The sequence below is a fragment of the Apaloderma vittatum genome, unplaced genomic scaffold, assembly GCF_000703405.1.
Source record: "Apaloderma vittatum isolate BGI_N311 unplaced genomic scaffold, ASM70340v1 scaffold19733, whole genome shotgun sequence".
Taxonomy (NCBI): domain Eukaryota; kingdom Metazoa; phylum Chordata; class Aves; order Trogoniformes; family Trogonidae; genus Apaloderma; species Apaloderma vittatum.
In genome coordinates this window covers 1-50562 of record NW_009708902.1, presented here as the reverse complement: position 1 = coordinate 50562, position 50562 = coordinate 1, and the positions used below count along the sequence as shown (strand labels likewise).

At 39.1% G+C, this 50562-nt stretch overlaps 1 protein-coding gene across 1 annotated transcript; it reads left to right on the top strand.

Annotated features, from left to right (window-relative positions):
- Positions 1-4199: 4199 nt before the first annotated feature.
- LOC104271904 (lateral signaling target protein 2 homolog) lies at positions 4200-44349 on the top strand (the record flags this gene model as incomplete). The annotated part of the gene is made up of 6 exons (XM_009866728.1): positions 4200-5570; positions 29201-29355; positions 29859-29975; positions 31630-31734; positions 42742-42845; positions 43717-44349. Coding segments are annotated over 6 exons (1984 nt in total), but the record flags the coding sequence as incomplete, so codon positions are not given.
- Positions 44350-50562: the final 6213 nt, after the last annotated feature.

Here is a 50562-nt window from a genome sequence, read left to right as displayed (position 1 = left end):
TGCCCCCTCCCTGGAGGTGTTCAAGGCCAGGTTGGATGGAGCCTTGAGTATCATGATCTAGTTGAGAGGCGTCCCTGCCCATGACAGAGAGGCTGGACTAGATGATCTCTAAGGTCCCTTCCAGCCTAGGCCATTCTGTGATTCATCAGGCTGCAATTCCAGTCAGATCTTGGTGCAATTCAGTGAGAATGTTCACAGAAACTATAAGAAAAGATGCAGTTGAGGTGTTTGATACTGATATTTCTGCTCCCCAGCAAAACTGGAGTTTTTTTTCCATGAGTCTTTCTCTAGTCTTCATCGCCAATAGTTAAGGCAGGAAAATAGATTCAAATAGTCTTCTGTTAAAGTAGTTGCATCTTGTATTGCATCTGTGTGCTTGTTATAAGAACAACATCTTACTGCAAAATATGATCCCATCCCAGTGAATTTATCTGCAAAGCTCTGTAATTTGTAGCCAACAAAACCCAAAACTCATGCTTTTAAAGTGTATACAGTGATTGGGAGAAAATTGATTTGTTTTTCCAGGATGGCTGTGTTTAAAACTTTGAGTTGATTTAAAACTTCTGCAGTAAAGGAGTACCAGGGATATATCGGTGTTGGGTTTGCAGCACTGATGTATCAGAGCAGATCTGTGGACCCTGGGCTGCTGAGCTCAGCTGAGCGCTGCAGAGGGATGAGGGTGCAAATTGCGTTCCTGTGCCTGCATCGGGTTCTTATGGTTGCAGCTCTGTGAAGATGGCTGCTTGTGCTCGATCCAGAGCATGAGCTGAAGCACAGGCTGGCAATAACAACGATACTGTTCTCTGAAAACAATATAAAATTCTAGTCAAGGTAAGAGTAAAGCTAGAGAAGAAGACTTGGAGAATGTGTGAGATCAGTGCACCTGGGATTTTGTGTCCCTGGCCTCTTTTTAGCCAAATTTGTCTTTAAATGGACATCTTGCCTTAGATCTTTGAAGAAGTAATTTCTGCTCTCTGAGTATCAGCAGTTGAGTGAAATATGCTTATTGGTTTTGCAATAGGCAGAGTAGATTTCTACCACTGCTTGTAACAAGCAGTATGCATCTTAAGAACTTCCCTTGTTTTTCTGCCAGTGGCTTCAGTCTTCCTGTGATACTATGCTAAAAAGAGTAAAAGCAGGTGAAACCTCCACATGCATCTTTTTAAATTCAGGGTTTCCTAAAGCTGTGAGAAGGAAGTGCACTGCTGCTGTCAGATTGCAGAAGCTCTCTTTACCTGCAGCTTCTGAATAATGAAAGTGGAGGGAGAAATTCTTTTTTTCATACAAACACAGCGCTTGCTTAGATCCAGTGACGAGTTACAGATGCTTCAGTAGAAAGGAAATGAACCATGGAAGTAGCTACAGCTTAATTAAACCTTATGGTTTAATAACGATGTCTCATGTTTAGCTTTAAGCTTTCAGTACTGAGATGCAACATTTTTTTCTGTATACTGGTTGATGTTAATTTTATTCTCAGGGTCTACATAGGCATTTTAAAACATGCCATACTCCTAATATTGGCAGTGAATCCTGTTGATCAAAGGTTTGTCACCTTGCAAGGAAGTTTGTATTTAAAACAGCACAGTGAATGAAGGAGGGGTTTATGCAGAGAAGTGAAAATAATTGTCCAAACCTCTTTTAGAACAAGCTGTATTTATTAACAACAAAATATCCAGTGTTTGACTTGTGAAAATGAACACATTTTGAATTTAAAACAAGATTACTCTACTGAAGTAATGGGACTGGTGGATTACCACATCTAACGCAACTGATTATGTATAGCAGCTCTTGCAAGGCAGCGTGGATCTGACTCACTGAAGAAGACGTGAGGACTGTCAACTGATTTCTTTGATTTATTTATTTTTAATCAAGCTTTATTTGCTTTTCCTCAAAACTGCACACAGTTGTTCTCAAATTTTGTGGTGGTGGTGTTGGCAGAAACAAAGTTTGTTCCTTGAGTCACTGAAGCTAGCCCTCGTAAAGTAGATGTGTATTTCCAGCACTTACTTTACAGTGAACGCATGAAACCTGTATGGGATAAGTCTGAGCGGTCTGATTCTCTGTGTCTTCATAAAAGAAGCAGAGCAGCTCTAGGCACCCCAATGTCCAGAGCTAGACTAGGTACTAGAAGTCAGAAGATTTAATCTTAGATTTTTCCTGGGCCCATTTCATTCCCAGTTATGCTGCTGAGCTGGGACAGAAAGCACATTCCTTTGTTTGTTGCTGGAATAGTCTACATATGTAGAAGTCGCTAATTTTTACCTTAAAACTTTGGAGAAGAGGTTGTGACTGTGGTGTATGGAGCAGCATAGCTGATGTTTAAGCAGTTGACTGTTGATCACTTCCTGACACACATTTTCATCCCCTGAAGAGGAGTTTGCTGAAGATTACTGAACACAAGGATGTCACCTTGGTGCAGAAATCCCTGAGGTACAGGCTGCAGGGAGTCCGTAGGATGCACTCAGCAGAGATCACTGTGTGCTTGTCCTGTTCTTATGCTCTTCCTTAGAAGAGCCTTGTCAGAGACAGGCTTCTCTGCTTCGTGGACCCTGGCCTGACCCAGAATATCTTATTTTTGAATATCTATACAGATGTGAGGAACAAGCTTAACTCCTTCACTGTTGCATTTCTGTACTTACTTTTTTTGCTGTGAGTGTTTTTAAATTAATAAACCCAACTGTTTCTGAAATTCCACATTACTTGGTTTCTGCTTATGAAATCCTACATCACAGTATTGCTATAAAAGCTGACAAACTGAAAATTCGTAATACAAAGCCTCATGTTATTCTATGTTTTTACTGATTTTATTGATAAATATGTTAATTTTATGGAATGAACATAATCATACAACTGTACTTTCTTGACTTTTTCTCACTCTAAGTATGCTTATCTAAAATTGTAGGGTAGCTGATGTACAAGTCAGATATTAATGATGGGGTTTAGGGGCAGGTTGATCTTTCAGTGATAATACTTGGAAAAAAAAAATTAGTCTTTGAGGTAACAAGTTAAGAATGGAGGTCATTGACTGAAACTCAAGATGTGAGATGTGTTGAATGTTTTTGGGGTGTTTTTTGATCCTCTTGCTTAGACAGAAGTTACTCCTTTAAGGGAATTATTTTAATATGTGCATATTATTGTTATCGTTATTGTTGTGATGATGACAATGCCACTTTTATGGTACCTGTTGGACAATGATTTCCAAATACAGGAAGAATAATGGACTCTTAGCCTCTGTTTAAGCAGAAGGTCTTGCTTTTCCTATCCGCTCATTTATGCTAAAATTTACTTTCTAGTCTTTGAAAATGTTGACAGCAGTTCTTGACAGAAGATATTTTTATATGTTTTTTCTAATCGAGAGGCATAATGTAAATCAAATTCAGACCTAAAATTAAGCGCTGCTGTGTCTATGGATTTGTTTTAAAGCTATAAAGCAGTTAAACCTAACTGCCTCAAATAACACGTTGCTTTTAGGTGCCTGTAGTCCTAGATTGAAATACTGAGAACATTTGATAACACTGGACGTGATGCATGTCTCTAGAAAACATTGGTTTAGTTAACACTTAAATGCTTCCTGTTGGGCCTGCCTGAATTTTAATATCCTGCAGAAGCTTAACTCCCTAATGACTGAATCGCGTATTTGAGGCAGGGAGAGCCAACTTTCCGTCCCTGTTTCAGTGAACAGATTTCCAAGACGTCAGTGTTGCATAAGCAATATTACTATTTTCAGTGAGTTCTTTTTATCTTAACAATATAGTGGTGTGAAACTTCTGCAGTAGTCTTTTGCAGATTAGTTTTCGGAATCTAGTAAGAAGGGTGGCAAATTGATTTGCTCATGCAAGTTTGTGAATTAAAAAATTAAAATGACAAAATATAACTGTGGGTGACACTTTCACAGCCAGTAGACGGAGAGGGGGAAAGAACCATTTTGGGATGTGTTTTGAGTTATTTTTGAGCTTCTTGCAAGGATGTAAATAATTTGGTACCCTGTATTTGCATGAGTAATCTCAGATTCAGCATCAGCAATCACATATGTTCTGCATTTGAATGCCAAATTCACCCTGGGTTTTACAGCTGAAAGCAGGCCATGCCCCCAACTTCTGGATTTTTGTACTAACAGTAAAAGCTTTTCTAAAATCTGTAACGTCAGTGCCTCCTGTGACTGTAAATGCCAAGTCATAAGTATATTTCTTCATTTCCAGGGATCTACTTCAGACATTAACTGAGGATGAACTGCATACACTGGAACGTAACCTCTGCATCTCTCAAGATGTGGATTTTCCTGTCAAAGCAGATCCTGAAGTACCCTCTGTCATTACACCAGGCATAACTGCGACTCTGCCAGCTAAGGAGCTCTCGGGAAAAGCTGAAAACACAGAGGCTGAGCTGGCTTGTTCTATGCAGTATGATGAACAGGAGCTGGAACAGCTGAATAGGATGGTACACAGGGTAGGAGATGAAATGTCTTCTCTGCTTTCCCCTCCAAGCATCTGTCAGTCTCCAGCTCACAGACCTAGCCTAAGAAATAGTTCTAGCACAGAAGCTTCACCAACAAGACACCATCTTGACAATTTAACTGATGAAGAGGACAGAGTATTTTTTATGGATGACCTAGATGGAGCAGGAGAAGCTCTTGCTGGGTTGGATTCAATAAGTGACACTTTTGCTTGGGTGAATAACCCTTGCCATGATTCAAAACAGAATCTGCAATATAGAGATGCATTGCTGTACGAGAATGGCCATCAGGCAGAGGAAACTTTGCTTTTAAGAGATGCTGAAAGAGATGCTGAAAGTGACTTAAGCAATAATAACAATATTGAAGATAGCAAACAGATGTCTGGCATTTCAGTTCAGAACTCGTGCAGCTGTCTAGAAGGTCCGGACTCACAGTTATACCTCAACGGCTGGGATGCTTATGCTGATGATGCAGAAATGGCAGAGGTGATAGCTCACAGGACAGGGGGAATGAAAATATCTGCTACTGTAATATTCAATCCTAAATCTCCCTCTAGCTCAGAATCCCCGGTAACAACTCCAGAAGCCGCTATTAGTTGTGTTCCTGGATCTGCTAATCCATTAGCAAATGAGGACGATGATGAATCCCATAAACTCAGTATAGCTGCCACAAACTGTCTAATTAATTCCTGTGTGTGTTGTGGCAGCTGTGAAGACAGCAGGGAGGACAGTGTTCAAGGTTTAAAGACTAAACATTCTGCAGGAGGTGTTGTAAATGCTTCATACACATTAGTAAAGTCTAAGGAAATGGACCATGTAGATAACTTGGACAATTCAGTCCCTGCACAGGAAACATTAATGCTGGAAAGTTCTGCATTGTTAGCAGAAAGAGACTTTGGCAGAGAAGAGCAAAAACTGCCAGTCTCCTCTAAGTGCCTGGCACATTCCTCAGGTTCACAGGTAGGAGCAGAAAATGACTCACAAGGAGAAGCAGAAAGCATCTCAAATCAGCAGAAGTGGGAGAAGAGAAAACTATGTGAGAAAAAAATGGACAACAATGAAGATGCTAGTAGTGAAAGAACAGCAAAGGAAGATGTGAAGTCAAGGTCTAGTTCGAGGTAAGAGCAACTTGATGTTCGGTAATAATTTGCTTGCACATAAATTGCTAAATCCTTGTACTTTAGTGGTGTATAATTAATGGTGATTTTAAAGAAAATAGTATGTTGCATGATTAAGGAATTTTTCAATGTACGTTTTCTAGTGCAAGTAGCTTTTTATTGGACTTCATCAGCATTTCTGGAAAACATTCAGAGAACACCTGAATTAATATGTAATGGAAATCAAGTTACAATAATCTTGCCAGTTTAATGTAACAGTGCATCGCTGCTAAATATTACCTCTATTTACTCAGCTGTTTTGCAGGAAAAGTGTGTCTGGCAGATACTAAAAAATGGACTGCTGCTTCGGTGCACAGGATTGAATTGGGATCCAAAGACACCTTACCTTAGCTTCAATTGAGAGAACGAGGTTGATCATGTTGCCTGTGGGCATGAGTGTATTTGTGAATACTGTGTGCTGAAGAAGCCTAATAAAGAGTGCAGAAGCAGCATTTAAACCTATTGGACCATTTCAGCCAATGCTGATAGAAGAATAGAGGTCATGTATTAAGGTTCTGCGTGTTTAATGTATTAAGGTTCTGCGTGTTTAATGGCAGTCAAGAGCTAGATAACAGGGAGAGACTGTGTTACAGGAAATGTCATGCTTCAGCTCGACTTAGATTAGACATTAGGGATCCTACCCACATCAGTAGGAAACCAGACTTCATTTTGGTTCACTATTGAAGATGAGAACCAATTTCGTATGAGTAATGTCCTCAGTTTCCCTGTAGTATTAGTATTAATATAAAGCAGAGGGAAGAAATTAAATAGAAGTTACTGTTGTTTTCTGTATTGCTGTGACAACTTTCTTCATTCGTGCCTTACTGTGAGTACTGGGGAGATCATGTGTGTGATGCAGGATCTCGATTTCTTACATATGCATGGAATTCAGGATAACACAGTGGGGGCAGCTTGAACTGTGAACCGTTGCCACCATATAAAGGCTACAGCAGTACACGTTGTTTAATGATATACCAGTTGAATTATGAAATATTTTACTCATACTAGAAATAAAATCAAGAATTCTTTGAGCTGAAGTTAACTCCTCTTACAGGTAAAACATGACTTTGCATGCACAGAACTTGCCTTTTGAGAAGGTAATTTTATCTTCCTCATTATTCTGAGTATTTGCAATCTTAGGATTGAAAGTATGATCATATTCAAGGTCTTACAACAAGGTTTCTGAACACACTTCATTTTAAGAAGTAATTCACAAATCCCTTTGACATTTCATGCTTTTGCAACACTTCAAGTGGAATATTGCTTAGAAGTAATTACTCTATGTTTAATTAGTGTAGTGATAAATCATACATCTTTTACACAACTCAGACAAATTGTCTGCTGTTTTTTGCCTCGGGTATGATATTAAGTGAAGGATATTTGTGAGAACAAGTCTGTAAAATATAATAAAATTATACATATAAGCTTGTTTTTCAGCCTCCAATTGTTTGTGGATGTAATAATCTTTTCTGCATGTACTTGTCCAGCCTCTTTTACTATTGTGTAAAAGCTTTGTACGAGGGTTGTGCTTTTACAGAGTTCTGTAGGTCTGTGTTCCTCTCTGTCCTTTGTTTGCTCTGGACCTGACTCTTAACAGTTATATTGAATAGCTATTCCTATGTGGTCTCTCCGTGCCAGGTGTGATTTTTCAGACCTCAGTCACACCTCACCTATGTGGTTACTTTTTCAGGTTGGAAGAGTTACAGCCTACTTGATCAGAAGGTGTCCATAGTTTTGATTATTCCTTTTCTCTTCATTTAAACCTTTTACAATTATATTGTTTCCTTATAGTGATAAATGAATTAGAACTACACTAACTCTCAAGCTATGAGCAAGCCATGGATTTGCACAGTGGCATAATGATTTTCTGTTGTTTTTCCCAATGGCTCCCAATATTTTGCATTTTTTTGCCAAGTGGTGAGCTGACGTGTTTTTGAAGTTGCATGCCAAAGCCCCGAGATCCTGCCTGTGAGCTCAGAGGCTGTCATTCTATATCTGACACTAAAATTGTTCTGTGTTTACCAGTTGAATTGCATCTTGCCATGTTATTGTTATTTGGACTCTTATGATCCTGTGCAGTTCTCCAGTCTGCTCCTGTTACTATTACCCTGAATAATTTTACACCAATAGCAACCTGTCAGACTTCATTGCTCTCCCCATTTTTGCAGATTGTATGTGAAAACAAAACCTCCAGAGTCCTGAAGAACTTGAGCAGTAACACTCCACTCTTCTAAATGGAGTTATTTAACAGCTCCTCCCTTTTATGGTTAAGAATTATTTATCCATTTTGGGCCCCTTCCTTTTATGCTATAGTTCCATAGTTGTCTTAAAGGCCTTTAGTGAGATATTTTGACAGAACTTATTTGGAAATCCAGAGGCTGTGAGCGAAATCACATTTCTTCATGAGCTTCTTGACCCCTTCAAGAGAGCTCCCAAGAGGTTCAACTCTACAGGAGCAATGTTACTTATTCTGATTATTGTCTAACTATTTTAGCTTTTAATATATTCTGCTAGCTTGTTTGGTATAAACATCAGACTTGCAGAACTAGAGTTGTCTGAATCTCCTTGGAGTCCTTTTTATTTTTAGAGATTGTCACCTTTAAACTTGAGGCATCAAGGAAGTTTCACATGAGAGGTTAATAATTCGTTTGCTTCATTCTTGAGTTCTCCTAAAGTTCTTGGGTGAATATTTTGTAATGCTTTGTTAACAAGTTAATGGACTTCCTCTATTTTCACTATAGCCTGTTCCACAATTGCTTTCTTGATTACATCTAATTCTCTATTTGTTATTGAGACTACAGTACATCTGTTATTAACTGGCAAATATTTCATCTTTGCAGAAGTGGAGAAATAGGGGTGGAGGTATTTTGTTACTAAATTGTTGCTCCTTTATTGGGGAATACTCTAGTATTAACTCTTTCGGTATATTCTGTGAGAGATGGAGATGCTGAAGATCTGCTGAGGACTAGATTAAAAAGTATATATGTGTAGATACTTAGTTTTCTCTCATATAGATAGATAGATTTGGTTCTTGGCTCTGAATCACTAGTCACGTTATAGGCAAAAGCGATAACTGAGTTACAAAACAGAACTTTGCAGACCTTTTCTTACTCGTGCTGCCTGGGTGGTGACTACTTTTCAATAGTATTTTTAAATTGAAAGATCACATTAGGCTTCTGTGACTGCTCCTTGTTACATGCTTGTGAATGCCAACTTAACCATTGGGGAAATGTTGGAGACAGCAGATTATTTCAGAATGATGGACCCATTAGCTAGAACAATAAGCAATCTAATATACATGGGATGGCTGCAGGATATGCTCATTCATCAAATTGATAAATGTATTTACTTTCTAGTTACTGTAAGTCACCAACTAGGAGATGAGAATTTTTTTTCACATGTCTGAATCAAGCAGCTGTCAAATGTATACGTTATGACACAAACTGTTTCTTTTAGTAAATCAATTCTTACACTATACAGTATGACATTATAGATAGAATTTCAGTGATCCAGTAAGGTTTACTGTATTTAGTCCTGAATTCAGAAATACCTAGTATGTCAGGCTTGTCTGTCTAGCCTCCATATTCAGTGGCATTTAAAATACAGATTAAATACTCTTAAGATTTAGATATTGACATCTCTCTACTACTTTGCTGTTTAAATTGTAGCTGATGTCATGTCTTTCTCCATTTTTTGCTTGTAAGTATCTCAAAGACCAAAGGCACCCAGAGTCTTGGGCAGCGGCATTTAATGAGATGCAAATACAAGGAAAGTGCTAGCACGGAGGTAGTCAGTGTCTCATCTGCTGAAGGGACAGTGTGATAAGTAAAGGCTGTCATGTAGCAAAACAGACTGTTAAAGGGGAGAAATAGTATAAGAATAGTACAGAAGATGATAAAGCTGTGACACAGCAGCATTTGGTGTTTGCAGCTAAAAAAGGACATGTTAACACCAAAACCAAGCTTTGGATCCGTATCCAGTGTTCCTTCTTTTTCAACTGGAAACAAGCTACACAGATCTCTAAAATGCTTGTTCTGTCATAGCGTTCTGCCTTTTTTTTTTTCCAAGGGGGAAGAAAATTACAAAGAGTGAAGATGATTTTTATTTTAGTGTGTTGGAAATACTTGTCTTGCTATGTAGAGCTGATGAGTCCTTGTTAAAACTCGTGATTCTTCTGTGTGTTTTATGAACTTGAGTTCCTTGTTTCGCATTGTCACGCAGTGCTAGTGTTTTCATGTTCTAGTCTTAAGTACTTGGTTCTGTTGCACGTTTGTTAGTCCACGTAGTGACCTTAAAACAGTTAGGCTATAGAAAAGGATTCTTAAGCATAGTTTCTTTCCTTGCTGTTGGAGGCCTAGCTTATATATACACCTTTCCCCACCTTTTTCCTTGGTCTGTTTGGTGAATGTGCCTGTTGGGTGAGGCCCGTTACAGTCCCTCTGAGAACTGGCAGAAGGAGCTGGAGCTGGTAGTGAGGAGAACTTATCTTCACAATTTCTGCAAGCTCTAGCTTTGTCCATCGGCTGTTCGATTCTGGTGCTGTTCACACTTATTTGTGGGGACTTAAAAAATAGAATATGTTGCCATATGCTTTAACAGTGTAAGGAGGAGGAATGAGGCATCCTTGGAAAAGCATGTTTTGCTGTTTGCTGATCTGTATTGCACTTCTAGAATAAGATGAATAATTTATTCTCTAGCTTGGTATTCAAGTTGTCTCATTTCATATTGTTGCAGTTCTGTAGTTTAAAATTGTTTATATTGCAATAAATTTGTATATTACAGTATTCTGCATTGTAATATATTAAAAATTTTATTTTCTCAGCATATTAGAATGAGTTAGTAAAAAGATGAACACCTGTTTTATGCAGTCGGTCTTTAATTTTGATTTTTTTTTTCAGCCTGTGTTTTATTTTGTTTGCTCCTTAGCAACATATGACACGTGCGCAATTTCAGTACAGGAACTTTAAGATAAGTCATTACACCTTTATAAATGCATGGAAAAGAAGCATTTGTATTTTGGGGTAGCATTTACATTTAAAAAAAACCCACCACACAAATTACCCTTCTAGCCTGTCTTAGTTTATAGCATTTGATTCTATAAGTGCTCCTTTATCAAAACCAGATTAATTTATCTTGCAGTGCAAATTAACCTGATTAAATGTCTTAAATTCATGCTTTCCCAGTAGTATTCCCATCACAGTAAGATTTATAAAAACTGTGTATATCTTTACATGACAAAGTCGCCTTTTCCATAAAAATTAATGGACAACTGTGCCTGTTCATATAAACAAAACCATGTCTGCTTAGTGTCTTGTACTGATTAGTCTTTCAACAAGCTATTCGGGAGTAAGAAAACTTCTCATCAGCAAGAAGGAAATAGTGCTCGGGAGCAAAATACCAGCCTTTCAGCTGCAAAGCTTCCCTTAAGCAATCCTTTAGCCACCTCTTGATTGAAATTCTTCTATTCCCGTTCTGGTACTCTGCTTCTTTTCTTGGTGCAACCGGCCAAATCAAAATACAATATCAACGAATTTTTTCAATCTCTCCTCCCCTTCTTTTGAACGATACAAGACTCAAAAGTGGCGATGTCTGAGCTTGTCTGTTGAACACTGATTTTGTGCAGCATCCGCTAACATGACTGCTGTTATGAGGCGTTAGCATGTAAATAAGAAGTGTCAGAGTTTTACACCAGCTTACTTTTTACTAGGTCTGAATATCAAGTGCAGCAGTAGTGAACTGTATTAATTCTCAACACATGAGTTCCTGAAATGAATGCAGGAAGTTAAACAGAGTTTTAAAAGCCACTTAGCGTGGATTTGATGTAACTGACTCGTGAGGCTTTAGCCTTAGCTCTTAGGTAGTGAGACAGGCAGAGATCTGTGCCGATTAACTAATGTAATGTGGAAAGTAATTGTAACTCAAGTAATAACATTCATGAAGAAACCATCCCCTGAAACAACCAGAGATTTAGTTAAATGATAGAGACTGGAAACACAATCCAGTAGAAAAGAGCACACAAATCACAGTAGAGGTAGCTCTCAGTTTGGTTTTCTACTTAGAGTAGTTAACAAAAAAAACCAGCCAATAGCTTTAAATTAATGGTTCGTTAGATCAGCCCCTCAGTGTTCCCTGAAAAGAGGCAGCCAAATCACTCCATATCACTGTGCTGTTACCTCAATTCTTTATTCTGTATTTTTATCAGAAGTGCTGAAGAATTCTGTTTTGATGAGTGTGGATGGTGATTTTACCCTATTTTGGAATGTAATTTTTGTAATAACACCCTAAGCATTTAAGACCTCACAAGTGAAACAAATGTTTGCTGCCTCACACAGTTTAAACAGTCCTATGAATCTCAATCCAGCACAGCATTAATTTCAAATGAGCATGATATGTGTTGAACTTCAGGTCGCCCATGGGCTGGTGTTTGAAGAAAGGGTTTGCGGCTATCCGTGCCAGGATGTTTCTGTATGCACGTACCTTCTCTTGTAATTGTGCTAATAAACATGCATGCTGAGCTGCTGTCGGCTGATAACAGGATTCATGAGTTGGGAAAAGCAGGTCAATTCACCTCAGGATCTACCAGCATCTTAAAAAAGCTGAGCAAATCTTTGGACAGACACTAATGAGAGGAAGACTCTCCAAAGAGGTATCCTGAGCCTGTGTGTACTGAGAAGGAGGAATGCAGTGAGTATGTTGAGTAATTTTGGTTTGTTGTTGTGGTTGTTGTTCTTTTTCAAATGCTATTTAGTAGAAAAGGTATAAAACAATTACCATTATTGGATTCCTATTTCTTAGTACTAAATAAACACAGAATTTATCTGAAGTGTTACAGCCTGAATATGAAACAGCAATAAACATTTTAAGTAATACTATTTCCATTACAAAAATTCAGTCTGGATTGGTACACGGGAGTGCCAAAAATGTTTACACATTGTAATTGTCTAAACTATACATCCTTTATTACAACAAACTAAGCTCTGTGAGCATGGTTTGTGTCCAGTGTGTCCAAACAATCTACATTGCCAAATGATGACTGGCCAGGTGGTTATCTAATCCTGAAATCAGTGGATGGCTCAGCATGGTCAAGTTTGTGGACCAAGTATGAGATAGAGATGTTTATGACGCAGTTTAGAATGGTAAACAGTGTGAAGACAAGGCTTAAAAAGAAATGAGATAGTGGAGCTGATGAGTGACTGGTTAAAGGCGAGATTTAAATGAGGGGGAAGAATTGTGGAGAAGAGCTATGAGGTGAGGCTTGTAACTGGTCAGAGAACATCTGTGAAGATAAAAATAAAGATAGCATTGAAATCATTGATAATGTAAACTGATTGTGTGCCGTTATGTCCAGAGGTTACTCATCAGATTTGCTTACTGTCAAGATCCAGCACGTTGTGCTGCATTTATCGTTTTGCCTTCTGGCTTGAACTGTCAACAAAGTTAGCTCAGGACAGAAGTGATTTTGTGACTTGAGACGATGACCATAAACAATATCTGCTTTTTAATTGAGAGATGGTGGTGGTTTGCTTATTTTTTGTTTAAGCCTAGAGTTAGAGTGTTTAACTCCCCCAAAAGTACGACAACTTTGAATTCTTAGGAAAAAGGTTAGCCCTGGATTGTGCGTAAGAGCTGAAAACCTCAAATTCTTTGAAACGAAACAAAACAAAACCTAGAAAACCAGAACCAAAGAAAATTGAATTTAAGTTCTTAAATAGTTTCCTAATTTTGTTTCATGTACTATTGGTAACTGAGATATTTTGACTGAATTTCAAATATATTAGGCAGAGCTTCACCAGAAGCACTGTAAAAGGGTGCAGCAAACCTGACATCTTTCATAAAAAGTGTTACTACCCAAATCAGCTGGCAGGATTGTTACACTGGAAAAAAAATGGAAATAGGATGAGGTGACAGAAAATAGAAGAAGATACTGAGTTTTCCAGTTATTCTTGTTTCCTGGTTCTGCTGCTCACAGATTACTTTATTCTGAACAATACATTTCATCTTTGCAAGACAGCTTCTCCTGCTCAATCATGCTGTGAAATCGCATGCTAATGGTTTTTTAATATAATTCAGCTTCCATAAAATAGATAGTAAGAGTACATTTGAGTAGCATGACCATACTGTAAGATTGGATGAGTAAAGGTGATGAGCTATAAAAGAGTAAGCCTTTTTTTAAATGCATATATCTCTTCATAATGAGCAGAATTAGCAAGGGAAATTACATAAAACGAATGAAAGTTAAATAGATTTTTGTTCAAGTCTGATAAAATTATTTTCCAGTTGTGACGGCTCTCCTTTCAACTAAAGCATAGTACACTTGGGATTTATTTTCAAATTGGCAATCAGAAATGAGGAACACGAAGGGGTACGTTTTCCAAGTGATTAGCGGGAGGTATGCAAACAAATCCTATTATTTCTTAGTGGGATTAGAGCACATACCTTCCACACACTGCTTTGAAGAATTCCCCTTAAGCATTCTTCATGACTTTTGGCTGTGAAAATAGCTTCAATAGTAAATTTGGTAGAAGAAAAGAATTTGGAACATAGCTGGTTTCAATATGTACCCTACATACGCCTACAAATCAAAAGAGCATTAAAAAATCTGCTAGCAATGGTGGAGCAATAAGGTAAAATAATCGTGACCTATATAATTACATCTCTTTTAACTGAAGGTATTTCTTAGGCTTCTCTCGGCATTGTCCAAAGATTTCTGTTGACTGAACATTTGAGTTTATGATCCAGAAGCACTGCCTGGAGCCAGTACAGCTTTGATACCTCTGTTCACAATCACGTATTTGCTCATCTAGTATAATTTAATTTTATTCAGTTTGTGGAATTTCCAGTAGCTGAAACAAACAAACAAAAAAGGTCTTTCCAAGATAGTTCTATGTTGCTTATGAAATTATATTTAATCTAACTCTAGTTTATGTTGATAATACGATGTAATTTCTAAATCAATGTGTTATTTAAAGGCTTTTCATTAGGTCAAGGATGCCGGAGACAAGTCGTGTACCATTACTTTAAATTATTCATGGCCTTTCACTTAGTAGCTAGTGAATTTCCTCTAACAAAGTGTTAATGGTTTGCCATGGGACTGCTCCTACCTGCTCATTTAAAGCAGAAAATTTGAGGTACATACATGGCAGTTACAGGGACTGAGCAAATTTAGGGTTTAGGTGTATTAGCATGATCTCCTTCCTTGAAGCATCAGCTTTCTGTTTTCTCAGACTTTTTCCTTCCCATTGGAAGAGAACTTAGATCAAACTTGTCATGGTATTTCAGAAGTTCTGGAAACTTATTGTTTAGGATGTCTTGGCCTGAAACATGCGGTGACCTTATGAGCCTTCAATTTTGTTATATCTTTGTTATTACATTAAACCACACTAGCAATGTGGGCGTGCTCTACCCTATGAAAATGTAAGATCCTGGTTCTTTCTTGAATGTTTTAACTGTATGGTTTGAATTAAATTGAAGGTTTTATAAATAAGATGTGTGCCCACTGACTTTACCAGATTGTCTGCCCTTTGGGGAAGAAAACAAAATAGGTTTGTATCATTTTCTGAAGAGCAAAAATATACCTGCCAGTTTAATTTCTGTATAATCCATGACAAGGCACAAGTTATCGCAGTGCTCTGGTTTTTTACCTTTGTTGGCTTCAGCAGTTCATTTTGTTTCCGTATGTTTTTTCAGTTCTCAGGATGGCTTACGTGATTCCCCCCTCAGCTCCATCTCCAGCAGTGACTATGAGAGTGTTTCTGTCACTACATGTAGTCTCTCCAGCATATACGCTCTGAGGTAATAACATCACTTCACAGTCAGATTTGACGAATTGTATTGGGTTATGGTTGGTTTAAAATTTTCATTGAATTAACAATCAAGTGACAGCAACACTTCTGAGTATTCTTCTCTTTGAACAGCAGGTGCTTTTTTTCTGTTTCCAGCAGTTTTCTTCAGTGCTGTGGCAATTGAGAGGAAATTGTTTACAGAAAAGTTTTAATGCATACTGCAATCAATTATATATGTCCATGATCTCCCTTTTATTGTCTAGATATCATTTCTTAAGAGAGACTTCAGGTTTTAGACTGATAAGTACCAAATGTTTGTCTTGGATAGGTCTTGACTTTCTAGAAAAAATGGCTTTTTCCATGTTGTTTCACCTAGTAAAATGAGGGGGAGCCTTCCAGTTAACAATAATTTAATTTCCATAGTGTTGTGGGCCAAAATTGGTAAGAAAACTAGTTAATATTCTCATCATCTTAGACTACATTAGGGTTTTAACTTTAGTTTTGTTCAGAGCACTTAATGAGAACAATAGATAAATAATGCTTAGAGCAGAAGAATAAAACTAAAGCAGAAATATGAGTTCCTGGCTTTTTTCACTGTTTGCGTAACATACATGTAAGTGATGGGTTGCGTACATTGTATGAAATAAAGTTTTTACTCTGGTAGAGGTGGGTTGAAATTCCACTGTTTCAGTTGAGGCAGATCTTTTTCTGCTGCTTTTTGCCCTCCCTTTTTCATCATGTGTATCTCTACTCAGCACTTCATTTGAACTGCAGGAATTCCAAATTTTGTTTAAATTTGGGGATGGAAAGAGGGAGTAAATTGTCTTTAATAATGATAGAGGAAAAAGTACATATAATTTTGTTTTTTGATATGCCCATCCTCAGGCTCAATTTTTTGCATTTCATATCTTTTAAAATGAAGGCAGAAAGATGCAACTAAAGCTGGTTTTCATGGTTTTAATTTTTGAAACACATTTCCTTTCAACTATTCTTCAAACAAAACCCAATTTACCGGCATGCAGCAGTTGCACTCTTCTAAATACTCTGTATATCAGACTGTTTCACACAGAGCTGTCTCGGTGGACAGCAGAATAACCTCAGTTATTCTTCAGAAATAACTGGAGCAGTGAGAATAAGTAAGTGCACCACCTCTATTCAAGGCCTTACTGTACTGCCTTTGTATGTTAGTTTTGTAGTTGCCACTGTACCGATGCTTTGGTAAATCAGATGTGGGTTTTGCCTTCTTCAAATTCGGTTTTGTTTAAGTTCTGATTTATAAGGCAGTATCAGTACCTATGCATTTGTGCTCCTCTCCACTGGACTATAACATTGTCTGGTCTCTGGATGTCATGCAAGCCATCTCATCTGCCTGTCTCTCTGATTCTGAATAATATTACTGGATATCTAGCTGTTGTAGTTTATGGTCCAACATTGCAGTTTATGGTTGGCTATTAACTTCTCTACAGCAGTATCATTTGTTTACTTCAACAAGCATGATTCTTGCAAAGACAGTCTCTACAAAATGCTCTTTTCTGAAATAACTGATTTCTCCCTGATGTCACATGCATGTCCAAAAAAGACCTGAATTTTTCTATTGTTTCTTTTTTACTCTGAAGTATGCCTTTTTAATGTACTTAATTTCTTACTGTTTTCATTTAACAACAATCAGAAATCTAAACATAACATGCAGTTTTATCTGAAAAATAATTAACCAAACATAGAATTCTTGAAATGTATTTATTTGGCCTTTCAACCTCCTATGAGTCACAAACAATTCCTTCATGCTGCTAAATAATCAATGCTGAGGGTGACAGTTATGTTGCCAGATTGTAGCATGTTTTGGAAATATCCAAATGTATTCAAGCAATTTGGGTCTGGTAGCAAAACCAGCTTAGCCAGGGCAGCAGAGTGTTGAATGACTACCAGTGTATTAAATAGCATGGTCTGAATGCACTTGCAACGAAGTATTGTATGTATGGAATTCTACAATGTATAGATGTATTATTTTCCAAATGGAGAACCAGAGAGAAAATTTGCACTTCTTGTATCCCAGAGAACCATTCAACCCACGGGTAATTGTTTGCTGTTCTGGTTTTTATTGGGAAGAAAAAGGTGTTGGGACTGTAGGAACCATTTGGGACCTGTTGAAGGAGGCTGCTTCAAATCAGCCTGTGATTTACTGCCGTAGACTTTTTCCATCATCATCCAGTGCTATGTAAGTTTTTGAGCTGTATTCATCCCACCTAATTTTTAGCCATCAAACTGATAAACCTAAATTAGGACTTTTGCTGCCTGTTTAGTCAATGGAGAAAAGTGGAAACCTCACTTAAGCATGTAATTTTCTGAAATACATCTAAGCCAAAGATTTTCAGTCTTAAATAAGAACGTGATTGCACACGTTGATTACTGACTGCGCTCACACAGTAATTTAAAAAACATTTTGAAACCTTGCATGATATTTCTAGAGCACAAATTGGAAGAAAAGGTACAGAGGGCTTCTCAAATGTTTTGCTAAGAAAAGGTTCATTATTTTATTGCTGCCCAATCTGTGCTGAAGGTGCCTTCTTCTAGTCTCGGAGATCTGGTGGTCAAGAAGTAACATGTACAGCCCAGTGTGGATGATGATTGGTTTGGGTTTTTTTGCATTAGGTTGTTTTTTTTTTTTGCATGTTCATTAAGCAGTATCCAGACTTGAGGTGCCCTTATCAGTAACAAATTTTCTCAGCAACGAACATGTGTGTTCGGTGTATTTCAGAAGGTTTCAAAGAAACTGTGGTTTTATGCAAACTCTTAAGAATATGTTTGGTGGGTTTTTTTGTTACATCAGTGTAACTGTGGAATAATACTGCTGACTTGAGTGAAAATTAGATATTTATAACTACAGCGGCGAAGCAGCAATTGATTCATTGTTTGTGTTAGCTCCAGGACACAATCCATCCATTTTTTTTCTTTTTAATAGTTTCTTTTCATAAATGTAATCTTTAGAACAATCTTTAATATAGCTATAACTTTCTGAATTTTAAATAGGCAGCCAATAAAATACGCTGCTGGAATCTTATCCATTTCAGTTGGAAGCAGTTAATTCAGTAGTTCTTAAAAATAAACTGCAGGAATTTGTGTCAGCTTTTAAAATGCACTAGAATTACTGGACAAGAACCTAAGAGCCATTAATTTGAGTGGAAACCGAAGTGAAGACTATTCATGTGCTAACAGAATGAGATGACTCAGTATGCTTAAAGCCAAGAATGAACCTAAGTTCTTTGAAAGACTGGAGCTAGAAAATGGCAAGAAAACTGTTGTTTCAGGAGTGATGAGAAGTGAGGTAACAGAGAACGTGGTAGTTACAATTAGTTATTTCAAGCCTTATTGACGTTTTAGGGGTAAGACACTGCAAGGGAGGAAGAAATACTGATGAATCTGTATTAAAGCATTTGCCTGCGCAGAGTAAATTGTAGAGCAAACTTCCTCATTTTTAGATGCCTTCCCTGGTGAGCAGTCACTTTTTTTTAATATATGTTATGTTTAATTAATAGTGCTTTGTGGTATTTTTCCACAGGTTTTAGTCATTTACAAAAATTAGTGCAAAGTTTTAGCCTATGTTATTTACAGTCTGTAAAAAGAGGTATATGCAGTGCATTGTGACTCAAGTTCATGCCAAAACAGCAAGACTCTGCCAGCAATTAAGTGTGGGACATTCATCTGGCTACTTCTTTTAGAACATCTGCATTTGTGTACATGTGGGCAGAGCCCAAGGTCATCGACTTGATGGCTATAGTTAAGGATATCGCTTAATTGCATGTTTTGAGTATATCCATGTTAGTTTAAACATCCATGTGGAACAAGGCAGGGAAGGTTATCTCAGTATGTAAACGAGATGAAATGTTGATTACCTGCCTAAGAAGTAGAGGATCGTTTGCAGGAGACTGTTGGAAGCAACCTTGTTAGTCACTTCACAGAATCATAGAAAAGCCCAGGTTGGAAGGGACCTCAGAAGACCATCTGGACCAACTGTTGCGGGGAAAGAAATCTAGATGAGATTTTTCTAGTACCCTGTCCAATCACATCTTGAAAACCTCCAGTGATGGGGACTCTGCCATATCCCTAGTGAGGTTGTTCCAGTGATTGATGGTTCGTAGTGTAAAATATTTCTTCATTATATCAAGATGAAACTTCTCCTGGTGCAGCTTGTCCTCTATGTATGACTTCTTCTCAGGAGAGCACCTCTGTCCTCTTTGTTAGCCACCCTTTACATACTGGAATCCTGTGATGAGGTCCCCCCAAGCCTTCTTTTCTCCAGGGACAAAAGACCTAACTTCAAGCTCTCCTTATAGCATAGGTTTCCCATCATCTTCATGGTCTCCCTTTGGACCCTCTCCAGTCTGTCTGTGACTGTTCTTGATTTGCGGAGACCAGAACTGGACACAGTAGTATTCTGGGTGTGGCCTGACAAGCACTTGATAGATTGGGATGATCACATCTCAGTCTCCGCTAGTAACATCCCTGTGGATGCAGTCAAGGATCCAGTTGGCCTTCGTTGCTGCAGCAGTGCACTGCTGACTCCTGTTCAGCTGGCTGTCCGCTGGCTGTAACCTCCAGGTCTCTTTCAGCAGGGCTGCTCCCCAGCCACACACATCCCAGCCCGTGCTGGGCTCTTTGGTTACGTTGTGCCCAGTGCAGGACCTTGCACTTGTCTCTCTTAAACTCCATCCTGTTCTTGCTAGCTCAGTCTTCAGCCTGTCCAGGTCTTTCTCTAAGTTGGCTTTCCCTTCTGGCACACCCAGTGTGGTGTCATTAGCAAACCTGGTGATGGGGCTCTCGGTTCCATTGTCCAAATTGTTTATGGTGATGTTGAATGTGTGGGTCCCTCTGTCGATCCCTGGGGGACTGCACTTGTGACAGGCCGCCAGCCTGAGTAAAAACCACTGATCGCTACTCTCTGAGTGTGACTCGTGAACCAGTTTATTGCTTATCTCACGGACCAGGCTGTGTTCTTGTGGGTTTTCTTACCAGACTATGTGCTTTTTCATCAGTAGAACTCGGTGCCTCGAAGGGGATGCAAGAAGGGGAAAAAAACTTGGTTATTCAGCAAGCCTGTGCATTATACCAGGACAATACAGTTCTTTCATCTCGTGGTTCATTAATCTGTGCTATCAAAGCTACAGCACAAATTACATTCCCCCAAGTTTTAATAAAGAGATCATAACTACTCTGGCAATCTTGTAGAATGATAGTGTGGAGGGCAACAGATACATTAACAATATATTTTAATTGACGTGTCACAGTTTACCTGATCAGCTGTGCCTCCCTATCTCCTCTCTTGCAATTTTACCATTATTCTCCTGGCCAAGTTATATTTGTTTAAACTATGCAAAATGATAGATTACTTCTATGTTAATTCTGTTCAGTACTGTAATTTTTGTTTTGATTAATGCATTGCTGTAGACTTTATTTCCCATACCCCTCCCTTTCTTTTTTAATGTAAAGCTCTTCTTTATGGAAAGACTGCTCATAACCAGAAAAGGACTTTATATGTACTGTACTGGAATCATGGAAATAAAGAGCTTGGTGAGAAGAGTTGTAGGAAGAGAGAGGGATATTTATACCTTGAGCAGATCAGAATAGATGCTCTTCCTGCCTGGTGATTTTGAACTACAAACTATGTGTTTTAGACACTGTGAGCTGGGGCTCTTTTGTAGAGCTCTGTCACTCAGGCAGTGCGAGGGTGATTAACGTGCATATTAATGGTCATAAACAGGCTGCTGTGTGCAGTGTTCTTGCTTTGCTGCTAAATCCCTTGCCCCGAAACCAGCTGAGCAGTACCAGGAAACCAAACCAGCCAGTATTGACGAGATCCGTCAGCTTTTGCTTATGATTTTAGTCAGTGAGACATACGTGATGGAAGCAGATGTCTCTAGTTTTTCACTGCCATCTTGATGGGTTTCATGCCTATCTTGTTCCTAACCCTGCAAGACAAAAAAAACCCCTAAATCTCCAAATGTTGCAGCATTTTCTAAGCTGTAGTGTTCCCTTTTAGGAAATTCCACAAGGTATTTTGGGGTATATTACAAGTGTATCTTCAGTAACAAGTAACTAATGCAGATTTTATTTTCTCAAGGAATAACCCAGGCAGCTTGTGTAAACTGCTTATTAACGAGAGCTTATTACAGTAAGAAAGTGAAAATTCAGTTGTTCAGAGTTTTTTTTTTTTTTCCCTATTAAAATGATAAATTTTATGGTTTAGCGATGTTAAAATACTCAGTATGGTTGAAGTAAATTAAATATACAATATGTTTATCTCTGTGTAAATTATGTGAAATAGGACAGTATTTTAAGCTGACTAGTGTCAGTGGCAGAGTCAGTAAGTCTGTTTTGGCAAAATTGGTAGATGCCCCAAATCTGCCATTTAGGGGCTGTATACCAAGTGATATATCATCTGGCTGGAGACTGCCAAAAGCGATCCTAATGGGTTTGGGTTCTTCTTTCTACATTGCTTACTTGTAATTTCCATTTTTAGTAATTTGGTCACATTTATAATCATGTTCACTTTAATGATGTGCAAAAACCTGTTTTTTGAATGTTACTTGGTGTTCCCTGTGCTACCAATAGAACAAAAATGACTAGCTTTTAGAAATTAGATTTTATTTTTCAGATTGGTGTTTTTATTATTTTTCCCTCAAACCTCTTGGAATAGTATGTTTGGGAGTTTTGAGATTATGTGTAACTAAAATCACTATAGTAACCTTGATTTTTGCAGAGTTTCTGGCAATGTCTAAAACCAATATATATTGTAAAACCACAATTACATTGGAGGAAGAACACTCATACTTACAGCTGCATTGAAAGTGAAAAATTGAGAGAAAGCTTGCTTTCTAATTAAAATTTTAAGATTCCACCTAATACTTTAATTAGCTTTTCTCAGCTTTGACTCCCACAGCTGGATACCGAATTCCTGCAGGATTCTCCTAGACCCTAGGATGCTTTAGATGTTTCAGCTGGTTGTTCTGTATTATTTTTTGCGGGAACTGATGGAGGCAATATGAAAACCTGCTAATAAGTTGTCCTGTCCCTCAGAGTTCCTTTTACTGGAAAACATTTTTCAGTGCTGCTTCTCCATCTCCGTTTCTGTCACACACAAGAGATGCAACTCGAGAGAGTATCTGCTGGAATTGGATGCTAAATTAATTCACGTTTTACTATGCCATGCAAAATAGTTGCTTGAGTATGGCAGAGGACATTGCTGAAGAGCTCTATGAAGTGACTCTGTGCCCTGGCATCAGGTATCCAGGTTCTGTCTGTCCCATGTCATGTTCTGAATAAGGTGTAAAAGCTGGGACTGATGCCTTTCTTATCTCCATGTCAGATGCCAGAGCTGATACTACATCCTGTTTCTTCCTAAGTGTTATACTGTTTCTAGTTTTCACTTTCAGTTTTTCCCTGTTCAGGATTATTTTTGAAGTTTAAATATTTCTGTGCTCTAATCTCAGATTATTTGTCCTTTTGCAGTGTTGACTGAATTTTTGAGACCTTTAAATGGATCTTTGATTACAAGAAAGTGTTAGGAAAAAGGTCATGATGGGATTGAGAAAATCTCAGCAGAACCTAAACAATATTCTAACTTTTTTAGTTCTGTTTTTTCTTGAATTTTATAACATCTTTATCTTGCAGGTTTTATGCCTCTTTGGTTTAAAGTTTAAGAGAAACAGTAAATGTAGTGCCTTTTAAGTATCTGATGTTAAATTTGATGGTTAGAAAGCAGTCCTCTTGATTACTAATGTTCTTAGGTTATTTTTTCATATGCACTCTTATAGAAGTTTTATCTATAATGGCCAAAAGAGCTGTTTGGGAGGGAGCACAGCTAAAGCTGATAAATCCTGCAGTGGCATTGTTGTTTATTTTAATTCCCCTATGAAATACAGTATCTTTGCGTTCTTTCAAAAACTTGGGCCTGATTGGTAGTGAGTTTGAATAAGCTGGTTGTGTACATAGAATTTCTTATGGTGGATCTATTAAGCAATATATTGCTTTAACAGCTGTGGTTTGGTTTCTGTTGTTTTTTTTTTTAAAATCCAACATGGTAAGTACATGGAGAATGTTCTGCATTTTGAGTTTTGAAGAGATTAAAAAAAAAATGTTCTTCCAATGGAGTGAGCAGCTACAGAAGCTGCCAAGGTGTGGAGCAGAAGTTGTTGCTGTGGATTTCAAATTCAGTTAGTTTTTGGTGCTCAGAAAGATATCGTTTAGGACACATGCTTATTTTAATCGGCCAACATCAGACTGTGCACTTCTACAGGGACAAAAGAAGCTGAGAAAGGGCTTCCGCAAATCGTGCGGTGTACAAGAAGTAATTCCTCCTACAGAGGAATTCAAAAGGTTGACAGCAGATAGGGCTTCACACATGTCCTACCATGTGTGGAGCTGGGTGTTGCTAATACCTGTGGTAATGCAACAGGCTAGTTAAGTCCCTGACAGAGATTTACGTGCAGCTTTATTATTTGTTTCTCAAGACAAAGTTCTGAAGCCTTGGGATAATGGTTAGTTGGCTGGATGGTTGGGATTTTTTTCCCCTTTTCAGTCTTTTCTCTTAAAGCAGGGAGAAAATACTTAAGGGATTGCATTTAAAACCCTCTTGACTTAATAAAATATTAGGGTTAAGTCAAGAAGTAAAGTTCTGAAAGCCTTTTTCTAGTCTGCTTTAAATGCGGCTTGTGGGGTCATTCCTTAAAATACAGTCTTTAGCTAAATAACTATATACTAATACCTAAATAATAAGACGTGTTCTGGATTTGGTTTAAATAAGTCTAAAATTGAGTTTCTAAATTTGATTCACTTAGAATAATTGTAAGAAGCCATTGATTTAATCGTTTTCCTCCCAACTATATCAAAACTAGTACATATGGGAAACCAAAGGGTTTTAACCTGCTGTTTATTGTGTTTCTTGTGACAGCACACAAAAAGAAACACCAGAGGCAGCGCAAAAAGCGGGATGGGAAGTAGTAATTTTTCTTTTTTCTTACTCACATGGAGTTATACTTCTCTTACTCAAACCCATATAATTTCCCTCTTGTCACTCCTCGTGTATGCGGCCTTGGTCTTTCCACAAGCTATTGTGCCTAAGCCTTTATATGGCCTTTGGAGTAGCTTTTTGTTCTTTTTTGCAAAATGGAACCAAGAGTTCACTACAGCCTTATGAAGTACAAAAGTAAGAGTAATAGCTTTGGAAAGGCAGGTTGGTGATGGGATTTCCAGGTACAGCCTGCATGAATATCACTGAGATGAATGTACCAGTTACTGAAGTAGTTTTAGACATTGTTTTCAGACTATAGTGTAGATTTGCCTGCAAGAGTTTTGAGTTTGGTTATGGATTTGCTTTGGGGTTTTTTGTTGTTTACTTAAAGTATGAAAAAATTCTAATGGGAGAGAAAGCCTTAAATATTGTAAATTGGATAAAGTGGATGTTATTGATACTGTACATTTCCAGAGCAAGGGAATAGGAATCACTGATGTCCCAGGTATTTGTATAACAGAAGTGGTATAAAGGTAGTCACTGAATTGTGTTAATACTTTTCTAGGAAACTTTTGTAGTATTATTCATAGAACTTCTAAGTTTTGCTCTTGGACTTAGTTGGGATGAGTGTGTCTTGCTGGAACTTGAGCCCTCTTGGTTTAAGGAAAAATATATGTTCATGGCCACAGATTTCTATTTCTGTTGCCTATTTTTTGAGCACAAATGTAAAACATTTAGATATGGACCAACTTTGAGTCAATTGACTTTGGTCCTTCCGTTTTAGGTATTGCTGCTTTTTACTATTTTGAATAAGTGTCAGTGCCCAGCAAATACGGCACAAGGCCATCGGTACCACAAACCCTTCCCTGAAATGACTGGCCACTTCTGAAAGTCCATCATAATCTTCTTGTTCCTCAGTCCTGTTTGTATGTTTACTTCTACTTAACCTTGTATGTTTACTTCTACTTAACCTTGCTCACTAAGTTTCAAAGAATACTTAAAGCTGTAAAGCATTGTGGTCCTGTGGGTGAAAGGTGGTGCTGTGCACATTTAGTTTTGTTTCCTTGTACATGTTTCACTGAATTTCACAGTCAATCTTTGACACCAGGCAACTGTTCTAGATATACATCTTTACAGTGTTTGCATCAGTCATGCTACACTTCTAACATGACAAATGGAGAGTAATTTTAAAATTTAATTTTAAAATTGTTAGGTAAACAGTAGCCAATTTGATAAAAGCTAGGTAAACAGTAGCCAGTTTGGTAAAAGCTGGGTAAAAAGCTAGTGTGTTGGATGTGCCAAAGGGTATCTCTTCCTTTATAACGTATAAGTGGTTTTACTGTTTGGAGTTCAGTTTTTACATATTGTCTTATTTCTTGATACTCATCTTCAGACTTGTTAACTTTGCAGTGTCTTTACAACATGAAAAATAAATACATGATAAGCATTGTTTATACAGTAAACACTTCACAAGGGAAATTTTGTGCTTATTTTCGTCTTATCTCTTCTTAACCTAATTCCTTGGGGTAATGCAGGGTTCCCCTCAACCACAAAGTTGAGAAAATGAGAAGTTGTCTCTAGCTACTTAGTACGGCTATTTGTACACTGCAGTGATAGTTGATTCTGCAGACAGCGGTATTCAAATGTTCCAGATCCAAGTCTAGTCTGACATTATTGAAATTCTTCCTACATATCTGGTATGAGAGCTGAGAATTTTGAGGGAAATTACGCATGTTAGATAAGCCAAGTAGGTAAGGTATTCCTTATGGAACTAAAGAAATAACCTGTTTGAAAGAATAATTTGGAGTAAAGATAAGCTGAACTCTGTAGATAAAAGAAACAGGTTTATTTTCTATAGTACCAATTTGTAAAAATCAGGAGAATCTTTAATATTTGCATAGATGCAATTACTGCTGTTTGTGATACCTGTTAAAAGAAAAGCTGTCTCTTTTGCTGCTTATCTGAAACAGCTGCAGTGTTTCTGTTCTTACATTATTTCTGACTACCTCTACAACATTAATTTTCTGATTACTTTCTTTAACAGTAAGGTTTCTTTTAAAGAACAGATGGTCATTAGTCATTCTTTGAGAGTCGTTTTTGTTAAATCTGTCGTGGTCCTGCTGGTAAAAACAGAGTAATTGTTTCTAACTCTGTAGTGATTCTTTGGTCCAGTTTTAAATTACTCTGGAATGTTCACTTTTCTCTTTTCCATGGCATAAGCAATTCTGAACACAAAATACCCTCTTTTCTAAACCTCTTGTGTATGAATACTGTACTTTATATATGCCTGTGCATGTGAAAATATATTATAAATTGAGGTAGGGATGCACATTGACCTTCCATCCCACGGTACTGAAGTGATTGGTCCGTGCTCTGTGCTGGGGATTTTTAGGACAAAAAAAGTTCCAGCCAGTCTTGTGGTGGTACATGACCAGTCTTAATGACGTGCCGTAAATCAACACAGAAGAGCCTGGAACAGAAGGAGGTCAAACCACATTGAATTAGGAAGTAAGTAAAACAACATTCCTCCCAGCTGAAGGAGACTTGGAAAAAAATAAACATTATCATCAGAATTGGTCAGAGCTTGGTCACAACTGTGGAATAAGCCTTTCCTCTTTTCTGTAAGATGGGAAAGGACCAAGTAGTCTGTATTCTTGAAACAGCTCACTGCCTACTTAACACTTTACTTGAAATATTTCTTCAGCTTGACTTGGAGGGAAGAGTCGTCCTTGAATCAGCACCCCTCCTGTCCCGTGCAGTAAGGATTTTGCTTATTAGGAGTTTCAGAGGGACTGTTGGATTGTGTTTGTCTCTGTTGTGAGGACCATGCTTGCTTTGTAGAGCAGTTTATAGTGCAAGTGTGTATATCACTGTGAGATCTCTTAAAAACAAGAAAAAGAGTAGACTTTATCTTGCCACGCTGTGAGCCAGACAAAGTTCTGTATCTGTACATATGAGCATTTGTGCATCTACCTTCACACCATTGCAAATTAGAGATCGCACTCTGGCTCTTACTTCATTTTGTTCCTTCTAAAGCCACATTCTTACACAACACTTTTGTTGTCTTGAACACAGACCTTTCCACACTGATAGGCTTGTTTTATAATATAAATATATATGTATATAAGTATATATTTGTATACATATAAGCCTATATCCCCAAAGGATATAGAGCAAAGTAAAGATTGAGAGATTTCTCACTTGGTCCTTAGTATCTTTAACAAACCTAGTCAGTCATGGTGCCAAGGGAACTGTAAATGCAGAATTAACATCTTTTTACAAGAATTTGCGTTTATTAGTAGCAATAGATAACATGAACAAAATGAGTCTCTTGCAAGCTTGCTTTTTACTCTGTCTTTGAAAAAATGGGAGGCCAGTTATGTTTCCATTGTTATTTCTATCAATAACTATCCTCCAGTATTTATTTATTTTCAGTTCTGTTTTTACTTGGGCTTTTAAGATTGTGTGGCCTAATAAATGCCTTTTTACATTTCAACGGATTACCTGTATAGCATACAGGTAGAATTTCCAAACTTTTTATCCCATAAACTTTTGCTCTAAATAATTATAAATGTTATTTATGTGGCTTATCCTGCAATAACTGTTCATGGGTGCTGCCATAGAGATAAGATCTTTGATGTGAATGTTTCAGCACCCAATAAAAGCAGATTGAACTTGGAATGTGTTAGAAACTACTTCCTTCATTTTTGGTGCTATTTATACAGTCAGTAACTTTTTTAAGGTAGTAGTTGTCTGTGTAGTAGAGGATACTGGAGTTTTGGACAGCCAAGTAAAATATTCTAGAATTCTTGTAATCATTGGTGAGATTAATTTCTTTCCAATATGTGGGGGAAATGGTTTAGTGTTCCTGTGTCTCTGACTAGTCATAGTAAGAAGGCACATCTCCGGCAGCCAACACAGCAAATCCTTAGAACTTCCCTGTAGTTACATCCTGCGCGCTACTCTGTTCAGGGTTTTTCCATCAGCAAAGTGCTACTTTTTAAAAAAAAAATACATCTTGATTTACAAATAGTTTATGTAATTCCTGGTATTTGAAGAAGCTGGTTTCTTATCAAAGCTTCCCTGTGGTCTCAGGGAGGGGGGGCAGTGAGTAGAAATGGCTGGCAACTGTGCATCTGCTTTTTAAAAGAAAATGTAAATCTCTCGTGGTCATTTGGAGACATTTTAATCTCTTTGGAGTTGATGAGCCTTTCTTTTACAATAGTTTTGATATTTCAGCAATATCTGCAGTGCATATAAGGGGACTAATCTACCTCTCTACTATGAAAACTATATTTTATTACTATTCTTTCCTTTTTTTTAATGTAAGGTTATATTTAGACTATATTATCACTATCTTAAGGTGACATAATTCAGAAATTTTTTTTTCTAATTAACTTCCAGATTAATGAATTTCTAAATTGATTTCAGAACTGACCTTCTCATTTTTAGATTGATATTCCCCTTTTGGATTTTTGGTGGAATTACAGTCTCAGAACTGAGCTTTCAGAAGAAGTTAATGTGAAAAATGGTATAGCACTTTGTAACAGCTAAGGAAGATGCAATAAAATACAGACAAATGATTGTCTACTTAAAAGTTTTTTGCAGCTCTGCAACAGAGTGGAAATCAAATGTGATGGTGATTGGTTGAGTGTTGATTGACTTGAACAAAAATTTACAGCAATTAGTTCTGGTTAACTATACAGTCTTGCCCGAGTCATAAAACCTTTAGGATTTGCTGAATTTCCTGAACAACTGAGTGAAGATTTACATTACTCTTATCTGCATTTTTTTCTCTCTGACAGCAGTTTAATGACAAGTTCTTGTTCATCTGATGACATTGATCAGGATGAAATCCAGCTCGCTTTGCAGGCTGCTAAAATTGCCACACGAGAAAAGATCAGATCCAGGTTTCATGGAAGTAATGATCTTATTCACCGCCTTTTTGTCTGTATCTCAGGTAGGAGAGGAACCTTTTGTTCTGAATGTAAAAACTACTCTTGTTGCAGGAAGACTGTGTTTTGGGGCCTAAGTTGCAGACTGGTCTAGAAAGACGTGTTACGTGACAGGAACTTACAGAATCAGAGATGCAGACATTTAGACACATGGTGATGAAGAGTTTGGGCATGGAACATGGATTGGCTTCAAAGTACTTAACTTTTTCTTGGTGATGCCTTACGTGTTCAAGGGAAGATGCAGTAGTTGTATTTTGATGCAAAAGGAATCTCTTGGTAAGGACGAGAAAGACATTAACAAATTACAAGTAGCATAAAGGGCAGAATGTAGCCTGGCCATTATGAAAATCAGTTTGTTTAAATGTACAATTTTTATTCTTAACACAAGCAAGTGATCCCCTCAAAAATAAATGAGGCCACTACTGGTAGCAACAGGCTACTTTAAATAGGCTTTTTAAGGATGGTACAATAATCCAGTAATGATTTGCTCGTTTTCTTGAACTCCTAGGTGTTGCTGACCAGCTGCAGACAAACTATGCTAGTGATCTGAGAAGTATCTTAAAGACCTTGTTTGAAGTTATGGCAACCAAACCCGAAACAGAGGACAAGGAAAAACAAAAGAAAGGTAAATAGATCTAAAGGTGTGTTTTCTCTAGTGAATTTCTGGTGGTAGCTCCATGGGGATCCATGGACTATTTGACAACAATGTCCTTAACATTGTTTTGACTTTTTGACCAGACTTGCTGTACTGTGAATTGACCTAAGTTTAAAAAAAGGTCATGTAAGCAGACTATAAGTGGTTGGACTCACTGGCCATATATAGGTACACAGGAGTGTGTCTTGAGACAAATATTGAAAGAGTTAAAGCCTTCAGAGAGCATCTGCTTGTTTCCATGTTTGTGTGTATAACGGTATTGGTAGCCCGTGTAGTCACAGCACAATGCATACAGGGTTTGGACTTCTTCCTGTCCTGTGTCCCCCAGTATTGTTTCACACTGGATGCATTTTAATTTACCAAGATGTGTATTTTTTATTCTGAAGTTTAAATAGCTGTGTAGAAAGAGCAGACTGTAAGGTGAGAGAATGCACAGTAAGATACTGAAATCTGACCTGTCTTGAAATTACAGAATCCTGAATTTGTTTTCAAAGTAGAAAAATACCCAGTTTTGAATTCTAGATAGTTAAGTTAATGGACCGAGAACTAGCTCATGAGCTATGCAAGAGATTATTTTTTTCCTCTGTCACTATTGTGATTATTTCTTTTTTGAAGATGCAAGTCTGCTAACGTATCTAAAAATAACTGTGTCATCCCAGCAAGACTGTAATTACCTTTGTCCTTTGCTGTGATTAGAACTATCAGCATCTGAAAATGATCAGAGTTCTCTTTTGTTATGGATTTTTTTTTTCTCCCTTTCCTCATGATTGAAAACTTTTGTTTTCCTTTTCTCCCAGTTTCATTTAAAAGCATTTAGGATTTTATATGGAAGACTAAGTTAAAAGTTGATTAAAGTTAGCAGAAAAACCTCCAATCCAATGCAACTCTGCACCAGGATAATTCACAACATGCATTACAGTCCTTTATTATTTGTGGCTGAAAGCTCCACAACATTTTTGTGGATGTCATGATGTGAAAAGAGCCTTTTTTTTTAAACTGGCAAAAAAATATGAGGTTATACAGAATCGCTATAGAGGATCACAGATCTCCTGAACATTCAGATAAGAGAAATGAATTAACTAGAGCTCTGAAGAATAATCACTAGGAAATATAGGTTAGTCAACAGTACTTGGTTGGAACAGTTTCTAGTGGATGAACTATTACATTGAAAAAAAAAAAAAAGTGTTGACATAAGCAAGCATAAATAAAAGAAGTGAATAAAAGTCAGGAACTTTTTGGATTAAGTTTCTCTTTGGTACGTGTGATTTGATATGTGTGATTCACCTAAGGAATCTCTGGTTGTTCTCATAATATACTTTTTTGTAAAGGATCCAAGCTAAGAATTGGAAATAAAATACAGGTGCTAGAAGTAGTAAAATTAAACTGCTAGAAGTAAGAGGGCTGTATGTCCTGTACTAACAGCATCTTTTATTTCTCCTGTCATTCCAAAGAAACAAAAAGGAGACTTTTAAATCACTGTTTTTGTCAGGGTAAAGAAAAAGCAAGAAGTCTGAGAAGGTACATATAGGTGCAACTGTATTCTAAACCCAGAAATCCTAAAAAGAATATTTTAAGTGCAAGTTAGAAAAATATGAATTTGAGATGCTTTTGGTTTGTTTTACAGTTAATCAGGGCTTGAGGAGTGCAGCACTGGAAGACTGTGCATTATGTCAAGAAAGTATATCATCCTCAGAACTTGCAGCAAAAGCCAGAGATGGGGACTTTGAAGGTACTTTCTTTTTTTCTGAGAATTAGAATTAGACAACTGTGTATAAAAAACAATCAGTAAAATGAAAAGAAAATGTTTAAAATTTGGCTCTAGAAAGGGACTATAAAATGCTGTCATAGTATGTTTAGAGACAAAGTCAGATGATAAACTGAGCATATTTCTTTCAGGTTGTTTTTTTTTCCTAACAACCTCATGAAACTGATCTACAAATTGTCATATACAGTATGAATTCCTTTGTGTCAGTGGAGAAGGATTCTGTATACTAATGGCTCTAATATAGTGTATGACATTACATCTGACAAGTTTGAGGGCTGCATAAGATGCAAAGCCTTAAGTAAGGTCTTCTCAGCCAAAGCTAAAGAGATCTTTTATATTATTTGCTTTACGTGGCAGTGCTACTTTTTTTTTTTCCCACAATAGAAGTACCTTTTATATTTTCTTCACTTTTATCTTTAATCAGAATATTTTTGTTATTATTTTCATGCTCTTCACTATATTACTTCAAGGAAAAAGTTTTAGGTAATTCTGCTGAGTTACTCAAATCTCACTGAAAACACAGTAAGACCAAAGAAAAGTGTGTATGTAAGTATCGAAGTTTTGGTCAGGATTCAGGTATTGCAAGAGCTCAAAAGTTTTTGTTTCTCTTTTTTTAATCTGAGCTGCTGCGGGCACTTAGGAGTCAGCCATGGACTATAGCTCTAGTATGGTAAACATTGTATAAAAAATGGATTAAAAGGGCACTTGCAATCAAAGAATAAGAGAAAGTAGATGAATGAGGTGGAGCAAACAAGAAGGCAGTCAGCTTTGATCTTCAGGGCTGAGTGGTGGTTTCAGCACTCCAAGAGCCCAATTATCAGAGCAGTGGTATCTCTGTGGTCAAATGAGTAATACAAGACAACCGTCAACTGTGAAACTGTATCTCAGCTTTCCAGAAATTCAAGTGTGCAGTAATTTTCCTGTGTTTTAAAACTTTGATCTACTGTTGTCTATTTGTCCACATACACTACTGTTCTTCCTGAGAGAGGTTTTGAATGCAGGATGACTGAAAACTGATTGATAAGCAGGCTGTGTCTCTGCTTTTATGTGGAGAGGGTGACCAGCAGAAAACAAATACTGGCTCATGTCACTTGTAATAAAGATCAGAAATCACAGGAGGGGGGAGAAAAACCCTATTAGATTAGATTTTAGAGTAATGCTACATATTTATGAGTTATTTTGTGCTTATAAAAAAACCTTGCTCACCCTTCTTCTGAAGCTGCAGGCTAAAGGATCTCAAATCTAATCTATTTAGAACAGTGGGGCTAATTCATGTATAATGCACTGTAGAAATATCTTTCTGGTGGAAAACGATTTGATGACAGATAAAGAACTATTCAATAGTAATTTTAATTGATTTTTCTATTGTGCCGTAATTCAGAATGTCACAAAAGGTGCAGTAAAGAACAAATCTTCAAGCAAAATCCTTACAATGTATAGGTTATATTGGAAAAGCATGCAAGAGATTTTTCGTTCTCTACTACTTCAGTTCATATTCTTTTGTTTTGAATCGATGCCTGATGCTGTCACTGAATTTGACTTAAGGAACTTGAAAGCAAGTTATTCTGAATTGCAGGATGCTGAATAACCTTCTCACAGTGGATGTACATTTTGTCATGTCAAAGTCACTTCTCTTTCCCAGCATGTTTTTTCAGCTTTTAAGGTTCTTCAGCTTTTCATGGCATCTTCTATTGACAGGGGAAAAGTTTTATGTTTGGAGAGGTGCAGCCTGTGGTTTGAGATGTTATTTATTGAAATAGAAGACAATGGTCTGAGTGTTTAGGTGATGTTATGAGTGCAGTAAAGAGAATTTTCTGAGTTACAAGGGCCTGTGCAGCAGCCAGGCAGTGTGAATCAGTTACCATTCACTTAGGCCAGGGATTTAAAACCCAACCTATAGTATTAATAGCATATGCAGATAACTACAGCAGAAACAGCCTCCTGCCTGCACCTTTGCTCTGAAATAGCAGGTATTTCACATACGCCTGCATGATGGAAAGCAGATCCTTGTGGGAAAACCCATTCCTTTTTTAATAAGTAGGCTTGGGTGTCAGAATGAGCTTGACTGCCTTGGCACGATGTTTTCCCATGCTAACACGTCCTCTAAACAGAGTCGGTTAGCCCATGCTCCTGCAGCAGATACTCTGCCCTTGATACCTGTGCTTGCTCACTGAGAAGGCTTGAGCATGTCCAAATCAGTCTCCTTGCAGACTTTCTCTGGGGGTCTTACTTGGCTGATGTGTATGTGATTGTACATACCTACTTGTCCAAATCAGTACTGCTCCTACGACTGTGTAAACTAACTGGTGTAGTCTGCTGCTACTTAGTCGTCAAGTTTGCTAATGGACAGGCATCTGGGGATCATGGCGATGAGCTCTACCTTCCAAATCCGAGCAAACCACAAAGTCTAAAAAAAAAAATAAAATCTGAAGTGAGTTAATTTGTTGAGTTGATGGGAACTGTAGAAACACCCTTTCTGTCCTCTTATCTCCATTACATTACAGACTTCTGTCCCTTCAGGTCACAAGTTGTCATTGTTGGCCGCACTGTACAGACTTCCTTTTTCTACTGAGTTCTGCAGCAATAGCTAATGGGATACATGTTTTTGCTATCTCTAGCGCATCCAGCATGAGGCATAAACTTATAGCGTCCACGTGCCTTTTCCCCCTTAGAGCACCTCCCCACCTGCCTCATTTCTGCTGGCCAACATAGAATCAGCAGCCCCTGACTTGGGGTGATGCTTGGGTGCAGGTGGAAGATGGCTGGTGGTTAAGGCAACTTTTGCTGCATGACTATTGTGTCGTTTCTTGCAGCGAGCCTGATGGGTTTTTCCCCCTGGCCAAATTTGGGCCACAGGCCCCCAGCAGAAGGACACCACAGTCATCACTGTAAATGGATTCAATGCAAAGTCTTGAGGGTGTTGTGCCAGTCTATTGACAGCATTGCACCAAAATTAATTATATTTTTTGTACATAATTTCAGTGCTTCCAGTCACTCCTCATGATTTCAGCTAAAAATGAACACATTTTCAAGTAAAGGAGCATGTCGGTAGCTCCTCCCTTCTGCTAGTGTGGCAGAATACGAGCATGTATTAAACTGAGAAAGTACAGCAAACTACCTGCCAGAAAAGCTTTTTCCAATTATCACATAGATCCCTCTTACCAAAAGTACTGAATATTTAAGATTGCATCCAATCAATGGTAACAAGAAAAAGAAAAAAAAAAAAAAAGACAAGCCCAGCAACCTGTACAAATAAACAGATTTTAAGATTCTACTGAAGGTTCCAGCCTCTACTGAGATTATGAAGATGAATCACATGTTTTTGTCAGCTTTCTCATTCTTACTGTATATAAAACCCAACAGCTGGTCTGGGTCGTAAAGCAAACATGAGTGTTTATTATGAGCCAACTGACATTGGCAAGGGTGTAAACGTTAAATCTTGTGACCTTCTAAAGGTTGAAATACAATAAACTACAGATAAATTGGCATTCTAAAAGAAAAGCATTTTTAGAAGGACAGATGAGCCTGTGGTGTGTATTTTCTTCTTTGTTATCCTAATGGTCTGGGACTTTTTTTTTCAAGGAAGTGTATATATTTATACTTTATAAATAGCACTGTATTTTTAAAGGGAGAGAATGCAAAGCAAATACATTTATATTTTGCTAGAACACAAGATAAATTTATACAGGAGGTTCTACAAAAACATTAGGAAAATGTTTTACACTGTGAGGATGACAGAGCTCTGGAACAAGCTGCCCAGGGAGACTGTGGAGTCTCCTTCTCTGGAGACATTCAAAACCCTCCTGGACGTGTTCCTGTGTGACCTACTGTAGGTGATCCTGCTCTGGCAGGGGGGCTGGACTAGATGATCTCCAGAGGTCCCTTCCAACCCCTGACACTCTGTGATTCTGTGTAATATTCCATAAATGAGTTTTAACTATAGTAAAATTTCATGCCCTGGTGGTACAATGGAGAAAATGGCCATTAGAGACAAAGTTCTGTGTATAAACTCGAAGCAAATTGTAGTGAAAGCTGCTCAGAAAAAAAGCAGGTTGGGCTCTTTGCTACAAGGGGTGCTTACTGGCCATAATGGATTTGCTGTGACTGCCAGTACAAATATCTTTTTGTGCCAAGTGGTATTAGCATGTTTGCTGCACAAGAGCACGTTATTTCTCCTTGATTCCTTTCCATCTTGTAGTATTCCTGCCCACCCACTTTTGGCTAGTCAAGTCCTCACTGCTCTCCAACCAGCAGCATGAGCACAATTCAGTAATTTATGGTCCCAAGTCACAAGCACTTGTTCTTGTTGCAATAAGAAGTTACAAGGTCAAGAAAAATTGGCATTGTGCAGAATCTAAGCACTGTGAGTCTGGAATTAGCTGTCAACCTTTGAGCAATTTTACTTTTGTCATAGAATCATAGAATGTTTGAGGTTGGAAGGAACCTCTAGGGATCATCTAGTCCAACTCTCCTGCCAAAGCAGGATCACCTGGGCCAGCCACACTGGAACTCATTCAGGTGGGTTCTGAAAGTCTCCAGAGAAGGAGACTCTGCAACCTCTCTGGGCAGCCTGTGCCAGGGCTCTGTCACCCTCACAGTGAAGAATTTTCTCCCCAATGTTGAGGTGGAACTTCCTATGTTCTAGCTTACATCCATTATTCCTTGTTCTATTACTGGGCACCAATGTGAAGAGACTGGCACCTTCCTCTTGACACCCACTCCTCAGATATTTATATACATTAGTAAGGTCCCCCCTCAGCCTTCTCTTATCAAGACTAAACAGCTTCGGCTCTCTCAGTCTTTGTTCGTAGGAGAGGTGTTAGAGTCCCTTGGTCATCCTTGAAGCTCTTCATTGTACTCTCTCCAGTAGGTCCCTCTCTCTCCCGAATTGGGGAACCCAAAACTAAACACAGTATTCCAGGTGTGGTCTCACCAGGGCAGAGCAAGAGGGGGAGAAGAACCTCCTCCCTAGACCTGCTGGACACACTTTTCTTAATGCACCCCAGGATCCCATTGGCCGTCTTGGCCACAAGGGCCCTTTGCTGTCCCATGGACAACTCACTGTCCACTGGGACACCAAGGTCTTTCTCCATGGGGCTGCTTTCCAGCAGGATGACCCCATAGTGTTATTCCTCCCCAGGTGCAGGACTCTACACTTGTCCTTATTGAACTTCATGAGGTTCATCTTTGCTCAGCTCTGTAGCCTGTCTAGATCTCGTTGTACAGCAGCACAACCTTTTGGGGTGTCAACCACTCCTCCCAGTTTTCCATCATCAGTGAACTTGCTGAGGGTGCATTTTATCCCCTTGTCCAGGTCGTTGATTAAGATGTTGAACAAAACTGGACCCAGTACTGATCCCTGGGAACACCACTGGCCACAGGCCTCCAGCTTGACTCTGTGCTGCTGATCACAACCCTCTGAACTCTTATTGCTGAGCTGGTTAACAATCCATCTCACAGTCCAATCATCTATCCCACATTTCTTGAATTTTCCTATGAAGTTGTTATAGGAGACAGTATCAAAAGCCTTACTCAAGTTGAGGTATGTGACATCCGCTGCTCTCCCTTCATCTACCCATTTGGTCACATCTTTGTAGAAGAATATCAGATTAGTCAAGCATGCCTATGTCTACTCTATTATTATACTGATAACGAGCAACATTTTCTGAGTGAAGAAAGTGAAATTGTTGGTCAAACATATTCTGTCCACGTAACTTGTTCTTTTTCCTTATTCAGCAGCTCTGATTATACTGTGCAAGAGACAAATTTAGCGTGAAGTCTTCCATTTTGAGGCAGTATTTTATAATCAACTGAACATATTTAATCATATATGTAAAATTATAGGATTTTGTACAGTTTTAGGTTGTATTGCAAGCTCCATGCTTTGATGAAAGCTTTCTAGATTTGCACAGAAACTCTGCCCTAAGAAAGCTGTTTGACAAAAATTGTATTTGAAGCTAATAAATCTGTACCTCTGTTTTCTCCCTCACCTCTGTAATTTTCATGAAGCAGTATTGTTCAAGTAGAAACTTATTTTTATTGAAAAATTTCAAGCCAGTAATCAACAGTGAATCTACTGAGCAAAGGTAAAGATTACTTTAGTACAGTTACCTCCTAGGAATCTTATATGAAAGTCAGAGATGGCCTAGGATGACACATGGAAAATCACATGTGATAAGGGACAAAGAGGTTCATCTTACTGTGACAGTTTAAGTGAAGGGCAAAGTCATGTCACCTTAGTTCTCTGCTTCCCATACTTGGAAGTGTGAGAATTTAAAGTTTCTGCTTTCATCAAAAGAGCTGCAGCAAGCCCATCTGACTGGGTTTTGCAGCAGTGAGGCTAATGCGTTCTGACGGCCACAGCAGTGTCAGTTCCACAGGCTGCGGGAGGAACAGGCCTCTTAAGGTTAGTTTGGTACAAGTATAATCAGGGTTATGTGTGATGTGCTCTAAAAATCTAAAATGCATCAATGTAGGCAGAACTTTCCATTTGAGTTCTGCATTAGGAATATTTGAAAAACACACAAGAAAAAAACATAAAGGGTCTTGTCTGAATTGTCTGACCATAATGCAAACACCACCAGAAGTTTAGGGTTTGGTTGCTGGTCTTCAACAAAGAGTTGTGGGTGTGCGTGTTTTATATTTTCCAGAGTATAGATTTGCTAAATGAGGCCTTGTGCAAACTCCAACAACTTTGGGGCTTTTTCCCACCCTGACCCAGTCTTGTGTCTCAGCACAACTGAATGAACTTTCTGATGTGATGTTGTCTGAATCAACGCTGTTGATGGGTCTAGGCTCTCTTCTTGTCTTCTGGGAGAGAGAGATGTTCTCCTTGGTTCCGTAAGATTAGATGGGACTGCAGTAGATCTATTGTACATATTTAAGCATGAATTTGCATGTGCTTTTTGACAATGTATACAGCATCTATGGTTTTCAGCATGATTGTGGTTTTCTTGAGGCTCCAGCATCTTGGATTTGTATGAGATTTTTAACTTCTATAGATCAGGAAAATTTTTTAGCTAATGAAGTGGAGACGTTTAAGGTGAGTTCTAAATCTACGATGTAAAACAAATTAAAAGGCCATAAAATTTCATGATTTATGGGAGATTGTAATGCGAGTTTTTTGAATATGTAAGAGTTGGGAATGTTGTTTTTCTGTTAAAAAAGTATTTTCCAGTCTTCACATTATTTAATTTTATCTTGTGCCTCTTCCTTTCTCTAAACTTGTTTTATTTATTCATTTAAATACTTGTTTCTCTTCCTTTCTCTGCCTTTTTTCTGTACAAGCTTTTAATGTTTTCCTCTAAAATTTATTTCTTTAGTCTTTTCTGTCTTGTTAATCCCTTTTCTCCCTTCCTCCTCCTCTTTGATGTTTGTGCTGTGGTCTTCATCCGTTTCCCAATGGACTTCTCTTAGCTCTCATTGCATGATAAAGCAGTGGGCCAATTAGCCCATGAACAAGGTTTTTCCCCTCTATTCCTTGTACAAATCCCCAAAGCATGGGAAGATAGCGCTTTAGAGACTGGATATTTCCATTTGCTGCTGCATGCAGAGCTAATGGAGCAACGTAGCCTGGAGAAGGACTATAACATAAAAAGCCTACGGGTGCGATGCTGCTGCCCTGCTTCCAGCATGTCTTCAGGCTCGTACTAGGGGTTTAATTTGTATAACTTGCTCTGCTCCTCAATATGAAGCTTTATCCCCTCCTGAGACTGCTCTTGAGAGAATATTTCAAAAACCTGTTCTATAAAAAGCCTGATAACTCAATCATTAATATATGTGAGTCAGAGTGGCTGCTCCCAAGGTTGAGCGAGATGAGACTTGTGAAGGGGACCAAGGGGTGTGATCCAGTTGCCACGGGCTTGCACGGGCTCAGAAAGACTGAGGCATTTGGGGCTTCATCCACCCTGCCAGCGTGAGCTCCAATCCAGGATTGCATTTAATTTGTAAGTGTATACTCTCAAAATGAGTTTGTATTTGGTGTGGGGACTTTTTTCAGTCACAGCTGGAAGCAGAAGCATAGGGCTAGTGGCCTGCAGTTTCTTATTCTGAATGTTATTTCAAGACTGCACCACTGTATGGTTTTGGATGTTTCTCTACTGATCTCTTCCCACACAGACTTACTGACTGTAGCTGAGTGATGAGGATTAAGGCAATTAATGCTTGTACAGCGTTTTGAATGTTAAAAGCCCTTACATAACTAAGTGTTACTATTTGGGGGTGTGCTGCAGTGCAGCAGATCTTGGTGCGAGCAGTTGGGATGTTAGGAGGGCACTAAAACCCAGAAGTGATGGGGCACAGGGCTTGCTGGTCTTGAGTCGCTCGCTGTCCGGGGGAAACATGCCTGTTAGCTCACTCTGCTGATGCATTAATTTAGTGAATCAGCTGATGTGACACCAAAGTGGAGGTGAAGAGAGCCCTTCTAATGTGGGAGAACATTGCGTAGAGAGGGTGTTTCTGTACATTGAGTACCACTAAGATGTGATTATGTTTTTAACCGATTATAAAGACAAAGTTTGCAGATGAATTCACCTGGCAGTCAAGTAATTCTGTAATCGTGAACGATGGATTATATGACTGTTACGTGTTTGAGGTCATTATTTATCAAAATTAATTTGATGTTTCTTGGGGAGGGCTTTTTTTGCCATTTTTTCTTTTTATTTAGCACTGGAGACAATTAAATCCGTACAACGCAACATTGCAACTCAAGGGCAACAACAGAAACAAAATAAAGAAAACAACCCCCAAAGAGTAAACTTCTGATAAGACAACTGCTTTCTGTCGATGAACTCCAGACTCTTTGTGGCGGGGTTGTGTCAGCTTATACCATGTGTCTGGACTAATTGTAGTCTAGGGGCAAGAGTGATTATGGTACTGGCTGCAGTGGAGGTTGCAGCTCACTTTGACATGCTGCAGTTTGTACAAAAAGGGCCTCTATTTTGTGGCTTTTCTGTAAATATCAAAACTAGTAACTATCTGGATGTGGTAGCCCATGGTATAATGCAGTCGATAAAGTAGCGGTAGCGGAGCAGGCACTTTACCAAACCTGCTTGCACTGGCTTGAATAACTTCCTAGATTTTGCTGTCGTTAAAATCAGTGAGAATCAATGGGATAGTTAAATCCATGAACTCATCGTTAAGGCTCGGTAATGTAACAGCAAATTTTAAACAGGAATATCATTACTGGCGTGGTTTGGAGTATATGTGATAACCAAAGAACTCCCAGATGGAGAGCACGGAGATACTCGAAGGTCATCAAGGCTGCCACGGTTTCAGATCAGAGATTGCTGTGAAAGTGATACAAAGTTTTCAAAGTCAACATTATAAACTGGTATTTGGAGTAAGTTTGACTAGGCAAGTTTTATGTAGTAGCTAGAGAGGTTGCAGAAAAAGAATTGGGAAGGAAAAATCTCTTGGTTTTATTGCTATTAATGCTTTGACTTAAGCTGAGAGTCCTGCATCTCCCTGCTGCTGAAGGAAAGCCTACCTTTGGAGTAGGAATTTGTTGCCTTGTGACACCACAGAACATTTTCCAGTGAACTGTTCCCAGAGATGAGGTGAAGGCTGTTATATGCAATTGCCTTTTTATCACATGGGTCATTTCTCTGCACAGACTTTGGTTTCAGTTGCTGTGACCTTTATCAGACTTGTTTGTTCATTCAGTGAAAGACTGTCTTAAACTAATTTAAATTCCAAAATAGTTTAGAGAAGCCTGTAAAAGCTGAGTCAATATTTGAAGTTCTTATTGTTTTTATGTGCTTTTTGAACATTTTCTGCATTGAATGCTATAGGCTTTTTACTTTTGATTTTGACAAATGTTGCAATGTGACAAGTACATGAAAAACTGATCATGGTTATATTTGAACAATGCAGTGGATTTTTCATTAAATTATCTTTTTTCTGCCTGTAGTTGTAGCCCTCTTGACGTTGCATTAACTGCACCATATATTTTGTTGTTGGATAATATGCTCCTTGAGGCAGGGATCTTGCTTGTCATGTTTATAAATCAGCAACTGCATGGATTGCATACTCTGAATAATACTCGGAGAGAAGCTTCATACAGGGAACTTGGGTAAATACATCAAGCAGTTCATGTTTGCAGTGTCCATGGATTCCTTCTGGACATGACTTGCTTTGCCCTTCATTAGATTTTTAACAACTTAATCTGCTACATCATTTCTCTACTTGTAATTTTAGACTCTCTGAGGTCACGTCAGCCCATCGCTAGCAGCAGTAATTTAGCAGAACTGAGCCTAATACCTTCTGCTTTGGCAAAACCAAATAATTTCCCTGCTTGGCTTTTATGAGAAGTTAGAGCTAACAGGAGAAATAAACAACTGAAATATGCTCTTTGGGATAATGATAAAATTTTTTCTCTGCTAAGTCTTTTACGCTTGATTTTGTGGTTTTGCTGTAGTTATTGGTGACTTCCAGTAAGAGTCCTAATAGTTTAGCAGACAGTAATCAGCCTTAGAGTTTATTATCTTTAGAGCTGCTTGCCTAATTGCAGAAGAGCAGTCAGGCTTACTGCAGGGAGGGCTGAAGAGGCTGGGAATGATCTCAGCTCTCGGCTTGATTTGATGGCTGGTTGTGTGGACAAAAACACACCCATGATCCAGCTCTGCTTTAATAGTCTCATGTCTTGGTGCTTTATTTTGCTTGTTTCCTTTTTTCTGCCACTTTCATTTGAATAGGATCTATTTTATTTCAAGTCCAAAGCTGCCACGCGCTGTTTCAGTGCCTGCTGTGCTCTGCCCAGAGGTGGCTGCCTGGCAGGGAAGGGGGAAGCTGAGCCCTCCCAGGCATCCTGAGCTCACCTGCCTGCCTATTCACAAAGCACCTTGAGAAACTCAGATGAAAGCAGCTGCTGTTGTATTTTATTCTCCCTACTCCCTTGAGGATCTGGTAATTGCATGTTTGTTTTTATTCCCTTTTGATTTATGTTCCCTTTTGTTGCTGTGTTTCTGACAGATCCTCCTGACTGGGTTCCAGATGAAGTCTGCAGCTACTGCACTGCGTGCAAGGCTCCTTTCACAGTCATTCGCAGGAAACACCACTGTCGGAGCTGTGGCAAGGTAATGACTCAGTTAAACACATGAGAAACTATCAGCACGTTTATGTGTACCACAGACTCGGCTGCACAGCAAAATGCGGGCACTTGGCCAGGGTTTTCAAATTGTGTGTTTGTCTATCTTGGCTATCATCTGCTTGACCTACGTTTAGAAAATGGAGGCGGGAGGGTTTGACTTTTATGTAGCAATAAGCATTTGCATGATAAAAAGCAGAAATCCCGTGCTAAAATCCTGGAACTTAAAGCCTAAATCCACAGTCATTCTGGACTTCTGCTTTAAGGAGCTGCAGCTGTCTGCACTGTGAGGGACGATGCACAGCTCAGCTGCAGGGACAGCGAGTCCCTTTGCTTGCATTCTAAACCTTTGCAGCAGCACTGCAGTGTGGGGGGCTGCTGCTTTGCAAGTTTGTGGAGGAAGAAGAGGGAGCGAGGAAGAATAAAGCAGTCCTGTGCTTCAGGAAGCCAGAAATCTGTAATCCTGCCTCAGTTGCCTGTGTGCGAGCTAAAAATGATGTGGGTGGAGAAGCTGATTCTGTTAACTTTGTAGTGGGCTTGCAGGAGGAGGAACTTTGAGATATTCGCAAGTATTTCACTAGTCTTTTTTGAAAACCAATGGAGAGGGCTCCTTCTTCTCTGGTGGAGCTGTGACCCAGAGCTCTGCCCCTGTCAGAGAGGCTCACCAGAGTCAGAGTAACTGGCCACGGGGCTGTGAGTTGCCTGCAGAGGGCTTTCAGTTGCTGTGCTGAGAAGGGCAGTGGTGCCAATACACAACAGAAGCCGAGTGTGTACAACCTTCTCTCCTCGCATTTGAAATCAGTTTTTTCCCATCTGGTCCTTCGTAGGAACTAAAGTGAGATCTCCCTCTTGTTTTTCAGATCTTCTGTTCCCGCTGTTCTTCCCACTCTGCTCCATTACCTCGTTATGGTCAGATGAAGCCCGTCCGTGTTTGCACTCACTGTTATATGTTCCATGTCACTCCTTTCTATAGTGACAAAGCTGGTATCTGACGTATTAAACTACTGATGTGTCTTCTACAGTCTTACATGGACTGATATATTCGACCTAGGCCAAGAATTAACTTGAAAGAGGGACCCCGTGAGGGCATGTAGGCTTTGACATCCGTTATTATAAATTTTGTACAGACAGTTTTTACTGCATTTTACTAAGCTGCTAAAGGGAAGTATGAAGTGTCTGTAGCTGTAAGGCTACAGTACAGTCTTCCATAAATTTATGACATTAATGTTACGATGCCATATGCAGAACAAATGCACTGTGTGGAAGGAAATAGGGCTCAGAATTGAACAAGCATTGCTGCTTATCTTACATGCTAGGAACAGAGTAGCCGGTTAACTAGTCCATCCCAGCAAATCCAGTCCCAAAGCTGGGACACTTCTGTGCTCACCACAATACCAGCATGGCTGTGGATGTCAGCACTCTCCCTCCTGCTGCAGTTTAACTTTCCCACTACTAGATTTTTGCTACCTGTGCTAGGATTAATTAAAGCAAAACTATTTCAAATTCATGTTTGAGAGTTACAAAGGCAGATTTTTTTTTTTTTTGGAATCACATAGGAAGCACTGAAGGTCCTGAAGCAGTATATTTCTATTGCCTTTCATTTACTGAACAGAGCAATAACTCTGAGTTATCTTCTAAAAATTAAGTTTTACAATTTCTCGTTCCATATTTTGGAGTTTTGGAAGTATTTATAATTGGCATCATTTATGCTAAATCCTGTTAATAGAAGTGTAACACAGAGCTTTGGATCCTATGTCAGCATTTAAAACTTAAACTTCAGAGGAAGTGATTACCAAATAAATGAAATTGAAATACATATTTTTGAAAGAGTTCAGCAGCAAAATTCAGTAGGTTTGACAAGTTATTTCTCCCATTTTTAAATGGTTCTTGAAGGGGCAAATATGTAGTGATCTATTCAAAAGGTCCTACAGAATGGTCAAACAGAGAAGGGTACTTGTTGTCCACATTTGGCAGAGTAACTGTGTAAAATATTGCATACTGTTACTTCACTCATGCTAACAACTTGGAAGACGTTTGTATTTATTTGAAACACCAGGGATTAATTTTTATCTCCGCTTGGAGAAGAAAGAAATAAGACTCACATGGATTCACGCTATGATCTTGCACAAACTATTTGTGGTAAGAGCTCCCTGAGCAGAGTGGTTTCAAAGGCGTTTGGACATGCTTTGAGTTAGCCACATGAAAAGCGAGACAGTGTGCGCTGTGGTTGCAGAGGAAGCGAGATCAAGAGCTCTTTGCTGTATCCCCTTTCCTGACTCGCAGTGTTACACGCTGTGTTTCAAGGTGATAAATACAGAAAAGGCTAAGGAAGTTGTTTGCGGTATCATGCTCAAGGAAGGTCATCATTCAAAATGATAAAGCAGAACTGGACAGTGTTGCTTTTTGTTTTGTATAATTTATTTTGGGGGGACATTCCCTTTGTTAAGTGGTTTAATAATCAGTGTTAATGAGCCATATAAGGGTACAACAGTTGTTAACTACTGTCGTTTTGAATCAGATGAAACAGCTTCACTTAGTTTATGTGTAATGCACAAGCCTTATGATGCTGTCTGCAGACAATGTCAGCTATGATGCGTTATCCACACCTTATTTATATTTTTTTATTATGATGATGTCCCTGGAGTCCTTCCCACGGAATCCTTGAGTTGGAGTATTGGCATTCACCAGAGCTGGGAAAGGCATGGGGTTGGGTGATTGGTGGGAGGTGGGTAATGTGGTGCAAGCAATGATACTTATTCAGGCTTAAATCTCAGGCTTCACATTACAATGATGATTACAGTTTTATTTTTAGAGAAAAAGAAAAAAAAACCTGCTTCTTTTATAGGATAAAAAAATACAACAAACTTCAATTGTGAAATAAATATGCACAAAAAGTTGCTTCTGTGAAAAAAAGAGAAAGAATATTATTTAATGGACTGGATATTTATTCAAGCTTGTTTTTATTTTGTAAATGCTGTAATTCAGAATCATTTCCATAAATATGATATTTAAAGATCTCAGACACTATAGTTTCTTATGTAAATACAGACTCCTATTTCTCTTACTGAAAAGCACAATGACTATATCAATACTAATATACATTTGCCTCAAGGAAGACTTTCATCTTGTAATCTCTTCAGATAATTAAAGTGTCAGGACTTTCTACTTCCATGTGCTGGATTGCTCTTTCATTTCGGGGTCTGTTTACATGAAGTGACAGCTGCCATCTCATCAGACAAACTGGCCTTAAGTCTTTCTCACTTTGCAAGGAACATGAAATGAGTTTAAATATGAAAATGGGAGTTGCCTGCACAGAGAAGGATGCAGAACTAGCCTGTCACTTACCGTTGCCTTGTGCTACCTCTTGCCATCGGCTGAAAATCTCACTTCCCTAAATATCTTGTGTCAGTGGCCACTTCACACATTAGGCATATTTGATCTGCCCGTGTCACATCTGAATAATCTGTTTTGTGGAGGATACACATCTGCAATGAAAATAGCACTCCTCAGATCTACCTGCACGGTTACTTTTACAAAGTCTAAGTACCCAGTGCTGATTTCTTCTGCTCCTGGTAAGAGAGAGAGCTGTTGTAGGGTTTATGAGAATTTACTTTTTCAGAGGACTTACTGCATGGCTTTGGGATGCTGTTTCACTGAAGAAAAAAACACATTACAGCTCTGTGACACTAAGATCTCAGCTTCAGTGGTGCAAAACCAGGCAAATTTTATGGGAAGCTGGCATGCAAGTTTAAGATTGCATTTGAATTAACATACATAGTATTTATGGGCAAACTGTGTAAATAAATGAATGGTAGAAGTTTATCTTAAAGGTACTTTTTTTTAGTGAAATTCCTATCACTTCAGGGTTTTGAGGGTAAAAGGGGATCTCTTCTCCAAACCACAACACTGTTCCACAGCAGATTTCCTGTTGGGGATACCACAGCAGGGGTGATACAGCACGATAAGGTAAGAGCAACATTGCCGAAGGCAGCAGTAATTCACCCGGTGTTGGACTCTTCTGTGTGACAGGTTCCCTCTGAATCAAGGCTGCTTTCAGAAGGAAAAAAAACCAAAAAACATTACAGTGAGCGCTAAAGTAATCCTTTCTAGATCTGTACAAATCATACAGCATTTTCTGCTCTCTCCAGGTTTGTGGAGGAAGATGGGATATCAGGGCTCCCTCTGCAATGAAAGAAAATTCAATTTAAAGAAATTACTTTTGCTTTCAGAGATTACCCCAAAAACTCAAAAATACTTGAAAACTGTCGCACAGCACCTCAGTGAGGAGGAGCCTGGATGGAAGCGATGGGCAAGGAAAATGACCTTCATATGTGTTGTCTGACCTGGGAGGTCAGAGGAGGAACATGGAGTGTGCATTTGTCACTGTGCCTGTGCGCAGTGTGGGGTGTGAGAGGATGAGGAAGGGCTGAGGAGGCAGGAGGACCTGACTGCAGGAAAGCTTCGCCTACAGCCTCGCTGCGATCTTGCCCAGGAGCTGGAGGAAACCACCTGCTCTCGGTGTCTGTCTCCAGCTGATCTCGCTGTCAGTTTATGCAAAGTTAAAGCTGCTGGGTCTGCATCCCCCGGTTTCCGTGGCAACCCCCGATAGCATCTTGCCACCGAGTGCCGGGACTGCAGCACTGTCCCTGCACAGGCAGGCACGCAGGCTTCTGCTTCCCGCTTCGTCAGAGGGATTGTGACTGCTCAAACGTCTTTATTTGTAGCGAAGATTTATGCTGCCGAGTCAGATGCTTACTTTGAACTCTGTTTTCTGATGACAGCGTTTTGCTGAATTACACTCTATTTATGTTACTTGTCTGGAAGAAATCTTCTCTGTGGGCATCCTTTTGACCACTTTTGGTTCTTTCGCTATTTCCCCTTCCCCTTTTTCACCCTTTACCTCACCCCATCACCCAGCTTTCAGATTTTGCTGTGTGTAAACTAGACATCTTACGTAGTCTCTCCTTGAATATATTGCAGATAGGGAAATATTAGAGGCAATATTAAATAATTCAAGGAGTTTTCATCCCTGTTGCTTCCAGATCTTGGCTCTCATGCTCCTGGGCACAGGCTCATTTCAAACCTTCACTTGGTGTCATTGTGCCTGCGAGAGCATCCTACCACACTGGTCCTTCCTAGCTGCCTGAGCTGCCATGGGTCTTGCACCAAGGTGTTTAAAGTCATAGAATGATCTGGGTTAGAAGGGATCTTAAAGCTCATCTCATTCCAACTCCCTTGCTATGGTCAGGGACACCTTCTGCTAGGCCAGGTTGCTCTAAGTGCCATCCAACCTGGCCTGGAATTATTCCTTTACTTTGTGGAGGAGACAGGATGAATCTTAAATATCAGGTTTAAATAGCTGTTAGTGAATTAAAGATATTGCAAAGACTGGGTTTTTTTAATTGTCTCTCTCTTCTTCTCTCTTTAACCAAAGAATGGCAAAGTATTAGGCCAGAAGGATGAAGAGGAGAAGACTTGATATAGCATATCTATAAGTGTGAAGATTATGTTTTAATGAAATAGTTGCTCTCTTTGAAAACAGACTGTAACTGCATATGCTAGGAATGCTAGGGCTCATGCATAAATCAAACTGGGCAATTAGTCTTTCATGAACTCATTTCATTTCTTTTTGTCACTAAACATGAAGGCTCTGAAGTGTAAGGTATGATTTTTATTTTTTCCCCTCATGTTCCGCTCAAAGGTATGAAGTTGATTTGTCTTCTCGATTTTTCTCCACAAGCAGCCACCAGCCTGTCAAGATTCCGAAAAGAAGATTTTTCTGCGTCCAAAGCAATGCAGCCAACAGCAGGGCCTTCAGGCCTCCTGCTCTGGGCGTTCCTGAGCAGCAGCGAGGGGGTGCTGGGTGCCCCTCTGGGCACCGAGGCTTTGCAAAAGGGGCTGTTGCTCTTTCTGCTGCGCGTGCGGCGTCTGACACAGCCCAGGATGCAAGGGACCGCTATGCCTGAGAATGGCAGAGCTAGCCGGCATGTAGCTGTACCTCAGGCATTACTGAGATTTAAATTTTCTGAAAATAACCTCAGGCCAGGCGTTCATAGCTCTTAAGCAAGCACTAAACCCACATCTTACTCTAGAAAGTCTTACGTATTTTTGCAGTTTTACACAGTAATTTACAGGATGATGAAATATTACTGCTGTGATTTTTTTTTTTATTTGCTGAGTTAATAAAAAACTGAACAGCAGCAGGGGAGGGTGTTTGAGGTGACTGCTTGCGTGTTGATATTTCAGCAGTGCTCAGCTTTCAGTGTTTGAGCTGGAATTAGGCTGTGGTATTGATGGGCTTGTCAGTATGAGGGGAAGATGCTGAGAAGGAGTGCAGAATAGCATCTATGCTGATAATGTGTCTCTGATGATGTCCTGTAAAACACACTGAAAATATCCGTCTCTCCTAAAAGATATGTCTGAAGGTGATAACAAAGTTCCTAAGCCTTTTAGAGAGTTTAGAGAGAGTCATCCCACATTGTTCGGGGCCTGGGCTGGTGGTTCCACCTGGGGCTGTCTGAGATGGCGATCCTCGGTCATGCCAAGTCACCTGTGAGGAATGTTGAGAAAAATGAGGCTGTCCTGGTTTTATTAACAAAGGACTTAGACCATACTCTATCTTCCTTTGTCTCTAGGGAGCCTCAGGCATCAAATTTTGAGGCACTTGATAAATAATTACTTTTTCTGGCCAAGACCATTTGTGATTATTCCTTCATTAGCAGCTTTTCTGTTTATCGTGCAGCAGTAAAGTCTGTTGGTTTAGGGTTGTTTTGTTTTGCTTCTTTTAAAAAAAATAATTTTACTTTCTTTGACTTATCTGCAGAAAGCTGCAAATTAATAATTGAAGATACAAAAAGAAAAATAACCACTTCTGCAAGTTCATAAATGTATTTACAAGGGAACTACTTTGTGGTTCCTTGACTCTCAGATACTAGGAGATGGTGCAGAAAAAAAGTGAACCCCAAGATGCTGGTCTCTGAACCATCTGTTTTAGTCAGAGGACTTCTTGGAACTAGTGGAAAGGGTAATGTGGATGGGCTGGAGTATAGGACTGCTGTCAGAGAATGTAGGGAGGCAATTAGAAAAGCTAGGGCCTCCTTGGAATTAAACCTTGCGAGGGAGGTCAAGGACAGCGGAAAGGGCCTCTTCAAATACGTTGCCGGCAAAACTAACCCTAGAGGCAATGTAGGCCCTCTGGTGAATGAGGTGGGTGCCCTGGAGACAGAGGACAGAAAGAAAGCAGAGTTGCTGAATGCCTTCTCTGCCTCTGTCTACACTGTTGGAGACTGTCCTCAGGAGCCTCAGCCCCTGAGGCCCCAGAAGAAGTCAGGATAAAGGAGGAGTTTGCCCTGGTTGAGGAGGACTGGGATAGGCATCAGTGTGAACATTCGAACATCCATAAACCCATGGGCCCTGATGGGATGCACCCGCGGGTGCTGAGGAAGCTGGCGGGAGTCATTGCTAGGCCACTCTCCATCATCTTTGGTAAGTCGTGGGGAACAGCTGAGGTGCCTGAAGACTGGAGGAAAGCGAGTGTCACTCCAGTCTTCAGGAAGGGCAGGAAGGAGGACCCAGGTAACTACAGACCAATCAGCCTCACCTCCATCCCTGGAAAGGTGAAGTGACAACTTATACTCGGCGCTGTATCTAGGCATATCAAGGAAAAGAATGTTGATAGGAGCAGTCAGCATGGCTTTGCCAAGGAG